This window comes from Myzus persicae, unplaced genomic scaffold (genome assembly GCF_001856785.1).
Source record: "Myzus persicae strain clone G006 unplaced genomic scaffold, MPER_G0061.0, whole genome shotgun sequence".
Classification (NCBI taxonomy): domain Eukaryota; kingdom Metazoa; phylum Arthropoda; class Insecta; order Hemiptera; family Aphididae; genus Myzus; species Myzus persicae.
The window spans coordinates 24,460-96,548 of NW_019103861.1; the positions used below are offsets into that span (position 1 = coordinate 24,460).

The window sequence follows — 72,089 nt, forward strand, 5'->3', positions numbered from 1 at the left end:
TTACATATTATTTTATAGGTACTTATAGTTTATGGCTTATGCTCATAGCTATATCTATACCTACTGACAAAACAATTAAAAAAAAAGCAATTTTGATGTGAACATTGCAATGTTATTAAACTGAAGGTCAACACTTATATACAAACCGGAAATGGTCAGATGGTGACTGAACAGAGCCAATTACATATTTCGATGCACTTTCTCGCATGAATACAAACTTGCGGCAAATATTCCAACACTGTTATTGTTATAATTTAAAAATAAATACCAAATATTAAAGTACGAAAAATCTTGATGCAATGATGTCATTGCAGTAAAACTGATGAGCCAAAATGATGGGTTAGTTCTATTTAATGACAGTTATTTAGTTCTATATAGTTAGCATATAATTTTCTTTGGTGTTTGCGATAAAACGAATCCTACAATCTATCTTTATTTTTTGCTACGTGGAAATTCATCGGAGCATGAGTTAGAAATTAAAAAAAAAATAATTTTTTGTCGAATTATTTGGCACTTTTGTCTTGTGTAAAATGGTTGTGATAAAATCAAAATTTTTCTGTAATAGTTTAGTACTAATATATTGTTATATAAATAAAAAACAAAATATTAAACTTTTGGACAAGATTTGTATAGTTACTACACTAAGAGTAATGTTCATAAGTATAATATATTAAAGAAAAATCTTGTCAATATGAAAATATAATAGTTACCTATGCATAATATTATTATATCTAAGTCTTTTGAGTCTTTGTGCGATTCCGTAACACTTCATAAGTTATTTACTTATTAAACATAATATTAAGATAAATACAAAGCTAATATACGTCCTTTTATTGTCTTTTTACCGCTTCCTCAGCTTTCCGGGTTACTGAACCAAAACTGCTTTGGGTTCTTTCAGATTTTGTATTCACTTTACTTATATTTTATGAATTCGTAGGTAGGTATCTATGGTTCTATCTAATACCAATAAATTGAGCTTAAAATTATATTTTTACTTTTCTTCATTATTTATTTATTTACTCCTATAGTCTTATGGTAGGTTTAACCGCTTGATGTACGATACCCCCCCCCCCTGGAATAATAGGTCTGACATATACACTGCATATAATAATATTATATGCCAGCTAAGTTCCTTGTAGTCGATGCCTCAAACTACGGTGGATATAATGTCCACATTGTTTCAAACAATTAATAAAAAAATAAAAAATAATAATAATACGACTATAAAGGTATAGTATAAATATTATACTATATTCGTAAATCGATTTAAATTGTTCGTTTATTGTACGGTTTCGACGATAAACGTATGTATAGAACCGTTTTTCACGGGCATATTACTTTTATTATTATATTGTTTTGAATTAAAATTAAACAACTAGTTAAAATTCATGGCGGCATAACTCAAAATTTTATCGTAATATATTATAGCGGCCATCGGATGGAAACAGCAGGAGTATATCGTAAATATTTTTTTTTTCATTTGATTAAAGGCTTCAATTACAAAGATTATTATTATTATTAGCCTATATCGTATATTTATTAGTTTATAGTTGATATTTCACGTAAAAGCTAAAACGGTTTTACATTTTTCATAATAAAAAAGTAACCACAGTTTTTAATAAAATATATGAATAGCAAAACTTATATTTCAGATATTTGGATTGAAAATATAAGTTGACCTATTTATAAATTAAATTGAAAAAAAAATTGTTCATTATTAAATTACGCGTTATATATATACTTCCAGGCGGGAAGCGTCGCAGCCATTGGATGGAGACTTCAACCGCAGTATCGTGTATATTTATTTATTCGTTTGACATTGAACGGCTTTACATTTTTCATGTCAAAAAGTAATCACGACTTTTAGTAAATATTGATAACAACTTACCTAACTAATATTTAAAATATTAGTTGACCTATATATATATAAATCGAACAAAAATAGGTGTTGTGAAATTTATGCATTGGAAAGATTCTATAGGCAAAAAACCGTTTTGCACGGTCAGATTACCAATATTGTTTCAAAAACGATTATTAAAATTCACGGCGGTATAAATACGAATTTGATCGTAATATATTATTATCTAAGCAGGTGCCGACAGGCTGGAGCCATCGGACGGAGACTGCATCGACGCAGTATCGGTACGAGCGTGGCGAATCGTAATAATATTAATAAATTGTCCACGTCCGACCGGACACATACCTCTACAGGCGGTATATGATATTATAGATAGGTACTTATAATTGTTGTCGGCTACCGATGTATAGGTGTTTACGTCCGTGTGCGTAGAAATTTTGCAGTCGGTCCGATACACTTGCCGAGCAAATATATTGTAGCAAGGAGAGAGGGAATACAGTTAGTGAATACGCGATATAACGTACGAATGGACTGCTAGACACTGAAGACACACGCAGGTATACGTAGGTGACCAGCTGGTAAGTAGGTATCGCTGGCACACGACTGCGTCTGGAAACGGATCGGACAATGTGTTCGCGTTTAGTCGTGACCGAGCTTAATCATTACGAGGTACTCGTCATCGTTAAATATTTTAATATATTGTATTAAATACCCAACAAATTTGGCCGCTTATGCTTGAACACAAGTTTATCAGTTGTTGATATTCACTGTTTATTTTCTCTTTACCTTCCCTGCAGAATCGCGTGTCTTAGTTAACATGAAGAATAATTGATTCCACGATCGTATTTTTGCAGTATATTTTTGTGCAGGTACATAGTTACCAGGTGAGTGTACGACGTTTTTATACAAAAATTAATTGTTTTTTTCTGTATAGGTACTACGGTACGACCCATTTTTTAATTATTTGTGCATTGGAATAATTTATTTTTTAATTTTATATCAAACAAATATAGAGTTAACTGACAATTTATAAATATAGAGGTTCAGTGTTCACATAATAGAAGGTACACGATTTAAAATAGTTGAAAATGTGTATGATTTATTAATAGGTATTTATGTATAGGTACCTCAGGTTAAAATAATATAATAATTACACGTTACACGTTACGACATGAGAGCAGTAAACACATTATTAACATTATTATTGTGTATAATTTACATTAGTTATTATTTAATGTAGAGAAATTATATTACAGATTAAATTATTAAATTATTAAATTATTATATTTTATGAACCTATGTCATGATTATATATTTTGTTTTCCCATTAAATGTATAAAAATAATATTTTATTTTCACTTTTGTTCATACGACATGCGGCATTTATGTATAGTTGTTTTATTCACTTTTAAATTATTTTGTATAATGTGGAGATTATATTATTTATCAAACTAATTGACCACACTACCTTTTAAGTATATCTACTCAATTTTGGGCGCGAGTCTTTTTTGTCACTTTATTCTTACTACCTATAGTCTTAAGAGGAATGTCAGCGTACTGTTTGTTTTCTCCCTCAGGCCCAAGCACAACATAGACTACACATTTACGCAAAATAATTTTTTTTAAGTTTTTGAGTAAAATCACCTTCTACAAACACTGTAGGGACTAATATTTTCCAAAGTATGACATATTGATTTGACTAAATTATGTCTCAAAACAATTTAAACATCATTTAAATTTACAATTTTTTTTATTTTGTAAGCTAAATACAAAGTCACAAAAAATAAGGAAATATAAAATCAATACGTCAAACCCTCAAAATATTATTCTCCATAATTTCTGTAATAGGTGATTTTACTCTATAAGATCACTCAAAAATCATAAAAATGATTTTAAGTGAAAGCGTTTATCTATGTTGTACCTACGTGATAGGTCTAAGTCTAAGAGAGAAAACAAATATCGTACTGACATCCTGATTATGTCTTGTATTAGATGTACGTACTTTTCTACCTTCATCGGGAAATTATCTATTTTTAGTATTCTTCTCACCTCCTTGATATTTGTGCACAACTATACATCAAATATTAATAACCACATTGTTTTTTATCCACATTTTTTAAAAACTTGTATTGTACATATGCACCATGTTTGAACTTACTAGATATTTGTAAACAAAAATGGTGTTTATGTACTTCCTTAATTTTTTTATATTTAGGTACCAGTTTTTTTTTTTTTTTTTAAATAATGACCTTTTTTAATTTAACCACTCAAAAGTATAAACTATAATTTTATCCACTACCTCCTACCAGTTATCTGTCAGAAACCATTCTTAAAGTTACAGATCTAACCATTTTTCAGAATTTGTTCTACCATCTTGTATGTACACATAGGCAAATCATAATAAAAAATAACACATCATTGTAAAATCAATACATTCGTTGTTCTGTTCAGAATCATAAATGTATTTAAATATTCGTTCAGCTAAAACGTAAAAATAAGGCATTAAACATGTAGATTGTAGGTGCTCTAATTTCTAAATTAAAATAGGAGTCCGGTTGGAGGCGCCTTGATGTACGACGTCATCGTGTATGTTTATTTTAAATACTTTGAAAGGAATGTAATAAAAATTCTATCCCTGATTATGCGAGCCACCCGAGTTTGACAGATAAATAAAATAATAATTTGTGAATTAGAATTATTAGTAAAATACTAAAATGTGTGACTAAATACTTGTAATTATTGTATAGTTAGGCGCACTATGCACATGGTATTGTTTCGATGATGAACTGAACATGACAAAAATTGATTTTCAATAGCTGTTGTTGAACTCATAAATATTAATTAATAAAATAATATCGTAATTAATCATAAGTGTACTTTTTTTCAATTGAAAATAGTAATGTTGAATTTATTCAATCTACGTATTGCATTCAAAAATTCTGTGTAGAATAATATAATATTATGTCTCAGAAATATTTTATTCTATAAATGGTCGGTAATTTTTGTTTGCATTCTTCTTCTTTATTTATTAGGGCTTATTTTTTCTGGGGATTTTTATTCCGCAATTCCTGTGAACGATTTTTGCTAATAGTTGATTATGGCACTTTAAGTTCGACTTTTTTTTAAAATTCCAGTGTGATGAACTTATTTTACGAGGAATCCGGACGTCTTGTATTACATTTTCAAGCCGTATATTGGTATTAAAATAAATCATATGAGTTTAGATGTTGGAAACGGATTTCAATGTCTTAAAAAAGCATAAATAATTGAATAATCAAAAATATACCCATCTGCATTTTACATATTTTTACAATTCAAAGTTTGGTCGTTGAGACATTAAAATGTTAAATGTCCAAATTTGCTTGAAAGTTGTCGCTAGAATCTAAATAATTCAAGACCAGAAATCTAAACTTGTTTTCAAAGTCCACATCGATAATTAATAGATCAATATCCAGTTGGTAAATTGGAATAAAAATTTATGTTTTTAATATACAAAACAGTCCGCTTAGAATTCATTCAAATGTTATTTTAGAATGTTCTAAGTCCAAACTAAAATTGATTTTGTCTTAAAACAAAAAAGTATGCATAATATTATAATTACGTCTATAAGATTAAACATCCCGACAACGACGGTAATCGAGTTTCTACTATGTATTAAGAAACTAACATAACAATATTATTTTGAGGGGATTTGGTAAACATTTGAGGGGCACCGCTGCCTATTGATGTCACTTGAATCTTTAAAAATTAGATAAGGATACCCACTACAAAAAATTTTTTTACCTGCATTTTCCATACAAAAAATAGGTACCTATCGGCTATCATAGGTACCTACATAGGATATTTTTTTAAGCCCATTGTCAGTACTGCAATTATGAAACAACTTAATAATTTATTACTTTTTTGTAATTGTCTGGATTTCGGACGCAAAATAACTCATTAATGAGTTCGTGGAAAACATGCGTTCTAAGTTAGACTTCTAGCACAAATCAAATTTAAAACCGATTTAATTTAACGATACATAACAATTATTCCCAATTCATTATTGTGATTGATACACCAATTTCATACACAGTTAAACATAAAATACCGTAAACGGATTATTGTACCTAAATCATTATCATTATTACTATAGTTTCACATTGTAACGTCAAGTGTTCTACCTATACATATTTAGGAATTTCTCATTATACTCATTAATTAATATTACGATATTACCAGAATAATATAATATATCATATTACAGACTTGTATAATTGGTACTTATGCGGTATATATAGTGATGTAAATCAGAAATTTCCTGAAGAATTTTCATCTTAAAAATATTATAGCAAGTTTTTATTTACGTAAATTTTGTTTTGAGAGCATTGTGATTATTATATCTTATCTAATTTTGAAGTTTTATTATACCAATGTCCAATGACCAATACCAATAAATAAATTCAAGTTGTATTTTGAAAAAATATTTAATTTTTAAATTACATATAGATTTCAGAAATGTCTCAAAAATAATCAAATTATGCAATTTGACATTACTAGGTAAGTGCGCTGTGGCAGCGGCGTCCCAAGACATTCGTCATAAAGCTAATTGTTTTCATTTACTTTTATAAATTATTTAATAGATGAGGCATTATAGAATTTATCAGATTTTTAATTAACTATACTACCTATTATCATTGGCTTTATAATTTATATTGTATAGTATTTTTTAATATAAACTCAATGCTATTAGGCATATCTGCTTAATTATTACGAGGGTATTTTGTATAACTATCTAGGACCTAAGCACTACTTATTATACAGTCTTAAGCAAGTCTGAATTAAGGGGGACCTTTCTAATACTTTCAAAACTTTTTTCAAAATAAAATTATTTTAGTATGTAATAGCAAGTATTTATAAAATAAAATGTTCTTAATTTTATATCACGAAAAATTACTAATTGATAATAAATATTAAATTGATATTAAAATAATATTTTTGAAAATATGTGAAGTTTATAAAATGAAAGTTGTGAACTACATTGCATTCATAGATACAATTATCTTTATCGTGTATGATTGTGCGTGGTATAATAGATATAGGTACCTAGTACAAAATCATAGAATTATAATAATATATATATAATTATTATTTTTGCACAGTAGTTAAAATGTAGTGGTACAATTTTTTTTAAGTTCAAAATGAAAGAGGCCCACTAAGTATGTGTAGTACCCCGGGGCCAAATTGATCCTTCATCTGGGCTTGAGGCTATTGATAGTATATATAGTAGTTATAGAAAACTAATAAACATAAAAAAAGTATCAGCTATAGTGTTAAAGACGGTTAGGTAACATAATTTTAACGATAAAAAAATCTAGTCTCAACTCAAAATGTTTCCATTTATTGTGTTTGTCGGTCGAGAATAAGTACCTAATTTATTATTCAAAATAGGACTTGCAGAAAACTTTCCAATCATATTTGGGAAAAATCATTATTAAAAGATCTCAGGTATATCTCTCACTCTATATGATATCATTGACAGTTTACTTTTTTGATTTTTGTTTCATAAAATAAAATAAAAATAGGACATAGGTATAGCCGGTAGTGCCACGAGTGGTACGAACTATTAGTATTAATATTAATTAATAATTTTAATTAGTTTCACGGTTTGTTTTTCTCTGTAAAATGTTACTGCGCTTTAAACCTACGAGTATTTAAGTGGACAATTAAAATTGCCTTCTGCTTACTGTTATATTATTAACTAAAAAATGGGAGCGTGTTTACATGTTAACCTCTTATAGGCCTTTGGAAAATGTATGCCCTAAATTACTAAAATGTAAATTAACTAAGGATATTGCAAAACGGACCAAACGCCAAATTATTAAGTATTATTGAAGTATTGTTACTTTGTACACATTTTATATTGTCTTTAAAATTAAATCTTGATCAATATTGTTTTTTATGACTTATAACAGTCTCGAAATTAGTTGTTCGTGACCCATTTTTCGGGGACTTTCTCCAAAAATCAGAAATAGTTGTTATTTCTACTAATATTTGATGAACCACTCGGCCCACAATATTATTTTCAAGTTCAACAAAGCCAACTTAAATAAAGAATTATAGTAGGTATGTATAATGTATATTATAGGTACTATTACTTGATACTCTAATAATAATAATGATTTTGGAATGAGCAACGCCTGGTGGGACAGCTAATATTACATACGAGTAGATATAGATAGATAGATAGACCTATCAGGGAAATATAATTTTTTTTTCATGTTATTTCCTGTATGTGTATTAATTGCATTGGACAGATAAAAATATATTTATTTAAATTTTTTTTACAATCCCGTTATTTGGCAATATTTTAAATTTTAAGATTTATATTTTTTTCTGAAGCGTGTAAATAAAAATTACTCTATTTTACCCAAAATCTGATATGTACATAAAATAAAGAAAATTCCCAGGATTTTGAAAATGTTATTTTTTGCATCCATAGGGGATTTTAGCGTACAGAAATTATTTCTGTAAGGTTTATCGTAATATTTGCAACAAACATGAATTGTGTAAGAAATTTATGAAGTTTGGTATTTTAATTGGGTATTTTTATGTCATAAACAAATAAGATAATTTTTACGATGACCAATTAAATTATATTGATAATATTCATTTAAACGTCTTGTCATTAGTCAGTGTGTAGACTGCAGTTGTGTAAACGTGCAGTTGAAAGAACATATTTATCATAACATACTTTAAAAAAACAATGTAGTCTATTTTTATGAGAATATACACTTGAATTATTTTTAATTCTTTTATTATAGTAAAATATTACTTATCAAATTAAGTAATTTGTATAATATGAAATATAAGCTTTATTTGATGTAATGGATAGCCAGTTCGAAGGTAAGAGAAAATCTATACATATTTTCAATATTTTTTGGTAAATATAATTATGCTAAATCGGTTTTTATTACGTATTTTAAGTTGATCTAGTATAGCTAAAAATAAGCGTAAAAAATGTATTTTGAATCGTGAACTGTACTAAATGTTAAATGTTCTATGCAATCCGTGACAACTGTTAGTACAAGACAATTAATGTTTATTTTTATTCAAGATAAATTCAATGGTTTGAAGTGGAACGGTGTTTATATCAAAGCAATAGAAAGTGCAAATTAAAATTTTTCTTTAGTATTATCAAAAAAATGGATAAAAGCTTGCCGGAATAATAATAAATTTAATACAATTCATACTGAATGGCTTGATTCACACTTCAAAATATACCTAACCATAATAATAACAATGTTTCAACGTCGTTAAACAGTGGTAGACCTATTAAACATTTTAACGAATGTGCTGCAGATAGTTCTAAAAGACGAAAAAATAATAGCTGATTCTACTACGACGATCCCTGAAAGACATTACGCTTCACAAAATAAGTATTCCGGACAGCTAAATTTTGTCCAACTTTTTAAAGGGGTAAAATCATCTGATAAGGCTTCAGATCTTTTGAAGTCTCGCGCCAAATTAAACTCGGCTGTTGCGCAGGTCGCATCTTCGCGCACGACTTCGTTTCACATAACCGTTTTACTATTATTGTTAGACGAGAAAAGTGTGAAACTGCTAACCGAAAAGAAACTCTGTCCGACGCCTGTGTAAGACAAATACATCACACACACAGTAATAATATGATTAATAATAATCGATAATGTACACGACGTTAATTCATGTGCCCAACCGGTATTTATCACAATAATGAGCGTTTTCGCGGGGTCCTCGGCCATATACAGATAATAGAATCGATGGCTTTGGACACACGCGCTCATCTGCAGCGATGATGACCATTGTTCAACGTGGTGTTTGATTAATGGAAGTCTGTCGGCGGACAACAATATTATATTATTGTCAATTGTCATTACGATAGCTCATTGTTCCGTAGATAATGGATAGCGTATAGACGTGGCGGCGGCGGCGTCATTTGAATAAATCGAAACCGCTGCAGGTAAAAGCGAAGGGCCGTCGATCGCGCCGGACTACGGGGGTGCCGATGAGAAAATAAAATACTAAATATAAAACATAATAATATGATGTTCAGTTGCATTGTATTATAGTCTTAATAATAAAATAAATGATTGCGCACCGTGGAGTGTACACACATTTATGTTATATTAAATTGGACGACTATATTATTATATACCGCTACGTACAATAATATATACAGGGTGATTCGACGAGCATGCAGCTCGCCCTCGATTTTTGTCTTTAAAATGTGATTTCACGAATACTCCTAGGTATAGGTACTCCTAAAGACCATGTTTTCGAATTCCCGAGGTTTTTGTACCACTCGAGCAGCAGTGTCCTGCAGCGAACACACAAACTTTTGGTTTTTTTTCAAATGAGAACCCACTTTTTCCACTGTACATTATTTTTAGGGGATAGTTTTTTTAAATGATTTTAAAGTAGGTATCAAAATCGAAAAATTCCAACCAGTAACTTTTGAATTACTTGATTTTGTGCACTGAAGATTTACGACGTTTCTATCAACGTTTATAATTTGTAAAAATGTTCCAAGTATAATGAAAACTATACCATATATTTTAAATGTTCGTAAAATCATTTCTATGTGATCAATAAATTGATGAAAAAATAAATTATCTACTAAATACTGTCGAAAAAGGAGTTTGAGTCATTTGAAAAACAAAAGCAAGCTTAGTGTGGAACTCCACACTAGGACACTCCTTGCACAAAATCTCAGTAATTTTTAAATATTGCGGCCTCTGAGTGTGTTTAAAAATTTCAAAAGGTAAAAATGGGGATGAGTACACTTGGCGAATCACCCTGTATAATACTGTATTGTATTTATAAACACGCGTGGTGCATAACATAATAAAATATCGTTAGAAAGTCAAGGACGTCGGAGAATCTAGTCTATCGGAGACCAGTTTTAGGCGGTTCCGTTATTATTTTTTTCACTCCGACAATAATTGTCCGGATATCGGAGAATACCGACAGATGACAGTTAGTACCTATAAATTATAATACATTGCGAACGTGATAGATGTAATTAATTTTTTAAAAATAAATAACAATATCTTTCGTCGAATTATATAGTCAATTCTTTGTCTTTATATACACCTACTCTGTAACTTTTGCTCGTCTTGGTCGTAATAAATAAATAATATGTGGCCTGGTGTGGCGCGGTGGTCGGCCTCCGTCACAAAACGTGTTATGAGGTCAAACATCGACCAGTGTCACTAGTTCCCGGATGGGTGATCTCGACTCATTAGAAAAAAAAATAATAATAATAATAATATGTTACGTGATATAATATAAATGTATACCTAAAAGATTTCCTTGTGGGTATTTACAATCAAATTTAAGAAGACCTGACACAACGACGGACTGATTATAATATTTCTGTCTCTGCGCTGTAGTCTCAAAACATGTGTCTTTAATGACTTATAAGTTATAGTTCTCGATTAACGGTCAGGCATTAATAACAGGGATTAATGGGAATATTTGAAAATATATTAGGTCTTAGGTAGGTTATTAGGTACTGAGGTACAGTAAACACAGATGCACTGCTTACAGAATACATATATGACTGTAATAATATATGATTACTGTAGAGCAAGGACTTTTATGCACTAAAAAATCATCAAATACGAGTATATGCATATAAAAATATGCATATGCACTTGTGCATCAAATAATTAAAAACGTTCTACATTTTAAATAACACGTCCATATATTATATCCAACTGAAAAATTACATTTTTTCTTTAAAAATGTTATTAATATAATATTATTATTTATTAATAGTTGGCGCAATAGGCTAGTCTTATGTGCTAAAAATAACTTTTTTTTTATTTCGATTATTAGTTTACTTAATTCAATTTTTTTTTGTACCTATTTGTATGAAAAAAAAACAATAATACAGCCAATATAGATGTTATGCTTCTTATTCTTCTATTGGTGGATATAAAGGGAGAGTGGGCTGCCGTGTTAGCAATTCTTATGATTTTTGAGTACACTTAGAATTTTATAGTATGACAATAGATTTGTCTAAATACTGTCTCAAAACAATTTAAACATTTAAATTTACAAATTTTAAGCTAGTATAATTTTTGAGTTATGAAACTTTGTATTTTAAGGATAATATGTCTTTGGTAATGGGTTAAGTAGATGGGGGCTTAGACGATTTGAAAAAGTTAGCGATTACCTACTATTGATTTATCAATATAAATAATTTGTGAAAATGATCCAAGTATAATAAATACTAGGTACATCTAACATTACGTATAGTTTTATTTTGTTGTTTAAACCCATTCTTAGGGATTATTATCTTTATAGCATAACATTTTAATAACTCAGAAACTACACATTAGAATTTTGATTTAGATACATCTAAAAAAAATCATCTTCTAAATAATTTTCAGTAAAAAGGCGGGTTCCCATTTGAAAAATAAAAGTTTGTATCGCTCGCACTCCTAATAGTTGTACAAAAAATATCAGACATTTAAAAATACGGTCTTCAGGGCTACTTAAAAATTCTAAAAATCAGAATTTGAACAAATGTTCTATTTAAGGGAGACGCGGAGGTAAGCGTCCTTAAAAGATCGTCCTTTACATGTATATAAAACGCTCAGGCGCTTTCGACTTTAGTAATTCATATTTCTAATTAATTTTCAGGCTTGACGTGATGTGAAAAACCAAAAGATATTTATTGTCCAATCTGCAGCCAATCTTCCTTTACCGCGACGATGACGCTGCGACGTCACCTGGCGTTAGCCCTATGTCTCACCCTGTTTTGCCTGATAGAAGTGAGTTGGCGTTAAATATTGTACCAATAAAAACGGAACAAACTGTACAAACATTTCGACACTGTTGTCAATTTTTTTGTTTTATACGTCTGCGTGCAATTTTTTTAGTGGACCTACGGTGGCAAGTTGAAGAAAAAGCAGGATACGACGATGATGAAGTTCATCAAGTTACTATTCTACAGGCTGATTTACGGTTTCGCCAATATGATCGGCTTGGGAGACGCTGCCGAAGAATTCGGCGGCGGAGTGCTGGCCCCTCCGGATTACCGACAGGAAGACGCAGAGGACGACTATTACGACGACAATAATAACGACGATTATTACAGTAATTACGGAGCATATTAATGCCGAGACGAGCCCACCGCTACGCTTATCATCACATGTTTAAATTTAATTTATAAAATATTAATTATAAGATGTACTGCAGTAGTGTCTGATCAACAATTAAAATTACTATACCTATATACTTTGTTCGCGTCGAGTTTACGTTTATCGTGAAAAACGATGTCGTAAGCCACCAACAAGCAGTAAATCTATTTTTTTTTTTGTAAAAATCGACTTTCGGGTGTCTGTCGATAGGTATTCTCTATCGGTTCCTGCATGTGATAAAAATTGAGCTTTTCTTATTAGAAATGCATTTATAGACAGATAAGAAAATAACAAAAAGCAGTAAGTGATTTGGAGTTACCACTTTTTTTTTCTAGTAATGATTATTGTATTTGCAGAGCAGTTTGTCCGATAAAATTCAATTTTTTGGTTTAAATTTCACATTGATCCTGATGATTATTGGTATACATATAAATTACTGCAGGTAACTCGATAAGGAATAATATTGTCTCCACAAAATATTTAATAACAGTAGAAATCGTTTCTAATGATGTTCAAGGGACCAAGGAAAATAGGTTACAATAACCGATGGTCAAAACTATACAAAGGCTAACATGGTAGGGAGACACTATTCCGAATCTGTTTTTCACATATTTTTTTTCCCCAAAAAGTTCTTTTTAAAATGTTCAAGTACGTATAATAAAAAAATTAGTACAGGTAAATAAAATATAAAAGTGTATTAACATTTTAAATTATGACCAATGGCTGTGAGGTTTGCAATAATATCATTGTTATTAACAAATTGATAAAATTACAAAATTATAAATCATCATACAAACTATTTATAAAATGTTAATTTTAAAATGTACTTATAAGTATAATAAAAAAAGGAGTATAAATAAATGAGTGTTTTAAAATTTTTAATTATGACCATAGTAGAGGTATCAAATGATACCATTGTCATTAATAAATTCGTCGTACTTGGAAACAATATGTTATATATTTGTTAGCCTACTTTTTGTCGTACACTCGTACCATTTTACGACGCTTCCTTATTTTTTGTTAACATTAGTTCTTTCCAATCGTAGTACTGTATGGTACTGGTTCCATAATTACATACGCGTACCACTAGTCCAGACTCCAGACTATTATCTTAATGACTTGACATGACTACACTACAAATGGCTCAGATTAGATTAGGATTTTTTTTTTTTGAAAATATTAAATTTGTAAAAATATATACCTGGAGAATGTGTTTATGGTAAATATTGAAATTGGAGAAATTAAATTGGGATGAATATCAGATTTGGGAAAAGTAAAGTTGGGAAAAATTGATTGGAAAAAATGGATTAGAAAAACTTTCCAACAGTTTTAGCATCCCCGGAATGTCGGATTTAGTTATCCCGATGGTACAGATAGTTCATATTGTGGTGCTTATAAATATGATGATATAAATATGGTGATGTAGATTGTATAGACACATTAAAACAGGTCCTTCTACTTTCTATAGGTATACCGCAGCATCCGAAAGTCAGGTTTAAGGACGATCATGTTTTATTACACTTTAAATTAATCTGGTTTCGTATTTCATACAGGAAAATCTCAAAATATTGTTTTTTTTAGGTATTTATTGACTTACACCGATTCGATGTTAGAGCGCACTTGTCTATGTTTATATTGTCATAAGCAGAAATATGACTTTGAGTGGTGGTAGAAAAATGTACTTATTTAAACATTTAGACGTATTGACTGATTCCTATCCACCACTCTCTGCTTCCCATAATATTATAATGTCATAATACACTTGTCTATTATTATAGTACCTTTAATTTATTGTACTACTTGTACCTAACCTAATTTATTTTTGTAATGATGAGATTTCGATTGTAAAAAATAAAGTAATTATTTTCAGACATCAGACGCATGTAGACATGGTTTGATTAATTAGTAAATATCATAATCTGTACCTACCACCAATTGTGTATAGTTTTTTAGGCTATAGGTATAAGTAAGTATTTGAAGTTTTGAAATTAATTTTTATGAAAATATCTGTAACAAATAATGTTATTCGTTGTTGCGTTAAGAAATAAACACATTGAATAGGAAAATTCATATAAAATGTTTACAAACTCATTTTCACTTAATGAATACATACGTTTCATTGATATTTGATTAATTATATAACCCTTTTGAAATCATTTTTTTATGGTCTATTTGGAGGAGTTTATCCCGTGACCCGCGACCCGCCTCTACATCAGTCGAGAAACTGAAAATGTCACCCCGAAATGTATAATGCACAGCAAATTTGAATTTACCAACCAAATTAAAAATGTATGTTTTAACATTAAGGGACCATTTTTTTTGTTCAAAAACATGCCTTACAGAAAAAACTTTCATTTAGAATGATCGGATTTTGATGATTTTTTGGGGAAAGAGAAACACTTCTTACAGGAGGTGCATTGGACTTGACCGTATAACACGCGATTTTTAATTAAAAAATTTGTAGAAAGAATTTTACCAAAAAATTAGTAAAATTAAATTTTTATTATGTTTGTTTTAAGCAATGAAATTTAAAATTACCCAGTACAATTATTTCCTCTATCTAATTACAAAAAAATTAATCATTTTTAGTCGGCAATCACACTCTCACTATTACACTAATCATCGGCGGTAGCAGCGAATTGCATATTGCCTACATATTGCCCCTTACTATAAAAGACGAGTCGAGCCAGCCTTAAAGGTTAAAATTTTACTTCGCGAGACGTTCCGAGATCACTTTACCTACATATTTAGAAGTAGAAAATATGGACACCACGCATTACTGTTCCAGAAACGGTTTTCAAAGAAAGTTTCATTAACAATATATGACAAAAAACATTATGTATAGGTACAATAGGCACATGTCATAATTGTTGTAGGTAGGTACGTATGAAAGTGTACAAAAAAAGTTAGATATTCTAACAGAAGACAAAATGTAAGTATAACTACATTTTGTAGTAAACTTTAATTTTGATTAACACAGGTATTTACTTTTGTCTTATATGTTTTAGACTTTCTTAATAATACCTATTATTTTAACGTGTAGGTAGATATTTTGTCATACTTACGATAATTGTTGATACCTAATAATATCATATAGGTACTAGGTTCTTTACATAGATGTTAGGCAACTTGATGGTGAAAATTTTTTCGGAAACTATTAACCTATCTACATATTTTTATATATTAAAATGTTACCTAAAATAACTTTACTATTTTGTTTATATCAAATAAATTAGATATGTGAATAATTATTGTTAGATTTGTCTATCCTTAGCACTTGGTCTTTTTACAATGGTAATTTTGTTATAATTGGTAGGTATCCTAACCTCTACTTGTACGTTAACTATAATAACTCATAAATAGGGCTCGGAAGTTGTTGCATTGAAAATCATGAAAATATGCATGCAAAAATGCATTAAAATATTATCAAAAATCCACGAAAATATACACAAAAAAGTTATATGCACTGAAATATGCATTGAAATATTATGTAATTCAATTATTATTTTTATTTTAAATATAATTTAATAAATAATAATTAATAATTTAAATAATACGAATGTGAATAAAAATTAGTATTTGTACGTTTTAATACTAAACATAGTCTAAAGTTTCAGTTTGCAGAGTTTCTTTCGAAAAAGTTTTATCCCGAGTTTTCTGGCTCTGAAAAATTAAAACAATTTTCTTTAAGTACCTATTTTTACTGTTTATAGTGTTGTATATTATTTTTCCTTGGAAATTGCATTGAACGATTAAAGATTTTTTGATATTTTCGAATTCGAACGATTGTCGATTGGAAGTGAGTAAATTTTTGTACGCCGAAAACGAACGTTCTACGTCAACTGATGTTATTAAACAGTTTTTCATACACGTGAGATCATTTAAACTCCAATCTTCGGGCAATCCATCTGTGTCTTCTTTTCCATTTAGTATCTCTGATATTTTTAAAACTGCTTGATAGCCTTTATTTTTTGATAAAACAGACTCAATCTTATTTTTAATTGTTTTCCCCATTTCACCATTAATTTTAATTAATTTTTCTTTTGCTTCTTCGACAATAGAAATGGAATCTACTGGTGGAATTTCTTGTTTTTCAAGTCTTGTAATTAAATCGGGTAAAAATCCAAAATTTGATTTAATAAATACAAGTTGGGCTTCAATATTTTGATCAGAGATACTTTTTAGAATTTTTTATTGATACTGCATCGTTGTCATCAAAAGAATTTACGATTAATTTTATTTGCTCAAAATGTTCACAGTAGTAATTGGCTGCGTTTATCCAAGTACCCCATCTTGTCAAAATTGGTTCTGGTGGTAGGGATAGAGATGGGGCTATTGATTTAAAATATTGAATGCGAGAATGTGCTTTACGGAAAACCTTTTTCACATTTGCGATAAGTTTGTCAACTTTTGGATATCCTACTCGTACAGTTTCCGCAACCCTATGAAATGCATGGGCCAAAAAAGTAATATGCGTAAAGATTTGAATAAAATAATTTAATGGCTTCTCCAGCTTTAACCATATAGGGGGCAGCGTCACTATGAAATAATAATACTTTATCGTGCTGAACATCTTTCGGCCAAAGTAGGTTCATTGATCTATCGAATAATTTACAAATTGTGGAATGATTACATTTTTCCAGCTCCTCAGAATGTAAAAGAAAAATCTTACAACTCTCAGTGTCATTTAAAATGCCAATAACAACATTTGCCACATATCTGCCTGTAACATCGGTTGTCTCATCTATTGACACCCAAATACATTTATTTTGAACATAGTTCCTAATTTTTTGAATTGTACTTTCATAAATTTCATTAACATACCCTTTCCTTAATGTCGATTCACAAGGAATATCTTTAGCAGTGTACATCGATAGAAATTCTTTAAAACATGGATTGGATAATTTATTCAAAGGTATATTGGCTGTCAACAAAGCCTTACATAGATCGTGATTGAATCTAGACTTTTTTGTAGCATCCGTTATAACTGGTTGTGTAAGTATTGTTGTGTGCGTAATCTCAAAGGCTCCAAAAGCCGTAAGCTTTAGAGACAAATCAACAAGACACAAGTACCAAATTGAACTGTAGAATTATGTTTATTTAGCAGAAAATATAGTAATAGTATAATAGCGTGTGCGCGTGTGACGAGAAGTTGCTCAGGTCTCCGTGGCTATGATACATCTGCTCAGGCTGTCCCACGGGCTCCCTTATAAGTGGTGGCGGTTCCTTTGATTGTAGCGGCGCGTGCAGCTTGTGTGTGTGTGTGTGTTTCGATAGTTGTTGTCAATTCTTAGAATAGCGACTCGTGTCCATGATTTCTAATCGTGTACCTGTCCAGTGATTTATGGATAGGGGCGAATAGTACATGTTCTATATTATATTGTTGCGATATTTATGTTAATTATATATATTCGGTTTAAGGCCATAATAACATTATGATATATTATATTATAATATACTTATACTATGTTATATACTATGTTATTATATATCGAATAGTGGCGCCTAGAGTCTCAAGGCCCGCAACAGTATTTTACTTGTACAATTTTCAACGCGCTTAGCTGCCCGCTTATGTTTTTCCGTCTTAAGATGTAGGGTGACAATAAACGTTTTATCCGAGCTCACTTTTGTTTCACAAAAATTACAAAACAATACATTTTGGTCTGCTGAAAAAACATCTGAACCAAATTTGTTTATATATTTTTTAACTAAAACACTCGTTATTTGCTGAGGCATTTTTGTTGCGAAACGAAATTAAATTCAAAATGTAATGAAATTTACAACAAAAATAAAAATAAAATATTACGATCGTACGAAGTGCACACGAGACTGCAAGATACGAGACTGATATGTGAGCAATATAGCTAGCAGAGTAATGACGAGCCGTGAATAGGAGACTATTTTTAAAAAAAAAACCAGAAAGTTCTCTTCAAATATCTTATCTTTATACGATATTTATCGATAATAATTGGTTTCGATAGTGCACAGAAAACTCTTATTAACTATTATAAGAAATATTATAGGTACCAGGTACGTCTTACTTAAAATATAGCATGTTATATGCATAAAAAAATGTTAATTGTGAAAAATTGCGTGTTTTCATTAAAACCTCAAAATATGCAAAAAATATGCAATTTTTTTTTGATATATTTAAATTCGTTACAACTTGAAACAAATTTCTGTCTTACTTAGCAATTTATTGGACTATTTAATAAAAATATGCAAATTCAATAAGTCCCGAGCCCTACTCATAAACTACTCATTTCAATTATGATGTCGAGGTGTTAAGAATATGATATAATATATACAGAACGATGATTTGATGACATGGACCGGATAATTTAAGGCTTTGAATACGATTAACCTGTGTCACAAGAAAGTGGGTTATGATGACTAATTATCAAACTTCAGTAAATTCTATTATTATTTAAATAGAAAATAAATATTGTATTGATAAAATAATTGAGTTAAATGCACTGATGAAATCATGAAATAATAAGCCAATTCTTAATATAAATATATACTGTCCTATAGATTTATCAATTATTCAAAAAAAATCTTCAAATGAGTTTTTAAGCCAAGACTGGAATACTTAAAACCTTATTTATTGTAATATTCTTGTTTATAGTTTTGATACACTGTAAAAAATATTTTAACTGCATGCTTACAAATTTAACTTAACTAAAAAATATTTATTGGGCAATTATTATATAAAGTAAAATCTATTATAAATACATAAGAACTAAAAATGATCACAGTATTAGGATATTAATTATTAAGTTTAGAATTGCAAAAGTATAAAAAAAAATAACTTATACATATATAGTTAATTAAAATTAAGTTTATATATTGATTATGTAATAAATTCATAAAACATAGATGATAATATTTTTTAAGTATGTATAAGCTATATTGCATCAAATCCTGACTTAATACACTTACAGTCGATAAATATATTCTTAGTCTTAACATGTTTTTAACATATTGAACAAAAGTGAATGATACTACTTTATAGTATTTTTATAATGTTATTCATGATAAATTACAAATCATTAAGTTGTTTTTCAACAGAATCGTCGAGTGCAATATCAGAATATGAACGGTTTTGATATTCCTGAGCATCCATAAGTTCTTCTTTAATATTTTCTCCAATGCTTTCTTGACTGCTTTGAGGATTTTCAATCATTTCTTGCAAATCAAACTCCAATGAATTGTTCATCATTTGACTGGCTGTTGAAAATACAAAAGTTAATATTAAAAACTAAGAAGTATAAATTTAGGATTTCAGCCAAGAATTACTTACTAAGTTCAAAACATATCTATCTGAATTGCATGTAACTATGCAATAAAACAAATAATTTAATTTGTTGAATCTATTATTTTACCCTAAGTAAATGTATAAAGTAAACACTTTGGTGATGCGGGTGTTTATTTTTTATTTTATAAATATAGTGAAATCTCCATTACAATACTCGTGATTATGCTATTGAGAACATTTAAGGAAAAATAGTAATACATTTAATTAACATTTAAGAATTATTAGAAAACATGGTATTTTAATTTAAATATTAGAATAATTAGTTTAAGGTATGGTGTTTATACTAGAGTATTTTAATAATCATAAGTGAATGAAAAAAAAATTAAAAATAATATCAAAAGTCTATACTAAACTGAATTTTTTTTCTGTTTTGCGAGTTTGAATTTCTTTGCAGACATTATGTTCGGACATAACTCAAACCCAAAATCATCTGTCATTACTAGGGAATGGATTTTAACTTAAATAAATATTTTTATGTATTAATAGCATCGGAAAGTTTTCGATATATGTATACGTTTCATTTAATTTCAAGTAATCTGATGCTAATTTTATTTATTTATTTTTTTTTTTTTTTAAATATTTTAGAGTAATTAAATTTTTTTACAAATGAATACATAAATTATGTAATATTGTAGAATTTTCGTGTATATTTTAATTATTTTACAAATAAATATACGTATTTTGTATTATTGGAAAATTTCCGTTTTTATTTTAGTATTTTGCGATACGATTAGGTCTCTGTACTGTACACCTATGACATCAAACAACAATCTAGTTATCTAGTTATCTTAGATATGATAAGTTATCTAAGTAGTACGTAGTAATTTTAGTATACGAGTATATGTGTTCACTTTTCGATCAGTATTCGTATGAGCGTTATTCGATCACGTTATTTTCGTATTGTGTCTGTTTGTGTAATTTGTATAATATAATATTGTTCACTGTTTAAATATGCCCAAAGTAGCTCGCACTAAAAGGTCAAAAGTTAGTATTTATTTGGAAGAATTTCCAAATGATACTTTTAGGAGTGATAGACAAGTTTTATACTGTCAGTCTTGTGATAAATCAGTATCTATCCACCAACGTGGTCAAGTTATTCAGCACATCAATACCAGTAAACATAGAGGCAATAAAGACAGAAAGCTTATATTTCAACAAAATTTTATTTCTACATCATCCGCATCTACCAATAGTAAGTCAGATTTTAATGATGATTTGTGTCGTGCACTAATACGTTCAGACATTCCTCTTTTTAAATTGAAAAATGTTGCATTTAAAAATTTTATGGAAAAATATACTGGTCATGAAATTCCCAACGAGAGTACACTTCAAAAAAATTATGTTAGTGGGGTCTACGAAGAAACTATTTCAAAAATTCAAAATATCATTGGAGATGGGCCTATTTGGGTTGGAGTGGATGAAACAACAGACGCCGACAGTCGATATATTGCAAATGTTACTGTAGGAAAATTGAGCACTGAACCATCTACACCATTTTTATTATGCTGTGAAGAATTAGATAAATGCAACCACAAAACTATATGTCAATACACAATAATGTACTGTTACTTTTAACGGACGCCACGCCATATATGTGTAAGGCGGGAAAAGTGTTGGATATATTTTATCCAAGAATGATACATTTAAATTGTCTTGTACATGATTTCATCATATAGCTGAAACAATTAGATTTCAATTTTCTGAAGTTGATTTGTTAATTTCCAACGTAAAAAAAATGATTTTAAAAGCGCCAAGTCGTGTACAAACATTTAAAGATATGTACCCGCATTTGACTCTACTTCCCGATTATAACTATTATAACTCGATGGGGTACGTGGTTATCAGCTGTATATTATTCAAATAACTTTGAAAAGATTAGAAACATTGTCTTAAATTTAGATCCCGATGCTGCAATGGCAATAAAAAAAACTGTTGGGCTCATAGACAGTAAAAATTTGCAAAACAATTTACCATTTATTTCGACTAATTTTGGATTTTTAGTTGATACTATTTCAAAATTAGAAACTTCTAAAATACCACTAACGGAGAGCTTAGAAATAGTTGATAATGCCATAAAGCAATTAGAACGTGTTCCTGGAGAAATTGGAGTTTTAACTTTTAACCAATTCAAAATTAAAAAATGTCTTGGAAAAAAAACACAGGATTTAATACTGTTATGTCAATAAGAGACATACTATTAAACAAAACTCCAAATAACAATTATTCAGAAATTGAATACATTCCAAAAGAAATAATGGGTATGAAATATGCACCTGTCACCTCCGTTAATGTGGAGAGGTTATTCAGCCGTTACAAAGCAATGTTAAGACCGAACCGCTGCCACTTTACATTTGAAAATGTCAAGCTATATGTTGTTTCTAACTGTTTCCCACATGAAGACAATGTGATGATTCAGAATACATTTTTAATTTTTTTATTAATTATTTAATGTTATTTTTAATTTAAATATTTAAATATACATTTATAAATATATATATAAATATTTATTAAGTAATAAACAAATATATATTTAAATATTTTTGATTTTATACTAAAATAAAATCCGTTCCCTAGTCATTACTGTCTGTGACATAAGAGATATTAAGTTCATAAATGACAATTCAAAATGATTTTTTTGGTTGGTATATTATGTACATCTTGTTATATGTTCCTGCCATCTTTAATCTTAATATTAATTTTTTTGTGATAGCCTTAACATCTGTAATAAATGACTACTAATAGAGATTACACGATGTATTCTGATTATTCACATTTCTGACATTAACTTTCATCAAACAGATTTGTAGAGGATATATTAAAGAAAACAATTTATGTTATTCAACAAGATAAGGCACTAGCGTCCTACTGACACCACTGAACTATTCCCACTTCTCATCACCCGACAGCGAGCAAGTTATTGCCAACTACCAAATATTTGATAGTTGTTACCGAACGGACAAAAATGGTGAGAGATGAGCATCAACCAACCAAAAAACATGTACTTTCTATCCTGGAAATGAGTATAAATTGTTGCTTTTTGGGAACTGACAGATTATTTTGCTACATTTCATCAGCTTATTTATTCAATTCACAGTACCAAAAATTATAATTTTACTGGAAAATTGAATTTATTATAAATAGATAAAACAAGAATTTTTTTTAGATAAATAACAGCCATTTCCTAAGATACTATTTAAGATTTGATAATGAAGATGTATATTGGGGAAAGCAAATGTAATTATTATGACGTATTATTATTAAAATATGTAAACACAATTTTGCAAATTACCCGGCTCATATTATTTTTCAACGTGATGTATAACTTTAATACATAGTATGCAATTCAGAAGAACCAAAATTAAATAATTAAATCAAAATTAATTACATGATGGGAAGGGATTATCTTCAATTTCTAATTTTCTAGATGCCTCCAACATTTCTGCAGCTGTTGTTTTAGTGTCCTTACGCATATTTCCTCCAGAATACTGCACATAAACATAAACATAATACAAATATTAATTAAAATTAAAAAAATATTCTATTGACCGTCCATAGTGCACAAGAAGCAGGTTAATCAGTACTATTATTGATCATAAATACTATTAAAATCAATGGTATTACAAATGTATACTATCACTCTACAGCTTTAAATTAATAACTGATCTCCTCTAATAGAAATAATGTATTAGTAGGATTGTGTTAGAAATTCTAAGGTTAAAACCACAATACCCATCACAATACTTTTTGCCAGTGAACTAAGATATGTATTGTAAAAGAAATTGTAACTTGGTAAATTAAACAGCCTACTAGCAAATTACTAATTAATGAGTTTGAAAAATGGGTACTTGTGCGTCATTGCGCCTACCGCGCGCCACATATGCATCATCGCGACTACCTCATATTATGGGTTATTGCGAGGCCGTTTTATATGCGATTCTATTTTTTCCAGTGTCGTTACAATTGCACTTATCCCAATTTTTATAGACTAGCTGGGTAACTTTTAGGACATTTAGTTAAAACCACGCTGTCACGCTGGTAGTAGTAATAACTTGTTGTACATTTCAATTATTTGGCAATGGATCTGTGGAACTTACCAACTACAGAAAGAGATGCTGTAGCTTTTTTTCAAGAAAAAGGCATTTTACCACATCAACGAATCTGTGCGAACGGTCACAAACTGAAACTCTATTTTGGGAAAAAGTATTTTAGAAGTGCAATGTGAAAAGTTGTCAGCAAAAAGTTAACATGTGTGTTGCCAATTGGTTTGTGAATAGTCGCATATCATTTTTGCAAGCTTTAGGTTTCATGTTTTGTTGGACAGAGGAAATGACTTATGACTTCAGTGAAATTTTGTGAAAAACAGTTAGCAGTAATACGGTAAATTATTGGAATAATTATTTATGGGAAGTATGTGTTATAACTTTGAGAGAAAGAGAAAATAAAAAAATTGGAGGAAAGGGAAAAATAGTGGAAATTGACGAAAGTTTGTTCACTAAACGTAAAAATAATTGTGGAAGAGCACTTCCCCAGCAATGGATTTTCGGCGGAATATGCCGTGAAACAAAAGAGGTATTTTTAGTAGAAGTTCCTGATTGGTCTTCTGCTACTTTGATGTCAAAAATACATCAACACATAGAGAAAGGGACGATAATTTACTCTGATTGCTGGCGGGCATATAACACAATACAAGATAATGGCTATGAGCATTTTACAGTGAATCATTCTTAGAATTTCGTTGATCCAAGTACACATGCTCACACACAAGGAATAGAAAGACTTTGGGGATCGGCGAAATGGAGAAACAAACGTCATAGAGGTACAGCGCAACACCATTTAGAATCTTACTTGGCAGAGTTTATGTGGAGGAATACTTATCATAATGAAGATAAGTTTAAAGTTTTACTTAATAGTATTGCAAATCATTGGCCACCACAAATTGACTTATAAATTTTATAAATTTTACTCGTAATTGTTGACGTTTAAATTTGACATATTATTATTATATTTTATAATTATTATCATATAATCAATAAATACATTGACATTAACTTTGGGTAGTTTTGTATTATTATAAACATATTAAAAATATGTTGCGTTCGAAATCAAGGTAGTCGCGATAATGCACAAGTGAAATCAAGGTAGTCGCGAGAACGCACAAGTACCGAAAAAAGTATACAACATAATTAACAAAGGATATTTTTAGGATATACTATTACCAAATCATTCCTAAGCCTGTAGTTTGTTTGTAAGAAATTTGAACGATCGTGAGGAATTCGCAGTCCACTTGCAGGCCTTACTGGAGGTAATGGTATTTTGTTTACTTCACGACTTGCCGTCATTAATACCTAAAAATTAAAACAGTAAGTTATAAACTCTTAAGTCTTAGCTTTAGTTGTAATTAAGACAATATATTTATATCATTGAATAAAGTTAACATACTAATTTCTGTAAACAGTAGTTCATTCTTTTGCCATCATTCTCTAGTTGTATGATGTTAAAATCTAATAAACCTACGTACAAAATAAAATTGATCTTACATCGCGAGGGGGAGGTCGACAAAATATTCCGTCTTGCGCCAGTTGTATTGCAATTTTCACATCGTCGGCATCAACATTCTTCTTTTTAGCGAAGTTTGAAAATGTCTTAGCATCGTCCAACAGTAGTGTCGTATATCCTAACAATTAAAATAAATATTATTCGTAACAGTGAAAAACAACACATTTGATTCGTTGAATTAATAATTACTGTAGTTAAACTCCAAGAGATGATTCAATACTTGTTGATCGTATTCAACAATTCCCAAGTCTTTCATAATCGACACGATGATCTGAGTGTCTTTGGGCATGTGTTTTCCTTGTGAAGACGCCATTTTACCAAGCCAAAGGCTTATAAATTATTATAACAGAAAGTTTTATTGGAGATTAACAGTTTTAATTTTTTAGGTACACAGACCACGGAGGTCGGAGACGACTAGACGAGAGAAAATTAAAGATATTATTATCATACAGTCTGCGGCTAACGCTAATCACGAATAAATAAATAAATAAATAAATAAATAATACGTCTGATAAAATGTCTAAAATCGGTTATCACATAATATTTGAAAGGTTCCAAATCTTGGGTCATGGTTACTTGTCCCACAGTCCACAAAGCCTAACGACGGTACACGATTGGTAACGCGCATAATATAGATTATGATGCTTCCATGTAATAACAATAATATTTAATATCAATAATACGGATCAAGAATATTATAACAATATTTAATATATTTTCATAAATTTCAGAATTTAACTAATAATAATAATAATAGAGTCTCCGAATTTTTTTTCTGACAACAATAATATTCAATTTCAAAAAATCGCATTTATAACAGACGCATCACGCATGCGCAGCACGGTTATACACACAAACGTAAATATTTACACACCAACTCGTGCGTGCGAGTTCGTCATTATATTTTAGTATCATAGGTATTATTATATTTTGGGCGTCTAATGACTAATGTCAACAGTCGATAATATCGGATTCGACCGTTTCTTGAGCTCACCCGCGATTTGATTTATTTTTGTTAATAATTATTGTTATCGTCGTAGAAATTATTTATCATTCAATATTGACTGTCGTCTGTCGCGACCACGACGAGAGACGCTACACTCTCGTTGATCGATTGTAATAATATATTATTTTTTTTTTCAACTATTCCTATCGCCGCTTGCTCGCGGACTTACCACCACCGGCCATATCGTGTGTCGACAATGCCTAACAACCAGTTCATGCATCCGAGAAATATTTACCGGAAACCACCTGCTTTTAAGGAGCTGGCTGTAAAGTATCCGGAGTTCAATAAATATGCGTCAGTTGTAAGTACACCTAGGTTGTCAGTTTTTTTTTCAAAATTCTGACAAGCAATGAATTTTTAACAGTTAATGTTATTTTCCTTTTTGATTTCTGTAATTTGGTATTATACTGTTGTCTGACGACGATTCGTTTTGCTCAGGGTTTGAATGGCAAAATCTTCTTTGACTTCAAAAATCAGGATGGCCTCAGATTATTGACCACTATACTGTTGAAGAAAGACTTTGATTTAGACGTGGATTTGCCAGTCGGGAGACTGATACCCACTATTCCGTTACGACTTAACTATTTACTGTGGATTGAGGATCTGTTCAACCTGAATTATGACAATACGAAGAAAATCAAAGGAATCGATATAGGTACGTATAAAGAATATTAAGGTTAATTCACTTAATAATGTATCATAAGAGTTAACACTGTAATAAGCACATTTGCACATGTGAAAAAATAAAAATTTAAATTCTATCTAATGATAGGTATGAATAATGTTTTCAAATTTAATTTTAAATTATGGTAAATTTATTGTGTTTCTCTATGTTTCAACAATTTGCAATATTCACAATTAGTAAGAATCTCGTAAATTATAATTTGCTTATCTTATAATAATTATTTGTTTGTATTTTTCAAATGTATTAGGAAAATGGTAATCTATCTCTACAAAAAAATCAGTATTTGACAATAATATTGATCTTATTTTATTTTTAAAGCCACTTAAAGACTAATTACCATAGTTATTGAAATTTTCACCAACCTTTTTATACATAACATCAAAATATTTTTATGCTTTTTGAGCTATACATATGCATACATATTACATAGTACCTATAATAGATAGGATATTTGATTTTTTCTAAAAATATTAATAAAATTATGCTCATTTAAAATCCTTGAAAATTCAATAGAAAATCTCTCATAAGTTATTCATGTAACAATTAAAAAATCTTGGCAATACCAAGTCTTTATAATAATATATAAGTGTTTGAAGTTCAAATTTTGACAAAATCAAAAAAATGTTTGAATTATAACGTTAAAAATTCCCCCCCAAAAATTTTTTTTCATACTTACGATTCGAAAATGAATACAAGATTCTTTATTAGTTGTTAAGACTGAATTTTAAAAAAAAAGTGGAGCGTAATTGCACAAATATTTGTTATGAGTATTTGTAATTTAAATTTAAACAAAATAGTATATTCAACCTTAAAATTACAATTTTCTTTTATTCTTGTACTTTAAAAATGAATGACTTATTTATAGTGCACGATACAGGCACAAGGTTCGTAATAAATAGTTCATACTGGAATCAAAAAATTTGCATATTAAATTTTTATTTAGTCATTCAAAGTTAAATTTTGGACAAAATTTTGTATTTAAACAAAAAATAACGATTGTATTTATTTTGTAGTATTTCAAAAATATTTTGCTTGGAGATTTGAAACTTTTACATAATGTACCTATTATTACATTTTATATTCACAATGACTTCATCAAAATATGAAGATTAATTCTATATTACTGCCTTATAATTGAATATTTATACCGTATTACTTTAATTATTAATTGCAATATGTTTATAAGATAATAGGTCGACACTTTGACAGACTGTTTCGTTGAAAATCGTATTTCTAATTAAGCATAGTATATTATATACTATGTGCAAACTGCTAATATAAACTTTACCTATTTTAAGTTCTTAATTTTTTATATTAGTACGCTTGGTGGTTGATAATTAAAATAAAACTAATTTTTTTCAGGCACAGGGTCATCGTGTATTTATCCATTATTAGCAGCTAAACAATTTCAGTGGTCTATGGTCGGTACTGATATCAATAAAGAAGCTATTAAAAATGCTATTAAAAATGTAGAAAAAAATAATTTACAAAATTTAATTCAAGGTAATTTACAAGAGTAATGAAGTATTGTGAAATGTCTTAATTCAATTTTTCTGTTTGTAGTTCTGGAAGTATCAGAATGGGAAAGATTATTGCCTGTAGCAGTAGATGAACATTATGACTTTTGTATGTGTAACCCGCCCTTTCATAGTTTTTCAAATCTAAATTCATCTGACGATGAGGCAGATAATGCAACTGGGGCTACTTCTGAAATGTATACAATGGGTGGAGAAGTTGATTTTGTTAAAAAGATGATCAAGGAGAGTGAAATATTACAGAATTCGATAAGGTAACAATAACATTGTATTATTTATATATTGTATTACGATTAGTTTACTAATTAGAAATTTGTAGTGTTGGCCAGCAATATATTTTTAATTATATTGTATTTATTTTTCTAATATCGTATCGCGATTTCGGAAAAATACCGATATCGATTTAAATTTTTACACAATTACAACAAGTTACATTTTATATAATTTAGTTTATTGTACTTAGCTCTGTCACGTGTCACATGTAAATAAAATCTATTTGTGCTGGCCCTAGAAGCGAGACACTTAAAGTGTTGTATCCAGAAATATTTAATGCTTAAGATAAATTAATATGATTGACAAAAAAATAAAAATCATGCATCAAAACGAAACAAATATATTCCACACGTATATATAAAATTGTACTAAAAAAATTAAATCAAATTAAAAATCTGATATAATTCTTATCAAACTTTTCACATATTTCTAAACATATATAAATGTAATTAAATCGAGCAATAGCAAAGCATTGCCGGGTCAGCAAGTATAATTATAAAATTATTAATTAATAACAAAATAGAATCATTACGAGGTCTTACTCTGAGTTAACCGACATTGAATTTAGATTAAATTGTTTAGTGTGTTGAACTATTTCTTTGTAATATATCGCAATATGCTATAATTTATTATAGATAAAAGTTATAAAAGTGAATATCCGTCAACTTTATTGTTTCGAACCGATATCGCAATATTTTCGATAATTATTTTTAGATAACGATATCGAAATTATTCAGAAAATACCCACGATATCGATATTATATCGTTGGCTAACACTAGAAATTAGTACTCGATTAGACTACTTAGACTACTTGGAAATCTGTTTAGTGTAAAAATATTCTTATTGATTAATAATTATTACTATATCCATATTATTGTTTGTTTAAAGTTATCAAATAATATAACATATTTTGACAAAATTCTAGTTTAGCTTTTAGGAAAACTTCCAATTTTTAATCCCATGTATTTTTTTCATGAAAAATGTATGATACAATCAATGTTTGTTATTTGTACTCAGTTTTCAATTTTTAACTCTTTAAAGTTTGCATATTTGTTAGGTAGTAGTGTAGAACCTTGTCACAGACTAAGATATATCTTAGTTTTGTGTAGAGTTTTAAATACTTTATATTTTCTATTCCTAAGTTATGTAATCTCTAGTGCCCTAAAAGTTTAACAAACTAGAATTCAATATTCGTACATTTTATGAGGCTCGACTGATTTTTATTTTATTACTTGCTTGGGGTAGTTTTACATAACAAGTCAAGGGATATTTCCCTAAAAAATTGTTCTCTGTCTACAAAACTGCACGTCTGCACTGTATGAATATGATGTAACAACGTAAGCGAAATCTGATAGGAATCATATTCAAATTAATATTATTTTTCTCAAATACTCTTTCTCTTTTTATTTTTAAAACAATTGATTTTTGGGTAATTAAATATCATTGCAATCTTTTGAACGTAGGTCTAGAAGTAAGTATGCCTGACTTATTTCTAAAATTCCCCTAAAAACGGAGAAAAGAAATGTTTGAAAATTAGGTCAAGAGCTACACTAGAATATTGTTCCATGTCAATGCATCCCTAATAAGTGTATAAAGTAATTTTATGTTAAAGTTATAAACTTGACTAATTGAACAGGGATGTCAGCTAAAGTAAAATTTTTAAGATTGTGTTTTGCATGTTATTCATACAAGAAATATACAATATCAATTGGAAAATATGTATAACAATATTGTAAGTTTGGAGAACATGTCATGCACAGTGTTATCCAACTGACATGCCTATTTATTTAGTCATGATAATATACACAAACACAATAGTGTTTGCGAATAATTAATAAAAAACAACAGACACATTTCATAATTATATCATATCGAACATAGCTCATAATGAAATATAATTAAAATTTTTTGTGATTCTTTGTTATCAGACAAATACATTATAACTTACAGTTGGTTTAATTTTTTGAAGAATTCTCTATTCATTTTTAAATTAAATGTATTGTTAACACATGATAGATTATGGAGTTATAAATTGAATAATATCGAGATGTATAAAAATACTAGATATTATCCTACTTGGAAATAATTTTGAAACCGGCCGAAATTCTCTTATCTTAGCACCATACAGTTTCATAACATTGATAAAGATATTATTGTTATCACTTATCACTTATCCTATTAAATAATAAAAATCAGTTCATGATTTTATTGTTTTAATAACTTAACTAACTTAAACCTGAAATTTATATTGTAAACTTTAAACTTATTAAACAGTTATGTAAATTATGTATTAAGTACTTATCTCCTTAATTGAGTACCAATATTTATCATGAGAGTATTACATTCATAAATATATATTTAAATAAATCTATTGGCTAATACATTTTTAAAAAACAATTGCATTATTTAAATAATAAGTTTACATACATTTACTATTTTTTTTAAATACTATAAATGTAATGTTTTTATATTGTGCTAAGTTGTAATGAAGTAAATATTTTTTAACATGCAAGTATAGATAAACAGATAAAAATATTCAAACAATCAACCAAATGTGATATACTTGTAGGTAATAAATATGTATACATAAATTATACAAAATAATTTTGAACAATTAAAACGATATTGATAATCATAGCCATGATCGCTAGTCTAGTAGGTAATTATAAAAATATATAAAATACTAGTGATTCGCCCCAGCATTTAAATTACATGCTGTAAAAGACCATATTGATTTATATTAAATGCACAGTGTATTTAGGGTATTTAATTGGATAAGGATTAATGCTGTATTACTTAAAAATTAATTCTTAATTCTTTCCATAAATTGTTATGGTAATAGTTTGTAAACATTCACCTCTTAGATAAGAGAATTTCTGCCAATTTGTTGGCTTCATATTTTTTACATTGTAGGAATAGGGAGTTTTCTATCTTGTATTTTTATATATCTGTACATAATATTGTTTTATATTAGTTTTTAATCTTAGATATTTATTTTTCATATAACAACTTAAATTTATAGTTTATAATTATTAATTGGAGAAAAATTGAAATTCTTTCTAAGGGTGCAGCTAATCCATATTAAATTATTTCTTTTACAATGACTATTAAAATTTAAAATAATCCATATATATTGGATACATTTTGATTAACTAATTCAATAATGTTAGTTTTTACTATAGATGTGTGTATTCTCAACGTACAGTTTTGCATTAAAATACTCACATTAATTATTATTTGCAAAAACTATAGATTATGACTTAAACCCGTAAGAGTCAAGGTTCTATTAAAAAATCAACAAACATTTTTATTACCATTATAGATGCGAGATGCCTATATTTATGTGATATTTTAACATATATTGTAGGAACCCACATCTGTGTTATTTACACCATCTAGTGCTAATTCTAACACTGTTCATTTCTAAAAAAATGTTCCAGAACATTTCAGATTTTAGCAACTTCTGCTTTGTAAGTCAAACCTGCCCATGGCGTTAAATTATAACTAGGGCAAATTTAAACGCCCTTAACCCATACAAATATGCTCTAAGAAATAGCCATAAATGCCCTTAAAAAATAAATTTTACAACAAAAATGACCTTAAAAATGCCATGTATTATTTATTTATACAATTTGGAATTTATAAATAAGATAATTATTATTTTATTAAAAAAAATTGAAATTTGAAAAATTGATGGTGTTACGGCCTTTTGGGGCCTAATCATCCACTCTAAACATACCAAAATATACATGGGAGATTTATGTAAAACTAAAACTCCAAGTAATCATATTTTAGGTACTCGTCCAATATGCTATCTACCACACGTTTGATGGTTTAGTGTATGATATCTACCACAAATATTTTATCTACCATCGACTTAGTTGATCTTCATCTTTTCGTAAACACCTCGGCTTGTGTTACCTTTATTTGAAATACCCAATACCAAACAAGTTCTACGATATCGCACAAATTTAAACCATTTTATTTATATTATTATGTATATATATATATTACATTATATTTTATTTATTATTATTTATATATTTTTTTTATTTTTTTTTTTCACTATTGTTACACTTCCCATTTTTATCCATGTATGTAAAAAGGTTATTGTTTTTGCGTATGGAGTAAAATGTTTGGCACCCTTTTTTTGTACATCGATAATAAATTGTTTTCAAAATATTACCTTCCGAATCACGTTTTTGACTATTTTTTAGAACTTTTTTCAACACCACAAATTGTTGGGTTTTTAATTTTTGTAAATGTTTGTTTGATTGGTAATAATTGAGAATGTTTATAAAATGTTCTCACATCTCTTCATTTTGAATTATGTGTTGATATAAATGACACATAGTTGACAAACTCACAATACAACACGACTCATAAACACTCTCTAAACAGGTATAATATAAAGGTATACCTACTAACCTACCTAACCTACTAAATTACGGAAGATAGCATATTGGACAAGTACTTATTTTACTTTAAATTTTGAGCATTGTATTGAAAAATAATATAGTGTTAAATATGATCAAACACCAAAGATATTCTATTATCCAAAAAAATATTTTTCGTCAAAATATGCAAAATTTTTATTTTTAAAGCACTGGGTTCATGAAAGCATTGTCTAAGATCGACCAAAAAAATATGCACTTTGCATTGAAATGCGAGCCCTAATTAAAACATACTTTCCCAATTAAAACAATACGACCTTAATAGAGATGTAAAATAAATAAATAAATGTAAAAAAAAAAATAAACCTAAAATTTGTCATGAGTATATTTTTAAAAGTTTGATCAATATTCAAGAAACAATTCGATTTTGTAAACTTAAGTTTGTTGACCCATTCATAATAAATACGTTACTAAATATTATTTACATTTTTATACTTGTTGTCGTATGTTATGTATATTGATATGGAAATTATTTTACCCTCAATAATTTCCATATTACCTACAAAAGAAACGTATTATGTAAGAATATAATGTAATAACTTTTTGTATTTTTTTATTAGTATTTATACGACAATGGTTGGTTATAAAGCATCATTAGACCCTCTAAAAAATGAACTGAAAGCCATTGGAGCATGCACAATTGCAGAAGCTGGTTTCTATCAAGGTCGGAATGCTCGTTGGGGGATTGCTTGGACGTTTCAGCCAGATATAAAATTGAAGGATTTTTTGCCTAATAAAGAATTTCAAAAAGAGAAGTTGAAGCTTAGACCACCAGTGTCTTTTAAAATTCCAGAATCGTACGACTCTACTACTGCGCTTACCAAATTATCAGAACTTTTAGATAGTCTTAAGGTAAATAACTATTAATAGTATTTATAATATTTATTTTTTAATACTTTTTATTATTTTTTTTAGTTGTCAATCTCAATATTAAAATCAAAAATTGATGAAAGTGTCTTATACCAAGCTGACATTCAAGCATATGAAAATACATGGACTCATCAAAGAAGAAAAAGGCGTATGGAAAAAAGATTAGCTGATTGCAAACGTCAAAAAACTAATGACTGCTGTTTACATGTTGAATCTGATGATGAAAGGGTTGATCATCATTTAGAGGCCTCACTGAAGGCCAAACCATTATTTGCAGCAACACTAGTATTAAGAAAAACAGACAATACTATTTCGATAGACATGTTGCACCTGGACGGCAATAGAGACAATTCACATCAAGTTTTTCAGTTCCTTAAGAATAGATTTATATAATGTAGGTTTGTTTATAATTTATTTAAAACACTTAATTACATAATACTTAAAATTAAATAGGTTTAATGTGAATAACAAAATAGTATAGTGTATAATATAGTAATTATGAGATAATATAATATAAAATTAATTTGGTATACCTAGTATTCTTTAAGGAAAAAAAATGAATAAATAAAATTAAAATGAAGTTTATCAATTGACTCAACCAGTATAAGAATTAACACAAACAAACAGTCACATTTTGTACATCTCCAATTGTTATAAAAAGACATTAAAAAAAAAAATTAAATATGAACACTTATTTTCATATACATTTTACGAGATCATACTAATATACATTATAAACTGAAAATATTTTTAAACTGCTACTATTTTGCTTGGATCTACTTTTATGCGTAGAAATATTGTATCATCTTTAATGAACTGTCTTTTTTTTAATAGGGTTTCGTGTGACACAAATTTAGGAAAACCAAATCCAAGACTATCCGGCTGCGTGCTTGGTCGTTGAAAATTCTCCCAAGATGGGTCAGGCACAAAACTCTCAACTATGTTGCATGGCTATAAAATGACAAAGGTAGTTAAAATATTAGTAATTTATAATGTATTTTACATTTGTACATAACCACTAGAATAATATATTTGCACATTACAATGCAAATTCAAATTGGCTTATTAATGTTTTTTTTTTTTTTAATTTATATATATATTTATAATGATATATAATATTGTAAAAGTTATTGTTATTTTTGACTGAAAATTATATTTATATAAATTATAAAAATGTTATCGAAATTTATATGGGGTATTTTGTAAATTACATTTGATGTCCTATTTTTAACTAAAACATATTTAAATCATATTATAGGTACATTTTGGTTATCACTATTATATTTATGCAATTTATACTTAGTACATTCAACCCTAATGTGCAAATATATATTTCATAATAGGTTAGATTCATAAATGTAAACACAATACTTTTCAATTACACACCTTTTCACTTTGGTCAAATAATGTGAATGCCACAGAATGTGAAAATGACCATTTCAGTAAAGCATCAAATTCACCTGGCAGTATTTTTATATAAACAGATACATGTGTGTTTTCACCAGATCCGTTGCCGTTCAAAAACACCGATGCTTGCAACTTGTACCCAAATTGGCTGGTGTAGAACGGCGAACTGATGAGTTCTAGACCATCACCACATACTTTGTGACGACCCTCTTCAAGTTTTTCCAGTACATCGCTGATTTTCCAAATCAGCGTACCTTTAAGTAATTAGATCTTTGTAAGCAATTGGTATTTAAATTTAATATACTGTTTAAAAAAAATGTTAAGTACCTGACTGATTAACAGCTAAGTTATTTATTACTTTTTTCATGGATACAATTTGTTGTTGTTGCTTAGTTACCATTGAACACATTAATGTTAAATGTTGTTGGCTTGCTTCGTCCATGTGTGTGTCCATTTGCTTTCCTCTTAAACTCTACAGTTGAAAATATGAAAGTTAGTTAAAAGGTACTTAGTTAATACCTACAACATATTACCTTGAATCGACAACCAACATCTTTGAAGCTACAAGATATTAACATTGAATGACATGCGTGCTTAATGTGATGTTCTAAATCTTCACGTGCCACAGTGACAATTTCACATCGATTTGGACAAGTTAGAGGGAAACGTGGGCATGATGTTGTGTGTGAGTTAATAGTATCAGCCACAAATTGTCGTCCGCAATGACGACATGGTACTAATCTTTTTGAACATTCTGTGACCTGATTAAAAATTGTATATTTATAGTTAACCATTCAAAATGTTATAATTTTAAAATTGTCTACCTTATGTTTGGCCAACATTCGTCTTGGAATTTTTACACCACATTTAGCTTCACAATGGATTGGCTCCACTGGACATGTTCTACTATGTTCTTCACCAGCTGCCTCTCCTTTCATTTCACCATTACAGTATTCACACTTGATGACACGTTCAATACATGTGTATCTCACATGATCATCCATTAAAATCCTGGCTATTTGAGCTCCACAGTGGTTTGTGCAAGGCAACGCATCATATTTACATGTTTGCAAATGTCCCTGTTGATATTATAATGTTAATATTTTGACTTGTTAAAATAAAATCTTTCCAAAGAAAAAGAAAATTCAATATCTTTTTATTTATTAACCTTTCCTAGTCATAATAGCTGAATAATAACATTATATTGAGTACTTACTTTTAGACGCCTCAATTGATCACTCCATTTACAACCTTCTTTGTGGTGAATGCAATAGACAACAGATCCCATTATATCCTTGTCTTTTTCACAATCAGAGACCTGAAACATAACATTTATTATTTTTAATTAAGCAAAATGACAAAAATAAATTCAATATGATGTTGAAGACATTCTATTACGATTAAATCTGAAAGTGTTGAAATATTGTGAATAAAGCTAATTCAACGGAACTAAAAAGTTTTTTAAAAGGTTAAATAATTTTTGTGTAAGACTCAAAAATATACAAAATAGAAAGCTAACATTGTAATAATTTAAGGATGACTTAATTTTTAAGAATGTAAAAGTAAAATACTAAAATTTTAAATTTTACAGTTGAGATCAACAATAGACAATTTATTTATTATTGTTCATCATAATAATATGCATATAAAACTTATAATTTAAGGTATTATACAATTTAAGATGCGATGATTGGTAAGTTGCTTCATCGTCAGTCTCTCTTGAATTAGTTCCAATAGCATAACAATTCGTAGAATATTGTTGTATTTAATGATTGAAACCATAAATAAACGGTGCTTATACACATTAAAAGGTTATGCTTCCCACACAAATCCAATGGGTTTATTAAATCATTGTAATATGTCCGCTCACTATCATTAAATTTGTGAGAAGTGAATATTTACAAAATAGGTTTAACTCGAAAACATCTGCCTAACCTCTGCATGTCTTATATAATGTATATCATATTTGATTATTAAACAACAAAAGAACAAAATACTGTACTCGTATTATATTATTTCAAATCTGCAATTAATTTAAATGTGTCGTTACATTATCTTTTGTAAAAATTAAAAATATATGCCGCAATGTGCAACCAAATACCTAATACGGGGCAATTCAACGTGTTTAAGGTCTTAAGAACAATTGTGTACACTTATATAGGTTTTACAATAGGTTGGAAATTATATCGTTCTCCATGTGTTCTGTAGTGTAGGTACCTATTGTGTGTAATATCTCAAATAATTGGGATCAGTCGACGTATTCTCTTTCACAGTCGGGTTTTAAAAAAGATACGTAAACTGAACATGTGTCTATCGCCCGTGCATTGTTGGTTCATACGACCGATAAAAATTAATTTTTTCGTATGAGAATTAAATAAGTACGGATCTAAAGAAGCAATCTATTTTCAAAAAAAAAAAATCTAGTGGAAAAACGTTTTACAATACGTACAACAATACTGTCGAGTGTAAGTAGGCAGGTATCTAATTATAAGACTTCGTTTATGGTCGAGTGACGACCATAGGGAAAGAAACCGCAGAAATCGATTAAACTGTTTAATACTGGATACGACGGGTACATCTCGAGTTAGTTCTAGTTCTCATGGTGTAGTGATTGAATTACTCTGAGCCTCCGACTGGTAAACATCGGGCAGCTTCTGGTATAATGTATTCCTCTACAATGTTATTCGTAAATGATTTTTTTCTACATTACACTTTCCACCACAGGCACCACTAAGGTGGGTGCCTACGCACATTGTACCTGGTTGTTAAACTCGTCGTGACTCTCAAATCCGTACGAAATTATGTGACAATATTACTGTTTTACTGGTTCAAGCGGGGTTTGACAACGATATTTGTCTACGAGGTTTTTTTCCTCCAGAATTTGTACCCATATTGTTAGGCACTTATCTACCTATTTCAAAATGCACAGCGAACATTGAAATATTAAAGACCGTATGGGGGTCAGCCGCCTAATATTCCACTCAATTAATGTAAAATTCGACCAGTCTATTATTAATACGCGCACGTTGTATAAAATCGATACCATACACAGTGCCCTGCGGTGCATAATGACTTAATGTTATTTTTTAACGTCCCGTCAAGGAACAGCGAGCACCAAGAAGATAAACTAAACCAGGTGTGATTCCTATTGCTCGCGTACACCTACTGCCACAAAAATAATATAATAATGAAAGGCGTTTCGAGCCAAAGGATATACGCTTGGTGAAGTTTAAGGGAGGCCCGTAGTTCTGGTCAAATCATCATTATATAGGTATTTTATACGAGAAGTTACGGTTGCTGAAACACGCACCTGCTCCTCCACGTGGACCTCCTGCGGGCTGGCGGGTTCAAAACTGTTCGGTAGACTAAGTGTGATTGTGTATGCATTTTATACAATATTATTCTTGGAGAACTGGCCGAGTCCGAGCAATAATTGTCAAGACTTCAAGACTGGTAATCGGTCGAAAAGTCCATTTCGAGAAAAGTTGAACAAAAAGTCCGAAAATATAAAATATTCTGTTCGATTTTTATCTATAATTACATGCAATTACTAATGAATGTAATTAATAGGAGCTGAATACCAACTTACCACCTAACTACCAATAGTACGAAACATTACTAAACGAAAAACACGAAACGCGAAACATGCATATAGTGTGGGGCGACCTTAGCAAAAATACAAGGAAAATCCACTATGGTTGAGTAAGTATGGGTACCTATGTAATATAGTAAATATATCTATCTGGTGATTATCATCGCATAGGCATAAAACCGTTTAAGAAAACGTATTTGATATTGAATGTATGTATTGACTATTTTTCAAAACGTGTTTGTATTGAATTATTTTTAATTATTATTATACTGTTGTAGTCATCGATATTTCTATTTTTATTTAAATTCGTGTATGGAACTACGATTTTAATAATAATTTTTAATATTTTCGGACTTATTGTCCAACAATAAAAAAATGAATCTGTTCTATTTGTCCAAATTTTTTCAAAATGGACTTTTCGACCTGGATTCATCAAAACTATACTTTTAAGTTTTAAGTCTAACCTCTACAAAAGTCGCTCTCCATAAACTCAGGGTGTCACAATCAAGGTATCTTCACTGAAAAACTCAATAGCTGGTACTCGATATATTTTAATTTCAGCGGCAGTTGTAATTTATAATGTACCTACCAAGTCTTGTTAATGTTGTTGTTGTTTTTTTTTTAAATCGATTTAAAACTATGGCAGTGTAGGTACTTGGGTTTAATGTTGAAGACATTTACACGATAGGAACATATTATTATAGCTGGGTATTTATTGTTCCCGATGTTGAGAGCGTTACTATTGTACGAATACGATTCAAGGAGATCATTAGTCACCCGGCAATAGAACAGAGGTATTTTGACAGCCCCAAAACATTCCTATGACAAACGTATCGAATTTTCCTTTTGAGAAATAAGAATATAGTTGCATAACTTATTTTTGAAAAATATGCTTAACAAACTATGTATCTGACCTCCCGATAACATTCGAGTCACACACTCACACAATATACACACAAATACAATTATATATTATGAATTATTTAGTTCAGAATAAATACATCCGAACAGATGTCCGTTTAGGAATGTCTGTGTGCCCGGCCGAATAGGGTCATATTATTTTTCCCCCCACACATATGCGTTGGGTCTGTGACAGATGATTTCGAATCGTGATTAAGTGAATCCTCCCTTAGTCGGGGTCACGTTCGGCTTGTTCCATTTTCCTGCCGGTTTCGGATTACGAGAAAAATAAAGGACTATACAAAATATTCTTCACGTGTAATGTATAACTCATTCATCAAATAATATTGTTAACGAATAACAATGACGCAATAGAAGTTTGACAAATATTTTCTTATTTTTATGAATACGTTTAAAAATATATCAAATGATCTAAGAACTTTGGTTGCATTTACATATATAATATTAGGTACCACTTACTATGAATATTATTTTAAATATCAATAGATCTTTATATCATCTGAATAATTAATTTTCCTCTACCGTTGAAAATATCAAAATATAATGGTCGTTCGATCTGCCTTAAGAATTCTGAAATTATTCTAATTTACATTTTTTTTCATCAATACACAAAATATTCATGTTTATTGTTGTCAGTTTTCTATACTTATTAGGTACAATAGTATATCAATACAATAACAGTATCGCTATAACTAAACTATCATATGTAGCCAGTGTAATTTGGCGTGTCAAGGACATAAAACATTATTATTTAATTAAAAATACCTATAAAAATAATGCACCAATTAATCTTTACAATTGCATAGGTTCGGCGTCTGTGCGTACGAGTTCCGATCGGACAATGGGTACCTAACCAAAATGATTGCCAAACATAAGCTGTTTAATTATTTTTTAATTCATCTCTGTTGGTAAACAATTCCCTTTCGGACCCCATCCGTTACAGTTAACGCAATAATTAAGTAAGGTGTATAACGTACATAATAATATTATATTAATACGATCGTTACAGTCGGCCACATGCTAGCGATGGTTTTATATTATTACTTAGGTACGTGCAAATTAACCTACATCGCAAACGATGCGTTGTTTTTGGATTTTCGTTATTGTTTCAATCAAAACCGCATAATACGGGTAGATACCCAACATCGGGTTCATAATTATAGGCAATATATATATATATATTATGGTACCCGCGGCGTGTGTTTTTGTGCGTTTAATTATTATATTTTTGTACCCTATATTATATTTATACACAGAATCGTCAGAATCGAATATAACGAATCACCCACACCGTCAGACGGACGGCGGCGGCGAGGCGATCACACCGCCGCAACACGTGTGTGTGTGTGTGTAATTACTTTCGAATTAATAGGTCGCCGTTAAAATTGCATAAGGATTATTATTTTTATTTTTTTTCCATTTGCGCAGGAGAAATGGAACACAATAAACGCGAAGACGAATATAATAATAATAATAACATAATATTATTGTGACGGGACAGCGGCAACCGGTTGGTTATGCGTGCAAGCGAGTCTGCGATAATACATAACAGCCGGTAACATAATAATATCGTATATTTATTTATAATTTATAATATTGTACTATCTCTTGTTTTCGACGAGGTACAGCAAATGCCAAAACACCCGTTGGCCGTATAGGACTATATAATTACACTCCGCGAGATTGTCGTACAATAATGCACTCTGCGAATGGCGCTTAATGAGTCGTCGTTATATTGTATAGGCATAAACTATATGAATCCATTTCTTCGCGGTGTCCGTCCTGTAATAATTGCAGCAATCGTTACGATATTACTGCGCGATACCTATTATAGCAACCGGTGGGGGCTTAGGGTGAAAATCATTACCGGACATCCGGTGAGTGGACGAAAAGAACGAGCGCTCGACCCCTTAATAGGGTTTTTTTTGTTTTAATACTAACCCGTACACACTCGACCTATTCGCCGGTATTTAATTTCGAAGCCGGCGATCCGATCCGATACAGGTATAATATGTTATATTTAAATTATATTCTTACAGCCGCGGGTACGAGCCAAAGCCATAGGAGTTGTAGGTCGGGACATCACTGCATTTGCGACGGTTCCTCTATTCGTGACTCTCCAGACGGAAACTAATAGTTTACACCACCTGTTGCGGCCGTGTGGTGACCGGCGCTGCGCGCGTGTCTCGCATAGGAAATCCATACGATTATTATTATTATGATTACAACGTGAGACGAGAATTTAATATGAATGTATAGTACGCGTGTATATAAAATATAATATGATAATAATGTACAACAGGCATCGCCAGCAGAGACAAGGACGACGACGGTGTACGAAATTCGGTCGGAAGTCACAATCAGATGGGTTGGTCTTTTTTGTCTCAACGCGTATATTATGATATTAAAATACACCTACTCATATAGAACGAATCGGGTAGGCATCATTGGATAGACAACGATCGACGTCTACGGGTTATACTTGTCCAGACAGGTCCAATACACTGAACTATAAATATACCTACCCGTGTAGAGGACGCATATCCCTCGTTTTTACCCCTATCTGTACATTGATGGGACCCGCGGATTAACAAAGATAAAATGTCAAAAAATGTTTATCAAGCATTAAAAATAAAATACTTGTGTTGAAGATTCCAAAAATTACCGAGAACTATCGAATTTTTTGTTTAATTCATAAAAATAAATAAGAGATTGGAATAAATACAGATTGGTGTTGGTTCAGTCTCATCATACTATAAGTGACGACACATCACGTGATTATTAAATGTTCAAACTAATAAACTATGTCAGGCAACAACAAAAAAGGTGACTTTTTATCATTTTTTTTCATACATCTAATGACATAATATTATGATATTTTGTATCTACCCACGTAATTAATCGATACGGTGACATAACTGATATTATAAAATTATTATTAACTGCTGTACACCAATGCGGCAAATATGAGAATGACGTTCAAGCAGGGATAATAACTACGCAGGAATGCAGTTTTTACATTTCCATTGATGGGGGGAGGGGGGAAAACCAAGTATCAGCCCCTGGGCACCCCCCGCAGATAGGTCTTGCGTTTAAAATGCAAATAAGACAACTTATGTAGTCGTGTAAAAACAGTGCAACGGGTTGTCGTTGTGGTCGTCGTTGCCTTATTGGGTGGGTGGGTCGTCGTCGTTCTTCGATCGAAATGTTTATAATGTGTGAGAAATTCGAATCGGGTGGGCGGCAGTGGGAAACTAACGCGTTTCGACGATCGAAAAAGTGTTTTCGAACAACTTCGCGTAACGCCCGAATGTAAACAATTATTATGCAACGGCGAACGGTCGAACTGGCGAAATGGTAGGTAAAGTCGTCCTGTAGCTATTATACAATATTATGATAATAATGTACCTATAGGCAGGTAATAGGTTACGGTAAGCGGGCCAACGGTTATTTATTTATTTTTTTAAAATCATTTCTTACATTACTGCGGACGATGATAGCTCGCTATCCATTTGCCACCAGAAATGCCTCTCCGCTGTTTATAAATCGTAATTTATTACTTACATAATATATATGTGTAGTTCCAAAACGACACGGTCGAGGGTCGACAATTGTATGGTAATGTTTCGACGGACAATAATATAATAATTATTATCGTCGTCTTGTAGGCTGTACAGCGTTTGGTATAATAATATATTACACACAATACACATGTTATATACCGGGTAACCGTTATTATTACGAAACTCGAACTTTTATTATGGTTGTTATTATTTACACTATTCGATACTTTTTTGGTACGTTTTCGTTGGCCCACAACGCCGTGTTTGTTCAAAACCGTATACGGAATAATATAACTTCTATTGTTGTGCTAATACGGTTTTACGCGAATATTACGATTAAATAAAATATAAAAATATGTACTAAGCAATTTACGATTGCATTACTACGCAATGGATTTTTCAAACCAGTCCCCCGAGAGACCTTTACGCCGGGTTATATAATATGCTTAAACAGCGATATGATATTGGGATTTGAGATTGTTTGTCTCTCCCAGACCTATTATATTGTTAATAAACATCTCGTCCGGATGACCGGATGTCCGTCCGGATGTTAGATTTTGTCTGCAACGGTCTGTTCAAAATATTACGCAATCATCGTTTAACACGAACGACGACGACGACAATATCCGTACAAGACTGATGACAAAACGTATTTCTATACTAAACTTATTCGGTTCATATTCTTCAAATTATTTATTTTACCAACTCCTACGCTTTTTATGCATATATTCACTATACACACATTTACTCTTTGACCGAATCTTGCACACGTACAATATACATGCACACAGACTACACAGAATTCACAACACACAGACCTTCGAAAACTTATCAAACCTCTGCACCTCTCACAGCATAACAAACACTTGAAAAAAAAAAAAAATTATCATATAATAGACTGTGCCTATCTGTTTTCATTGTATATAATATAATATTCTGGGTTAATTCATTTTAATAATAACAATTATTAGGTACACTATACCTACAAAGTAACGTCCACAAATCACGATAAAATATATTATTATGATTTACAAGACTATATTGTACCTATTTACCTTTAGGCTTCGATAGTCTTACCCCTCGAATACACGTGTGAATTTATATCAAACATTAGATTATTACGGTATTAGTGTATTACTAGAAAAAAAACGTCTTGTGATTTCCTAATTGCGCAAAAAAATCAAAAAATGTATTCTTATAATCACTTAAAAATTTTTTTTTCTCAGCGAATTACGGAATCACGTAATATTTTACAGTGGACAATATTGCCTGTATTAATGCAGATACGGAAACGATTACCACCCGGTAGCTATTATATAACGATAAAAATTAATATAAATGCGGACTGCGGTTTTGTCGTAAATTCCAATCGGCACGTATAAAGTTTAAAAAAACGACGAATGAATAATGAAAAAACGATTGGTAAGTACCTCCCGGTGCATTTTCCTATTAAATTTTTGAATAAATAATTAATCAGTAGTACCTTAATTACCTTAAGATTTAACGTCAGACGAATTTTTTAACGATATCGAGGAGATGGTCAGAATTTTTTTGGGGGTAGGTGGGAAGGGTTGAAAATTATTTTTTGAGAAATTCTACCGGAAAATAAATTTTTTAATGAAAACTGTGGACGACTTACGTCTGGCGTGGACGCGGGAGTGATGTTGTCTTTGGTGGGCGTCGTGGCCGGCGCGAAAATCGTGCACGACGACGTGTTGATGGACGTGGTGATGCTGTGCTTGGACGATTTGTTGGGCGAGTTCCGGGACGGAAAGCTCAACGTCTTCGTCCACAGTGCAAGGCTTCGGCCCATGTCGGAAAACTTGTGGATAATATCGGCGTGCGGTGTAATACGAGACGAACGGCGGCGACGGCGATCGATGTCGCGGGTCGACGGGCAGCGATACTCGGGAGTGTGACAGCGATACGCGGAGTGTAACGCAGCGACGATATGACGGCGAGCGGGAGAGCGGACGAACACGGTGCGTGTTGTGCGTGCGACTAACGTGACGCGACTGAATGGTAAAGACTGAACGGCGAACTGTAGCGATACTGTTGTGCTCTACGTGCTCGTCGTCGTCGCGGCGGCGGCGGTGGCGGTGCTTGTGCGCGGTACTCCCGCAGACAACAGCTGTGCACCGCTATGGCAGTGGTCCCCCGCCGAGGCCGCGGACGTGCACTGACTTGCAGGCACACGTCACTGCCGTGTTCCAGAATGTTTGTTATTGTTGTATTTAACTTGGCAGATCCGGTAGCGAACACTTACGCGGCGTCGGGGGATGGGTCAAACCCCCCCCTCCGAAATGTTTGAGTTTATTAAAAATAGGCATCATTTTTCTCGAAAACACCCCCCGAAACTTTCTTCTGCATACGTCCTACACTCTAGTCCGATAAAGATGGTTTTAAATTAAATTCAAAAAATAACAATTCAGCTCGTATGAGAATTTGTGCCATTCATTCAAGTTTCTTGTGAAACGTGACAGGCAATATTTTGGAGCAGAGGAAATGATTTTTTAGACTTTGCATTCTGAACGGGTTCAGACATCGATATTGTTTTTAATAATGCAAATCGTTTTTCCATTAAAAATCCATAAAAAATATAATTTTATTTAAATACAAAATAAAAGAATAAAAATAATGTGAAAAAGAAAAAAAGAATAAAGTGGGTGTGAGGAACCCAGTAGACTAATACCTAATACATGATGTAATATCATAATAACCCACCCGTGTCTCGATGACGATGTAGGGATCTTGAAACCTACTATACAGCAGAGCGACTTCCCCGTTTTTTCCCCTTGAGGTTTTCGTGCGAATAACATATAAAATCAAATTCGTTTGTCGATAAACGGTTTTTAAATGTTTTCTATAGGTCATGGAACTATATCTGTTAGCTCAAACCAATCGTTATAATTTATAAATTATAATTATATTATGTAGGTACACGATTAATTTGCATGGTCCGCTGGTCGCTAATAATAATCAATAGCAATATCATAATAATTTTTCATAATATACAATAGCTAATAAGTAATGGTGATTATTGAGTGCTTAAAACTTATGACGACATTTATCGGTTATTATAACATGTTTAGTCGATGCACGCAGCAGGTTCTGCTTATTCGCACAATTTGTTCAAGGGTGTTTTCATTATAGATATTAATTAATTAATTATTTTAAATATGTGTGGTTTCTAAAATTAAATTGATCAACAACTGTCGATTTTCTTAGGTTATAAAATATAATATAAAAATATAAGTATGTATATCAGTATCATAATCAAATATTATCTATAGGCGATTGAAAGGTCAATATAAAAACATTACAATAAACCGACAAAAATGTAAAATTAATAGTATTTTCTCTATTGGGAAAATTAAATTACGTTTAACATAATTATTATTTTTTATACTTAATTTTCCAACGGTACATAATACATATATATAAAAATGTATGATATCTCGAAAAAATTTAACTTTTATTAATAGGTTACAAAAATATATTAATATAAGAGTTAAATTTTTATTGTAATACCATATTTTTGTACCTATTATCTTATAATTATACATTTATTGTAAGAAATTATTTTTGTTTTTTGAAAGTATGTATAGAATATAGACATTAGTATGTTTAATTTTATTCATACATTCTTATTATTTATTTTTTTTTTGTTGAGTTGATAAGGCTTCGACAACTGAGGATATTAGCCTAAATTCTTATTATTATTTGGTTACAGGTGATGCTCAGTTGTAAAACGGTGTATTCGAAACAATCATGCTCTCGGAGACATCATCATCATTCCATAATATCATATTGTTATATTTAATTCAAGTATGTTTGTAGATTCAATTAAATCAATTTATTATTGTTACAAACATAACATTAGGTGGTCTACAAGCTACAACTTTATAGAATAGCGAATTATATCGAGACTTTCGGCTAGACTCCACCATAGTTTATGTGAGTATATTCTTTAATAATAATATTATTGTTGGGTTATTTGGACCCGACGGTATTCCATACTCCGATAAATAACATATTTATGTCAGGTTCCATGGACGCATAAAAATTAAAACGAATCGACGGAATCTGACGAGAGAGTGGAACACGTCCGTACTGTACGTACCTATAATAAACACGCTCGCGCGCGTTAAATTGCAACTTTTCGACGTACTTTCTCTGAACGAACACTTAGTCCGTTAACGCGACGCTACGCGTTTTGCCGCGTTTTAGGTGTATCGAATTCGATCGAATTACCAGTTTTTTAGAAACGTGCAGCGTCGGTGTGCGCGACAATCAAATAATTAGGTCGGTCATTTTCGCGAGCGACGTGTTTTTTTATTTTTATTCATACCAAAGAAATATTGGTAAAAACTAATGAATAAATTGTTTTCAAGTACACTGCACATGTATTCATGTTATATCGAAATATTGGAATTTGTTGTATTATACAGGGTGATTCACCAAGCATTCTCATCCCTGTTTTTTCGTTTGATAATTAAATTCTGAACATTCTGAAAACAGTGAAAACGTTGACATATCAGAATCAAAATTCAAAAAAGTAGTTTTTGACCAATCTAACTCTGTGTACAAAGGACGATATAGGCCCAATCATAATTATGTGTTTAGAATATAGTGGGGAAATTGTGATTTAAGTGATTAATATTGTTGTAAAAAGGGCGTTTCTATTTAATTGAAGTCTGTATTGCCACAGGACACTCCTTAATTAGTACAAATTTCTGTATAATTTGATATTTTTGGCTTTTTCCAATAATAATTGAAATAAACATAAATAGGTAAGTACCTACATTACATAACATAATTATTCTTATTTCTTTGAATTGTAAATTTAGACCATTCATGGTATTTATCATCGGAGTTTGAACAACAAAACTATTATAAAATATTTTTGTATTAGGTACATAGATTATATCTTATAATATTCTCATTTCTCATTTCATATCAAACGATTAAAATATAATTATACTTTTATCAAAACACAAATAGGTATGAGATAAAAGTTTAAAACGTTTCTAAGTATTATTTTATAGTTCCAATTGAATAGTATTTTTTACAGTTATTAGTGGTATTAACTATCGAGTAATTAAGTTATAATTAACAGATGTAAGGTATATTATTCATATGTTTAAACATTTAAAATGAACAGTTCTACGGGTTTTTATGTTGTTTCTAAAATTTAAATTATAAAAAAATATACACTCATCACTTCATTTAACAGATAAGAAGATTTTAAATTTTAGATTTTAGATTTTAAATGTTTAGTTATTGAAGCAATATATGTATTATCATTGATTGATTGTTTTTTTAATAATTATTTAGTGTATACTTAATTTTTAAATTCTTTCCTCTATATAATACAGAGACGTTAATATTCAAGAATCATATTACTTACACCCATTTTTGCTGTGAAAGTAGCTTGAATTATTATACAAATATTATAAATTATAACCGATTTGATATTTATAATAATTAATAAATTATGCTTAGGTACTATTTGTAATTAAAAAAAAAATTAATCTAATAACTTCAACCATAGTTAATTGACATAAATTATTTAATAAAAATATAACCATGGGAGGGAATTATCTAACATATTATTACATGTACCCCTGCATGTGTCATGTACTCATGTCCGTTTTTGAGTATAGAATGAGTACTATACCCTGATGGCCTGATGTTTAGGTACTTAGCCCGTATAAATTATTCAACTAAAATGAGTTTCAACATATTATTTTAATTTACATTTTTTTTTTTTAAATGAACTATTGACATTATTACCGGAAAACATAAAAAATTAAAACTCGAAAACAAATCATGTTTTTTTAGCAGTATTACTATATTTCGAGTACCTACGACGTACGAGGAGTCGAGGACGTCGTATATATATAAATTTATGTTTGAACGAAATTCAAAGGGCATTCAAGGTCAAAACCATTGCTGTTTTCCATATAGTATGTCATAATAGGAAGTAACGACTACCATAATTTTATATTAGTACCTATGGTACTGTTAAGGACTATAATAGAAGACAAGCGACATGAATTAATAATAAAATTTGCTACCGCAATTGCAGTAGGTCATAAATAATAGAAATTAAAAATTATAATGGTTTAAATATCTATTTTTTAGTATCAGCCTATATACATTTTGTTGAACCGAAAATCAATATATTATGTATGATATAGTCGAATTATTAATATCGTAAATAAGTTTAATTATAATTAACGGTACTTAACATATTTTAAATGTATTTTGTCGTGTAAATAATCGTTAAAATATAGCTCATAAAGTCATAAAGACCATTAGGCCACAATATATATAGGTATACAATATTTGCCCACTGAAATGATGTATATTCTCGTGCTGTAGTTGTGAATATCTACCTATACATTATAGGCTAAAATGTGTATAGTTATACACACTGCGAGAGAAAAACGTTCACGAAAAATGAGAAATTTCGATATCATCTTTTTATCTAAATCCACAACTGCAGTCGTAAGTCGTTAGACGATTAATGACCCCAACATTTTTCGAAACGTGCCTATACAATATAGAAACCGTAGAGGTTTTAAGATACGTCATGTATTTTTTTAATAACTGCGTGTTCTAATTAGCTTAAAAAAATAAATCATATCACGTGGTCAAATACGTATAATGTTGGGTTCGTTTATTAAGTTATATTTAAATAAACGAAATGAGGCGAACAATATTAAAATAAATGAATATAACTTTGACCGAATCTAAAATATTAATATAATCTATCATATTTTTTTGCATTGGACTAAAAAAAAAAACACGATATTCCATAATATATGTGATTGTTAATTTTTGATTTTCGCTATAACAATTGATTACATACCTAACAAAGTAAAGCGTTTCCTCAAAAATATTTTTTATTTTATCCACATAACTACACATCGTAACACAATAATACAAAATGTATTCTTATAATTTAGATAGACAAACCATGAAAATTGCTATTTACATTATTTTGTAAAATAATGAAATAACTTTATAGCGTTATGCATTTTTAGGAAATCTCAATTTTAATACTTAAAAAACATTGGTACTAATATTGCAGGTAACAGCATACATACCCATCACGATTTTATAGTCTGTTTAATATTTGACATGTTGTCCGAATTATAAAATATAAAATAAAATTATTAATAAACATGTAAATTCCAAATTTGTCGGTGTTTCATTGATTTTATCAGTCTAATTACACATGTCAGTAATTATGCTTTTAATTTTAATAATTGCTTTTCGAAATTGATTTTATTTTTAATTTGCTTTAATTTAACGTTTTAAGTGGTCATTAGACGTATTAAATATTATGCATTTTATGAATTTAATGAATTTAATTTTTTGTGCTCTTGTACAAGTTGTACCTGTACTACAGTAAATATATACTTTAAATCTATAGATGTCATTTAAAAAATATTTTTTATGGCATCATGGGACCATTTTTTTATCATACAAGGATCTATTTAAATTTTAAAAACCTATAAACATACTTTCTACATGTCACCATATTATGTGTGACTATAATAACTATACTAACTATACAATAAATTATAAATAACAGCCGTATAGGCGTCCTAGACTCCTATAGTATATAAGAAACATGTAAATAGTTTGATAATATCTATAACTCTGGTTCGAAAGTCATGAGGTTCGCAAATTTACGTATTCAAAAATACTAGTTTTGCCAGAATATCGTCATATTGCACAATAACATAATATTATATTCACTATTTTAAGCGTCGCGAAAACGGTGTAATCCAGAATCGTAAGGAAGCCGACGGCGGCGGACGCGGAGAAAACGTTCGGTGGTCATCACTGTACAGTTTTCCTATAGATTTCAGGACACTGTTTGCTGCCTCCCTCTGGTCCACGAAAACATGGACAGAATAATTCATTTTTTGTATTTTTAGCAATCTTAGAGTAAAATCATTACAAACCACCCTAAAAATTGATGAGCTTTTGTTCGCAATTCCGTATTACCAACTTACAGCATTACTGGCGGCGTCATGACATCTCGCAGTGATGTAGTCTGTCTCGACGAAAAAATACAGTGATGTAGCCTGTCTTGATGACAAAATATACAATAATCCATACATTAGCTTACAGAACAACTGCCCTGCACTACCACACATAATATACGTTTTGACGTTTTCCACACAATTATATTGCTTGTCTAGTATAGACAATATAAGGTCTATGCGTAAAACATACCTTGAAATGTGATTGCTTCGGTCGTGATACATTATGTACACTTGACGCCGGTATAAAGTTTGCCACTTGGACCGCGGTATAAAATCTGCCAACTTGACCGCGGTCCATAACAATGCGGTATATACTCGCGCAAGAGAAGGCAACTGCAATCGTTTTGGCCGTCGGCCTGTCATTTTCAAATGCGATCGTCGTCGTTTTCTGTGCGACGAAATTCCGTTCGAATTTGGTTTCCAGTGTACAATTTGGCGAACCTCACCATTTCCGGTTCGACGCCATTCGTCTGCAGATGCCTGCGATGGCGGTGCTACCAAGTAAGACACACATTATGTCTCTTGTATATTATAATTTGTCATGTGTTCCTCGCGATTTGTAAATGACTCAATCGACGGGACACCAAGATTAAATTCAATAAATAATATTAATCCAAAAAGTAGTGCTTCATCGCAATCGGCTGATTATTATTTTTATTCTGCAAATAACAGTCACATGCTATATTGCTATGTATTTAATTACTTTCAACGAATTCGCTCATTGTTTATCGTCCGCAGAATAGTACCTACAGCAGACTACTACAGTAAATTGTTCATAGGAATTATAATTTTAATAAAAAAACAGGTTCTTGTATAGGGATAGACAGTTGTTCTGCAGCGGATAGCGATTCATACGTCGCTTCTTTAACCGTTATTAATTTGGCATTATTTAGAATTCGTAATTTATAATTTGTGTAATCAATGTATTGTAACCATATTTTGTATAATTCAATTTTTGAAACGATAATATTATATGCATTTTATGAACTATACCTATAAAACATTATTTGTGGATTTTCTTAGTTGTCTTTGTTGTTTGTAATTACTTCATATCACAACATATTAATTATATGTATATACTTTTCTGTGTCTGTAAACATATAGGTTTGTCCAATAAGTTAAACCTCGGGGAATAGTGACGTCGAGCACTCGTTCGTTGAATTTTGGTGAGTACCTATATAATACGAAATACACATAATATAATGACAAATTATGCTATAATAATTGATGGTATGCCTCATGCACTTGAGCATAGCATGGAAATGAGGGTACCTACTCCCATAATCACCCTGTGCTTATATACAAAAATATTGTTATTATTGAGACCATATTTATCGTTACCCACCTTAAAAAACACACTACAGTAATCACCTGTAGGTATCCGATACGCCGACAAGTAGTTTGGCATACTTAAATTATATCAGTGAAATTAGTGAATTATCATCATAGATTTTGATGCATTCGATAATCGGACAAGGCTTGTAGTGTATAAAATCTGTCGTACAGAATAATACTACTACCAATAATATTATTATAACAAATAAAAATAAAATGTATAAATATATAAAAATAACCTCATCGAATTACGCTGAGTCTTATATCATTATAATATTATTACTATTATGATTATATTGCGATAATTCTGCACCAGTGCGGTCGTGGCGATGAGTTGAAATGTCGCACACGTCATGTTTAAAATAAAAACGATGCCAATAATAATATTATTAGAGGTTAAACTTATTAAAAAACGTTTAAACGTATTATTATAATCGAGACCATATACCTACCGTAGAAAACCACACTAGTTACGGATACACTATAGCGTGTAATTTTGCAATATTGGATTATAATATATCAGTGAGATCGGTTCGAATTATTGTTATAGATTCTGATGCATCCGATAATCATAATATAATGTAATGCAGTATAATATTATTGTACTGTTGTACTGTTCATAACCACATCGATATTAGATATGCAGTCTCATGTTATTACTATTATTATATTGCGATAATTCTGAGCCAGTGGCGAAGAGTTGAAATGTCGCACTTCTGCATAGTATACGACGTAAATGCATGAACATAAAAATCATGTCAGCGGTTAAACTCATTAAAAAACTTTTAAACTGATTATTATTATGGAGTCCATATTACTATCGTTTTATACATACCGTAAAAAACCACATTAGTTACCGTCTCACCGATACTCGAGTGTATAATTTGGCATACTTGGATCATAATATATATCAGTGAAATCGGCGAATTATTGTTATAGACTCTGCAGATGCATCCGATCATCGTATTATAGTGTAATGCAGTATAATATTATTGTACGGTATACGACTACCATACTGTTTAGTGTTTATAACCACATCGATGTTAGCAGTCTCATGTTATTATTATTATTATTATATTGCGTTAATTCCGCGCCAGTGATGGCGTCGTGGCGAAGAGTTGAAATGTCTCACAGATACGAGTGTATATTATATACGGTATAAATGCATAAAAAATAAAACTTATGCCAATAATTGTAAGTGGTTTAACTTATTAAAAACGTATTATTGTATCGATTTACCCACCGACACACTATAGTTACCGATACACTATAGCTCGTAATTTGGCATACTTAAATCATAATATTTTATCAGCGAAATCGGTGAATTATCGTTACATATTTCGATACATCCGACAGTCGTACAAAACTTACAGTTACACACAGTATAATATTGCATAGGTAGTACACCCGAAGTATGTCTGAAGTGCATACGCAGTCTCATATTATTATTATGATTATATCGCGTTAATTCTGCGCCGGTGGCGAAGAGGTGAAATGTCACAAACGTTCGAGCGTACGGTGTATATATTAAAATTTATTATTATTAGAAACAGGTTTAGCGCCTCCGCCGGTCTCTCGTGTCCTTTAAGACAACATCCGCGTCCTTGCCACCGGCGCTGCCACCGCCGCCCATGTCCGCGATAGGGAGGGAGAGAAAAACGCGCCGTTTTGTCGCGACTCGCCTATATATCGTAGTCACCTGCCCCTCCGCCCCGGAGAATGGCATTTCGAATAGTTCCGGTCAGTTTCTCACACGATCGACGCCGGACGAGCCGTGCTGTTATACAGTCGATGCATATTATATTATTATATAACGTAATAAATTGAATAGCAATATAGGTACTAGGTAGGTAATACGCGAGCCGTTGATATAAATTGCTGCGAAAATACAAAATGAAATGGCGGTAAGACAATAATAATTGAAGGCGTCCCCGTGCGCATAAACAAGACAAATCCATTTCCATCGAAAATCCGGTTTAGATAACAATTATATTTGGTAAAGAAAAGAAGTCCGAGTATATCTTTGTGCAAGAACGAGACGGATCCTAAAGGAAGTATAATAACGTACTTGCAGCGGAACCGTCAGGTTTTTTAGTTCTCGGGCAAAAACCAGATAGTTCAGAGCCTTCGACTGCCTCTGAGAGAATATTGCAATGAATAAAATTACTGAACACTAATATCCGTGCACTGATCAAAATACAAGGCAGCTCTAGAAATAAAAAATTTTTTATTTTCTAAAAAGTTTTGAAAAATGGAATTGTCTAGTTTTGCACGGACCCCTTCCATATTGAATATTACTATTAAACGTTATTTTTTCCAACCGTTTGTACTTAAAACTATATAGTAGGTAATGTGCGGTTCTGTGACTCTCGTGTAGCACATATTATATTGAAAGAGGTTAACGAGAGAAAGGGAATAATGGTTTGTGTGATGTGTACACATAGACATAATCGTCCGAGAAAATCGATATTGGTCGCGGGCGACTGCGACCGCTCAAAAAACTATATTACACTTCACGTTCAGTTTATATTTTTGTAAACGCGATCTAAAGGTATAGTTGGTAGATCGTCTCAAACGCGTTTAATCGGGATGCCCGCCCACTCACCCGTGGATAATGTATATATTTATGGTACATATAGGTACACAGCTCGCTACCGTAGAAGTGGTATATAAAATATTATTACGCACTTACACGCCCATGCGTATGTAACGTATGGCGTATGCTACGGAGAAAGGAAAAAAAGCTCTAACCATTATAATAATATAAAATGCGGGAGCAATATAATTATTTTTTACTGTATATACCTACTAAAATGACAAAAATATATGTATCATCAAGTATAGGTACATTACGAAATTGCTATTGTTTTTTCCCATCAATATAATAGGTATACTGCATATACATCATGGAGAGTTAATCACATAGACAAACCGATTCCCTATAGATTTAGAATTATATCCTGCGGCAGAAGCAGTTGAAATAGGTATTATTGTGCGGTGGCTGATTGGTATCGTGCGTTATTATATTATTATAATTTCTAAAAAATACCGAAAAACTACGTAGTTACGTAATGTCAATATAACATTAAAAAGTACTTACTCATTTAAATTACTAACAATTTCTAAGCCGTATATAGTACCCATTAAAATAATATGGTTGTGAGAAATAATTTATACTGACCACGCGTTATCAGCTATCACGCGTGGACCACAAACCCTACGAACATTGTGCGTAATGTCAGTACAAAAACCGTTAATATTTAAATTTAAACAGTTAAATCGTTTATTATGCACGAAATTGACACAATTATTACTATTGTATTATACTTATTATCGAACATAGACTATACAGGGACCGTGGGACTAGTGCGCGGTAATGTAAACACATGAAGTATAAAGAAATATAGAAAACTTTACAAAAGAAATCATTTTATGCGTATACGGTATTGTAATATGTACGTTAAAATACAAAGCCAACCGCCCACCATATCCATCGCTTACTATAAATTAATTTCTATTAAGTAAGCATTTTTATTTATACGTCATATACATATTATCGTCATTATACGTCTTATTATAATAATATTGCAGTATGCTGCATATATTATAATAATACAAATACCCTTTTTGGTTTTTTTAAAATATTTACGTTTATATCTTATTCTAATGTACCGTAAAATGTATATATATTAGGGTGAATCGTTCACCGAAGTGGTATCGCGGCGTGTCGGCGTATTTATTATTATTATATGTTATTATTCGTATTAAAGGAATAACGAAGGTCGCTCAGCGGTTTCAGTGGTAGTGGTGGTGGTTGTTGTTGTTGTTTTTTTCTCTACAATAGTTTTATTATTTCGGACAGGTGTAAGACAATGGCGAGGACGTTCGAGGACGTATTATAGAGCGGTCGTAATACGGTGGGAAAAGCATCTCAGGAATTCGGTCTGACAGGAAATGTGTGAATTAGAAAATCCGTTTCGAAAACTCGGGCCATGCCTTTTTATACATTATATATACGCGCGGGTCGCTTCCTGTGTGACTATACGATCATACCCATCCCGCGTACAATGTATATGTACACACATATTTGTAAGAAAACAAGCACAAAAATAAACAGTTTTGTCAAAAACGGTTTCGCGAGATTCACGCATTAATCGTCCTGCAGCACTCGTATACTAGGAATGTATTATTTTTTAAGTATATACTTTCTTCATGGTGCTGTGTACTTATGTTCTCATATCGTATAGATATGCGTTGTACAGGGTGGTACGTTTATACACTCATTATTTCAAAAAGTTTCAACTTTCTTGATATTATTTTTTTTTCATGTAATATGCAGATGTCTTTTCATCAACATTTTTGAAAAAATAAATATTTTTACTGCTTCGGAGTATTTCAATGTGAAAAAATCAAACTTCAAAGAAGTAGTTAGTTAGTTTTTTGAGTAGGCATGGAAAGTTATGACTAACGAACTACTCTTTTGAAATTTGATCTAATTTGATTGAAATACTCCGAGTAATATTCTGTTTTAGCGGTGTCATTCAAAAAAGTGAAAACTTGATAAATGGTAATGATAAGAAAAGAAAAAAAATTATTAATTTTTCAGACATTTCGTTTTAAAATTACATCAAGCCATATAAAAAGAATATTTTCAAAAAAGTAAAAACTTTTCAAAATATGAGTTTAGACGCTTAAATGTATCACCTGGTATAGTCTCGTGTGTATACATTCCACGCGTATATTACATATATTATAATATAGGTATAGAGACTTTATGTGGCGTAATAAAATCTGCTGCAGCCGGAGTAGGTGAAAGACGAGCAGACGATTTGGGAAAAAAAATTAATTAAACCGTTTTACATTTTCACCGTGTGTGTTTCTTTTTTGAACAATTAATATGAGATTCGTCGACTTAAAACGTACCTATTAATTATAGCAATACCACATAAATAACAAAATAGAGATTAACTTCTAACTGATTTCCCGCGTAAACTTATAAAATACCGCAAACTTGAGAGTTGAATAGAAAACATTATTGTCTTAAAAATTATATAAAAACAGTGTAAAATATAAAAACACTCATTATATAATTGTTAAAATGACACGGTGACGAAAATAAAAATTCGCACAGTCAAAAAAGTAAAAAACAGTATTTTAATAGATACAAAGGGGGAAAGTACCTAAAGACGTAACCACTCAGCTGTATAGTCGAATGTACATACCTATATCTTCAGCTGTTATCGATTAAGCACGATAAATCATCTTTATGTATAAAAATTAATGTACGTCTGTATATCTCTTATGCCTGCGGCCTGCCTAAACGGCTAGACCGATTTTGATGAAAATGTTTGTGTTAGTTTGAGTGGTATACCTGGATGATTTAGATTCACAATTGGACCCGGTAAGTCCAACCCGAAGAGTTGTTCGGTGATTTTGAGCTTTATGAAGGACATTTTTGTCTACAAATAGTTACTATCGGTTAAAGGGAAAATTATTAGTAGAAATGATTATTTTTTTTGTATATTGGTTGCCATTGGTTGCTATTGGTTAATTGAAGCATACACCAAATATAATTTTCTTGCATTGCCTGCCATTAGGTGTCTGAGTTGAACTTATAGCCACTCATCGGTGTGTCCGCAATCAAAATAAAAAAATAAAACATATTATTCATATAGAGTTGTCATTTTTAACGGGCAACGAATTGCCCGGGATCAGTTGGTTGTATACAAGATGAGAGACGATTCTGAGAGAATAAAACGGTCCCGACTTCTTGGTAACCAAGGTTACCAACAATTCTATTTCTAAAAAAATGTTCATATTTATTCCCTCTATAATTTCAAAAAGTATTGAACATTTTCTAACAGAAACTTCTATCGAGTATTTTTCTACTTAAAAGGCATTTTCTAGCTCAAAAAATAAAAATGCATCATTGTAAAATCTGCAATACTTACATTCATCGCACAGCTCAGAATCTAAAACAAACCATATTATGAATAACATTTATGCGTAAATAAACTAAATAGGTAGAAGTAATTATATTATAGTTTGAAATATGAATTAATTATAAAAAGGTTGATATAGTTGACTATACATATATTATAATAACTTCGAAATTTTCGACACAGGTCTTACGGCACTTTTACCACATTTATCTATATAATAAATTGTTTAGACATTATTTTAAACAAGCATAATAATATAGTACCTAATTATCTACTAATATAATATTCAGCTGTTGGGCTTACGTTTTTAGAAACATGCTTACATATGGTCACATGCTACGTAATATATAGGTAGGTACTTGACTTGGTTATTATTAGCATTTATAACTGACATACATTATGGGTAATAGTGTAATACATAATAATTAACAATTATTATTATCATGTGAAAAATAAGTTATAAAACTCATTCCAATTTTCTGAAATTACCTTCATCTATACTTACTTGACAGTCAACTTATCGTAAACGTCATAGCAATAACTGTGTATGAAAGAAAGTTCATTCAAAATATTATTCATAATTACGTATTTAATCTTGAGTGTTGCAATAGTTTATATTTTGCATGTTTCTTATTATAACGCGTGCGGTGACGAACTTGAGACCTTAAGCGGATGGCCATTGGTTCTTGAGATCATCATCTGTACTATTTTTTTATTCAAAGATTTAACAAAGTATGTTGACACTTTGACAGTATTTTATGATGCACTATGGTGTCGATTACGATGATATCAATAAATGGCAATATAATATTTAAACCGAAAAACCGCAGCTATATTTAGGAAACCACAATCGAGAAAATGCACAACCACAGTTAAACCGTTTCGGTTGTTTTTGAACGATATAATAAATAAAAAATACATAACTATGCATAGTTATTAAATACTAATGTGTAATACAAGTACGACATATTATTTTGAGTAACCACGTAGTCGACGCCTAATAATTAAAAAGTAATCTTCGCAAAAACGAAATTTGAATTTCTGTATTATCATCGTAGATGCGTGGTGCAATAAAAACCTACAAATTTCATTATTTTGATAGTAATTGTGTGAACATTATTATATATTATTACACATTACTTTAGGGTATACGACCGAATAAATTCGTAGAAAGTGTATTCTGCAATTATTTATCTTCTACGCGTACGACACGGCAAATTTCCGTTCACTAGTTTCAACAGTGTGCTGTTAGTTGATTTTAGGGTATATCAAAACTTAATTAAACTCTTAGGTTATCTATGCTCGAGCGTCGGCTTTTATTTGACATTACAATTTCCAGGCGAGATATGGGTATGTGTAATGTCACAAAATAAAAAAAAACTCATATCTCTTTCGAAATCACAGATTACCTAAAAGTTTATAAAGTTTTGATGAAGTTCATTCCAATATCAAAACTAACAGCACACGATTGAAACTAGAGAATGAAAATTCGCTATATCGTAAGTTTGTAAGACGGAGACCATAAACTCACGGGTAGCGTCCTATTAAGAGGATGTCTGAGCACTAATTGTTTTTTGTCTCTGGCCAAAGCGTAACATATTATAATATAAAACACATTTAGGTACACAGTATCATTTTTTTTATAGTTTATAGTAATTTTAAGGTAAAATCATCCTAAAAATTACAAATATTTTATACATAAATATGTTTTTGAGTTGGATATAAGTTTTTTTGTTTCTGATCGATTTTTTCTAAAGTTTTCGTTGTTATATGGTTGATTATTAATAAAAATATATTTATGGTTCATAGATTTTCTTTGTATAAGAAACATATCGGATGTGTGCTGCACTTGTAACATTGGTGACAGAATGAACTACAAGTTCTTATGAGCAAATTTTTTAGAATATATAAAACATTCTGAAAGTCGAATACAAAGTAAAATAATAATAAAATATAAGACTGATATGTCAAGTCCTCAAAACTATTATCCTTTATAATTTTTTTGTACTAGGTGATTTTACTCTAAGATTACTGAAAAATAATAAAAAATGATTTTAAGTGAAAAATGTTTGTCTGTATTGAGTGTGGGTCTGAGAGAGAAAACAAATATTGCGCCAAGCGTTTTACCGAATCATCGGACGCGTTCCATTATAATAAGACGTCTCTTGTCATTTCCGTTGCAGTCACTCAGTCGCGCGTTGTGGCAACCATCATTATTTATTACTATAAATTACAGTATATTACCTAAGATTTTTACTAACGTCACAGCTGACACGTACTTTCAATTTATTCGATTTAGTCTTAATAAATTAGTCGTTGTAATAATATCGTAAATTCAAACGAAACGAAGGTATGCGGTATTTGTGTGATGAACGATTACGTCATTTTCACTCAAAATCGTTTTTATCGTGTTTTATAGTATATGTTTACACACGGCGCTTCTAACCACGTCCTTTGCACTTCCTTTGTCCTTATTTATCCATTGTCAGTAATATCCCTACACAAAACAATCATCCTCAATTGAAAACATTTCACAAACAAATTTCAAATTTATACTTGAACAGTTGAACTGTTGAACCTTTTGATCGTTTACTCCGTGTTCTTTAGATAAACATAATAATAGACTTTATATGTACCATAATCGTGTCAACCCGATGTCAAAACAAATATGTAACTAACAAATACAAATTAAGTATAATAATCGATGTACTCTGCCCGGCTCTGACGTTCAACATGTTCAAATGTTAATAATAATAATACAATTTATTTTTAGATAATGATAATTTTTACTTTAATTTGACCTTTAATCCAAGGCAGGTCACGCTTCATAGTTCTCTCTTTAGGTAAATAGAATATTTTTTGTACTGCGCAAATTTAAAAACGAAATATTATCAATTATTTACAATATTTGAAGCTTATAACCATTGTGTACCAATTATAGGTATTATCATAGCACAATACAAACCTATAAAAAAAAAAACTCCAGTCCAATGTATGGGAACTTTTGGTAAGTTATAGGACATATTTCATTAAGACTTTAAAAGAAATATTTTAGTTGGTATTTTTTCTACCATTTTTTCGTCTTTGCGTTGCTTATATTAAGTATGAATGTAAAGATTTAAACTTATAATATTTATAAAAAAAAAATATGATGTCTTACAAATGCGAGTTTTAAATTTTCTATTTTTTATCTCGATAAATATGGTTATATTTTATTTACTGTCAACTCTACTGCAGTAGAGACAGTAGAGTCATTCAAAAACTGTATAATATACAGTGAGTGGGAAATTTGTAATTGCATTGGTTGGGACTCATTTTTTCTGCAGAACCTTTCGCGGACAATGGTGACAGCTTCGAGCTTTCTATATCAAATATTGATATAGCTGCAGTATGCGTATCCAATTATGATATGAGGTTACCTATATTATTATATACTTTTAAGGGATCGACAAAAACAGAATATTCGATTTGACGGCATTTTCCTGTGGGTGTGCGTATCTACCGCATATTTGATGAAATTACCAGACCGTAAATATATAATTCGAATTTACCATATGGTGGTAAGTATCTATACCCGGCTGTCGGTGCAGATAGTTGGGTAATATACTCTTGCGGACCGACGACCGCTTTTATATACGACGCTCAAATATGGTATACGCATATCCTGCTTAGACATAACCTGCAACGTGGTAGCAATATATACCGGATGATCCATTTAATACAAGACACTCGCTTTATATCCAAAACTATTAAAGTTTTTTAAAATATGTTTCAAATAATTTTGGGTGCTTAAAAAACAAAATGTTTTCTCTATTTTTTATTTTTATCATTGTTTCTTTTTTAGTGGCAACTCGTGGTTTTAATTCCTGTGTTTCCATAGCAGAATATTTTTCAAAGCCTTCTATATAATATGAAAAATTAGTTTTGGACGAGTACCTTACCTATAGTTTATGATAAATTATGAATTAGAAGCCTATTTGAAGCTTGTGTTAAAGCGGTACGAGGTACACCTCAAAAAATTAGTCTACTAGTCTGCAATATCAAAACTTTGAATACTTTCATTAAATAGCTACAAGCTGGTCGGAAATTTCACTTTTATTGATCGAAATACTCCAAGTAATATTTTGCTTCGGAATATGAAATTAAAAATGTATGTTGTCATTCAAAAAAGTAAAAAACTATACACCCGTATATAACTAAAGCGCAATTCTTCCTAATGGATATACATAATAATAATAATAATATTTATTCAAATAAATAAATAATTGAATAAAACGGTCTTACAGTGCATTATAATATGTAATAATGATATTGTAGGTGTATGGATTTTGTATACGTCTTATATATTACTATATGTATATTAGACATTATTAGTTCACGTAAATTGGATGGTACGTTGTCGTCGTCAAACTCGTAAAGTCTAACCTGTGTTTGTATATTATATTATATTATATGCTCGTCGTGAATTTTATAAATTACTAGCTGTCCCACCCTTCGTTGCCCAAGCCAAAGATTTGTTTTTTTGTTGTATAAATATTTATGTAAAAAAATGTACCATTTTTCTACTAATTATTTTCATAGTTGTAGAATAATTTATATGGAATCGATGGCCAAGACATTTCAGTACTTCCCAAATTTTCCAATTTTCCTGAAACTTTTCCCATTTTTCTCTCGGTAAATCTCATTCGGAACATTACAAACATAAAAAAAACCAATGAGGCAAATCGGACCAGCCGTTCTCGATTCATGCTCTTACCGACAACCAGCTTTTCATTTTTATTACATAAGATAATAAATACTGTATAATGTGTATCTATATATTATAGCGGTGTATAATAATAAACAGCGAGTGACTCGTACCTAGGTGCCAGGTGGGTACATAAAATTTCGTTCTTCGCGGACCGTAGCGGCGGCGGCAAACGAATACGTAAAAAAATGTGTTTCACCGTACGACTAATTATTTTACGGATCTGTGCCCGAGTGTATCCGCCGCCGCCGCCTCTGTATATTATGTTATAATAATAATTTATGTATATTATTAAAATGTGAGTAATGCACACAACACACACATTATGTTTATCGCGCGCGTGTTTCTTTAGGTACTTAATCCGGGCGGCGTTTTCTTTTTCTCTATTTTATAACAATAATAATAATAATAATATGGGCTCGAAACGAACTGTGACGACGACGTATGCAGCATACAGCGAGGTTTTAATATAATATAATAATGTATTAATGTGTACCTACACAGCGTGTCCCCGAGAACAGGGTACAGACAATTTCAAATTGTTGCTCGTGTGCAAAATACAGTGGTTAAACGATTGTGAGTCATATATAGGAATATATGATCCAATATAGTTAAATCTCGCATGTCACAGGATTAAAAAAATATGTATAGGTATATGCTGAGTAATACAAATGACTGAGTTATAGAGTGTGTCTATAGAGCCTAATTGTCTGAATACACGGTATAAAAGCGGCATTTCACATCAATTTCAATGAAAAAACCTGGGTTGTTGAAATCCTTTAGTTTTTCAGTTAGTCCACAAATGGCTTTAATTATATGAGAGTGGTAACTTCAAAACTAGGGGTGCCATAATCACCCATAATCCCCCCTTCTGATGGTACAAGTATCCACTTATTATACGCGTATATTATACATTCTTTTGAAACTAAATTAAATTCATACTTTAGTTGACGTTTTTTAGTTCAACTATATATTATAAGATTATACAACTATATAACTTTAGGAAAACATTTAATGCGTTTGTTTTAATTTTAAAAAGCATATATATTATTATACTCCACTATACTGCGGAGTGTCCACAAAATCAAGGTACAAGGAAAAAGTGGAGTTGTTGTACATGTGAAAAATACAAGAGTTAAAAAATTGTAAGTATTACGAATTTATAATCTAATAGTTAAAATAATGTCAGAGCCCTATTTTTATTCTCTCTCTGACCCACGAGTAATAATATAGCAAATTTATGTTTAGCAGAATCAACTATGTATTATTATCCTGTATCTACTTAATATTAGAGTGCATTTACCTAGGTATTATCAAACTTTAAGTTGAAAAATTTCCCGTGTCCTATTTTTATTTTTATTTAAGTCATAATATCATAAATTGTTACAATTTAAAAATGGTTATACACTTTATAGAAATCAAAGTATCATAAAAAAGCCAACGTAGGGCCCACCACAGGTTATGTTCTCAACTTTAAAGTTCGATAATAGGTGAAGAACACAGGGTTGGTTCTGCTTAACATAAATTGTCAATGATGCTCGTGGATCAGAGAGAGAGAAGACAAATGGCGTTCTGACATCCTCTTAATAAGTGTCACGTCTCGCATACGGAATATTTAAAAAGATACATATATAGTGTACTGAGTAATATAAGTGACTGCAGAGTGTATCTTGCTTTTTTGGACACTTGGTATACACGTGGTACACGTAACCGGGTAGATATGTATATAAAAAGCATAGGTATAGAATATGCACTCCTGCTCTTCGTATATAACCACAGAATCAGATAACCAAACGTCGCCGCCGTGGAGATCGGCGGCGTGTCGGGACACATCTTTCTTGTCCTTTGTCACAAACACGTGCATGAGTCGTTATTAGGCAGCCAGCAGCAGCATTCTTCGAGATTTACCCCCAAAACCACGGAAATCTATTTGTACAAGGTGTAACAGTTGAACATGAAATAACTACTTTTGATTTAATCGATATCATAAAATTTGTTTTTTTTATACATTATACAGTAGAATCCGTTTTTACGATGCCGTATAGGTATAACGATATTCAGGATTAAACGATTCCCAGCAGCAATGTACTTGGTTGGTTTATATCTCACGTGCAGTATATTATTGTCATCCGGATATACTATATAGTGAAGATTCGATAGGTATCTATAACGATCTTGTTCTCTAAGTCCCTGGAAAATCGTTATATAATCGGATTCTACTGTTATTATAGACGCTCATCGTGCTGTAATAAGTACAGTGTATATTTTTAATTTTTTAAATGGGCCAACAGGATAATGAAAGTAAAAAAAATTAATTTAATTAAATTATTTTTGGAAAAATTCAAAATATAGCTAATTTTTGGAAAATTTTAGGGAAGTAAAAACGTGCAATTCGAGTAACTTATATTTTATAATATCATATTTTTTTTGGAGAAAATTAATATTACTCGAAACTACATAACTTTTTCTTTTTGGGAATTTTCAGAATTTTCAGTAAATCTTAAATTATTTATTACCATTCACATAATTATTAATTTTCATATGCTTTCAACTACTATTATAGGCTTAGCATCAATTTTTCATTTTTCATCTGTCAGGAATCTTTGTTACAACCTCTATTTATGCTATGCGTATACCTACTTACTGCATATATAGGTATGAACCTATTATTTGCTTATATTACCCCGGACGTACTTGACGTTGACAAATCAATTATTAACACTTTTCAGTTTTTCACACAAAACAGCTGCGAATACTAGTTTTTCAACAATGCATTTTCATTTATTTTTCCTTCTCAAATCTCGATACATTAATATTATTATAATATAAAAGAATGTTCTAAGTGATTATGGTATGCGTGCGCTACATTAGAGAGAACCAATTTTATTTTGAAAAAAAAATCAAGCTGACTATCAAAATCGCATAGGTTGCCAGTTTTCATACATATTTTATTTGACAAAGAATGCTTAAATAAACGTAAATAATTACAGAAGTAAATAAATACTCAAGTAAATAGTTAAATAAATAAACACTAATCAATAATAGTTATCAAATTAAACTTTTATATGTGGATTACTGCAGTTTGCTGGTGTGAAAATTAATATAAGTCCTTTAGGAATGAAAGATAAATCTTTCTCAGTTCTTCGACCATTCTAGACCTTACTTCTACGCAATAATATTACGTAATTTAAATATTTTTTTGTTTCTAATAAATATTGTCAACGAATGACCGCTCTGAGTTAGATGTAAAATGTATATTATAAAACGATGATTTTAGTACGTGTAATCTATAAAAGAATTTTATACTTTATTCAAAAATATTCACCTATCACTATATTATTGCTTCTATACGCATATGATTATTGATTGTTATTAATATTATTAAATGACTACTCTGAAAACAATTCCATTAGTGACAACGATTTTAATGTATATGTGAATATAAAAACCTCATCAATTTGAAACTTATTAGTATCTACTACCTTCTACCTATACTTACCCGTGCTCAACGATGTAGGAACATGTATTATTTTATACTTTCGTTTTAATTGGTATTGCTTAACTTTTTAGTCATCCATGGACGATTAAAAATATTTTTATTAAAATCTATAATCTACATTTTTGTGATAACTGATAATTACTGTATATAAGTACCTAGACAGGTAATATTATAATGCGTGGTCCTAAATAGTGTACACGTCATAATATATTATTATTTTAAAAAAAACAGATAAATGCTATATGCATTACGGTCAGCCATTCGATTTCAGATTATTTTTTCTTTTCATTTCTTGTTATGCCATGTTCTCAAATAATAATAACATAAAATGCATGCGAAGATAAAATATAAGTAGGTAGATAGGTACTTAAACTAATTTTAACTGAAATTAATTTTTATTTGGAATACCATATGAAAACAATAATAGTAGGTTAGGAATAATACACCTTATATAAATCGTATTATTGTATAATTTTTGAGAATAAATGTTACACAGATTTCTTAACTTAATACTTTAGTGTTATGGCAATTATGTTCAGCTGGTATTCGTGTACCAACTAATAAATCTCAATGTTTTTTTAAAAATCAATGAAACTACTATATCATAATATAGCAGGAAATTGAACGAGTCCATATTATTATAGTTTAATAATTACTTTAGCAATTAGTAGACTACCGACTGGATGATAATTATTTTAAATATTTTACAAGTTTCTTGTTAGCGAGTTTCGTCCGTCCCACGCGTAGATTGGTTGACTAGTTGGTTAACATCCCACCCGAAAAATTTATGTTTTTTTCTACTACCTATATATTTTTATATTTGTTAAAAAAAAAATATATAATATTGGATGGTATAATAAACCTAACCTTAATTATTAATAACATTTTAATTTATTTTAAAAATAGAAATTAAACCAATTTCAAATGTTCAATTACGGCTGTTCGAATATAATATATCTTGTATAAGTAATTTAACACACATAGCGCAGTGCATAATAACTATATGGCTATACATTTTTCTAAGGTTAATTATTATTTAATACATGTTCAGCACAATTTTACATAATAATATATAATATTCATTAAATATACATTGGCGTAAAACACCTTATATCAATTGCATTTGTGTTCTTAAAGTTTTTATTTTTCAAAATATATTTCCGGTGCATGGGTACGTTCATTTAAGGGATGAATATACACACGGTTGCGTTTAAGTCTCTTTATTATATCTGGCCATAAGTTGCATATCCTATGCAGTGAGTTCTGCTTCGTACGATCACTGGTTTATTGTATCAACCGTTTATTGAAATCAAAAATGATAAATCCAAATCAAATCTTATATGTTACGAATTTAAAATTAATCTTTAATTAGAAACACTTAAATATGTACCGGATAATTGAAACACTTCTGTAAACATTTTTATCGATTTTATGACTTTTCAAACTTATTATGTTAGCTGTTAGGAGACCAACAGCTGGTATAGGTAATATTAGGTATATATACAATTGTATTTGTAAACTTATCAGAGTGTATCGATATACGTTATGTCGCTTCAGTATTATTGTTGTTTTTTCTTACGTTACGTCGAGCAAACGGAAAGATTTATCAATAAGAGAAAAGTAGATTTACATTTTTGATTCATTTGAAGGTGAATTAATTTTTAAAACTCTCCAGCTCATATTCAAAAAAATTTCAAAAATCGTAAGCAAATTTATGAAATTGCAGAAAAAAATTTGCCTCTTTCCCAAAAAGAGAAACTGAAAATTACATAATATATTATGGATTTTAATTTCAAGTTAATATAGGAAAATAAAATTACAAAGCACTCAAATCCAATCTAAAAAATAAAATTGATTGCTCCTTTTAATTATTTTAAACATATTTTTTTATGTTATTTTAATTTTATTTGAAGTTTACGTAAAAATAAAGAATCATAAAAAAAAATGTTTTTTTGTAATCAACTGTTTGTATAGAATAAAAATGATCTTCACCAATGAGATCACGTTAAGCAGTACTCACTGAATTATAGTACCTACCTATCTCAATCACTGGTCAGTATTGTACTTGATTTCATTTTTGAATACTATAGGCTGCAGTTGGACGATGAAAATTTAAATCAATAGAGAATTTGTAATATTATCGTCTTAATTATTGTATCGAATTATCGTCCAAATGAAGCCAAATCCTCTCGAACGCGATCTTTCAATCGACATTTTCGTTCACGAACCTGTAAGGGAAACCGTACCTTAATGATTCCGTGTTCTCTTGCTTGTTAATTTTTTCCTCATATACCTCCCATAGCCTCTCGAAAACTGCAGTTATATGTATTAACATAATGAATTCTGATTTTACCGCTACCCATACTATAATATATATTGTGTCCAAGCACGCGCGCGCGTACTACCGCCGGAACCGTCTCCGGAAGTACCTTCATAGTACCTTAGGTATAATAATAATAACATTATTATCATTACTATATACAAGGAAAACGGCACATCGCGTATACATACATGTAATGCGTATAATAATAATAATATAATGGTCGGCGATCAATAGTTCGGTCACGTCTCGTCGGGGAAAGAACAACTACCAATATACGATAGTATAATATATTGACAAAATTTTATCATACAATTAACGTTCGCTGCAGACATAATTATGTTGCATTATGGTAATTATTATTGTACGTTTATTTTTCCTAGATTTTCAGCTAAACGTTTTTCCCGCTAAAAATGCGCATAGCGTTTTTTAAGACGATATTATATTATGTATAATTTGTACTCTGAGTTTTTAAAAAAAAAAATTCGTTCGTATAATATTATAAATGATATGCTACTAGAATTTTTCCTCCTCAAAAAAAAATTGAAGAATCTTAGACATATGTTTTTGGGTAGGTTTGGTGCAGTAGAAAATTATATGCAGCATGATACACTTTGTTAGGAATTTCATAATCTATTACATTTTTTTGTTTTATTGTTGGTTTCCGTTTCTATGATGTTAAACAAAGTATTTCAAAAATCGACTTCTCAAAAATCGGTTAGAAAAAAAAGTGCCTCATCCAAAACCCTATTGGTGTTAAATACTCATGCGCAGTGAGGCAATCAAAACTACCGATATTGACAAAATAATTATAATTTATATTATACATGTTCAACGTGCTCAAACATAATTGTATTACATTATAATTATTATCATATACATTATACGAGTATCGTTTATTTTCCATAGGTTTTCGCTAAAGATTTCCCCTTCTAAAATTCTGTGTTCTGTTTTTTTTTCAAATATATAATTTGTAGACCACGTATTAAAAAAAACTTGAGCAGCTCGTAAGAAAACTACTTAATTACAGATGTAGAAGATCTCAAAATTATATGTATACATTCATTAATAACTATAACCCAACATAATATTACATTATAAAAATTATTACACACCATGCATTATTTTACATAGGATTTCCATTAAACATTTTGAAATTTTGAAGACGCTATTATATGACGTACATATTATTGATCGCGTATTTAAAAAACTCGCGTGCCGCAAGGAAAGAAAAACTCCAGATATTGACAATATTATAATACATCATTTAACGTGCGCTGCCGCCATAATAATAATACATTATAATTATTATACATTATGCGCTCATCGTTTATTTTCCATAGGTTTTTTGATAACGTTTTTATAAAAGACGCTATTGTATAATTTTTAGACCGTTATTTAAAACACTCGCTTTCAGCGGGGAAAGAAAAACTACCGATATTGAAAAAATTATAATAGGTAGGACCTACCTGGTAGGTACATACATTTAACGTGTAGGCATAGTTATTTTACATTATAATAATTTTACTGTACATTATGCGCGCATCGTTTGTTTTCCATAAGTTTTCCTCTAAACGTTTTTCCCGCTAAAAATTGTCCGCGACGTTCTTTAAAAGACGCCATTGTATGATTTGCAGACCGCTCATATTTAAAAAACTCGCGTTTTATTTACGAGCGGCTGCGGCGGCCGCTCTTTGTTATTATAATATTTTACTATTATGTTGTTATTATTACTATTGCGGTAGATACCTACCTATATAATATTGTTATTGTTATTACATTGTGCACACGCGCTTTTGTCTACCGGTCAAGTGCCTAGTGCCATACTGTGTTGTAATTCGTGATGATAATAATAGGACGTGGCGGTCGCTATACGATGATGAATCGCTAAGACCGGACAAGACGTACACACAGTATAAATATACACGTATTTATACTGTATATCATTATATACCTATTTGATAATGATA

General features: G+C 30.4%; 5 protein-coding genes across 7 annotated transcripts; 2 read left to right on the forward strand and 3 right to left on the reverse strand.

Annotated features, from left to right (window-relative positions):
* The first annotated feature begins 2,478 nt into the window (after positions 1-2,478).
* Positions 2,479-13,339, forward strand: LOC111035540. Of its 2 annotated transcripts, none has more exons than XM_022317192.1 (3): positions 2,479-2,742; positions 12,530-12,660; positions 12,769-13,339. In XM_022317192.1, the coding sequence occupies exons 2-3, from the start codon at positions 12,601-12,603 to the stop codon at positions 13,003-13,005; spliced, it is 297 nt and encodes a 98-aa protein (XP_022172884.1). In that variant the 5' UTR covers positions 2,479-2,742; positions 12,530-12,600; the 3' UTR covers positions 13,006-13,339. The 2 variants fall into 2 exon arrangements, with proteins under 2 accessions (XP_022172884.1, XP_022172883.1); XM_022317191.1 differs by lacking the exon at positions 2,479-2,742 and adding an exon at positions 8,525-8,743.
* A 3,248-nt stretch (positions 13,340-16,587) lies between these two features.
* Positions 16,588-18,686, reverse strand: LOC111035537. The gene is made up of 4 exons (XM_022317188.1): positions 18,655-18,686; positions 17,854-18,111; positions 17,317-17,471; positions 16,588-17,219 (listed from the first exon to the last, which is right to left on the reverse strand). The coding sequence occupies exons 1-4, from the start codon at positions 18,684-18,686 to the stop codon at positions 16,624-16,626; spliced, it is 1,041 nt and encodes a 346-aa protein (XP_022172880.1). The 3' UTR covers positions 16,588-16,623.
* Positions 18,687-19,852: 1,166 nt separating this feature from the next.
* Positions 19,853-26,380, reverse strand: LOC111035546 (transcription initiation factor TFIID subunit 9-like). Its single transcript, XM_022317201.1, has 5 exons — positions 26,093-26,380; positions 25,885-26,021; positions 25,564-25,692; positions 23,733-23,832; positions 19,853-20,259 (listed from the first exon to the last, which is right to left on the reverse strand). Exons 1-5 carry the CDS (start codon positions 26,214-26,216, stop codon positions 20,072-20,074), a joined length of 678 nt encoding a protein of 225 aa, XP_022172893.1. The 5' UTR covers positions 26,217-26,380; the 3' UTR covers positions 19,853-20,071.
* Positions 26,381-26,657: 277 nt separating this feature from the next.
* LOC111035545 (methyltransferase-like protein 16 homolog) lies at positions 26,658-35,662 on the forward strand. 2 transcript variants are annotated; one of them, XM_022317198.1, is made up of 7 exons: positions 26,658-27,210; positions 27,348-27,564; positions 28,957-29,097; positions 29,158-29,383; positions 34,418-34,709; positions 34,773-35,121; positions 35,562-35,662. In XM_022317198.1, exons 1-6 carry the CDS (start codon positions 27,106-27,108, stop codon positions 35,118-35,120), a joined length of 1,329 nt encoding a protein of 442 aa, XP_022172890.1. In that variant the 5' UTR covers positions 26,658-27,105; the 3' UTR covers position 35,121; positions 35,562-35,662. The 2 variants fall into 2 exon arrangements, with proteins under 2 accessions (XP_022172890.1, XP_022172892.1); XM_022317200.1 differs by having other exon boundaries at positions 27,106-27,210; positions 34,773-35,125.
* On the reverse strand, positions 35,433-46,297 carry LOC111035544 (TNF receptor-associated factor 4). Its single transcript, XM_022317197.1, has 7 exons — positions 45,850-46,297; positions 37,351-37,452; positions 36,959-37,213; positions 36,668-36,895; positions 36,462-36,606; positions 36,114-36,388; positions 35,433-35,678 (listed from the first exon to the last, which is right to left on the reverse strand). The coding sequence occupies exons 1-7, from the start codon at positions 46,021-46,023 to the stop codon at positions 35,478-35,480; spliced, it is 1,380 nt and encodes a 459-aa protein (XP_022172889.1). The 5' UTR covers positions 46,024-46,297; the 3' UTR covers positions 35,433-35,477.
* Between the last annotated feature and the right edge of the window lie 25,792 nt (positions 46,298-72,089).

Excerpts from the sequence above, each read along its gene's own strand:
- LOC111035544 (XM_022317197.1), bottom strand. The coding sequence starts at position 46,023 with ATGGGCCGAAGCCTTGCACTGTGGACGAAGACGTTGAGCTTTCCGTCC. Across the intron at positions 37,214-37,350 it reads ATCAATTGAGGCGTCTAAAA|GGACATTTGCAAACATGTAA; the intron begins GTAAGTACTCAA and ends TAATATCAACAG. Across the intron at positions 36,896-36,958 it reads GAATGTTGGCCAAACATAAG|GTCACAGAATGTTCAAAAAG; the intron begins GTAGACAATTTT and ends ATTTTTAATCAG.
- LOC111035546 (XM_022317201.1), bottom strand. The coding sequence starts at position 26,216 with ATGGCGTCTTCACAAGGAAAACACATGCCCAAAGACACTCAGATCATC. Across the intron at positions 26,022-26,092 it reads TCTCTTGGAGTTTAACTACA|GATATACGACACTACTGTTG; the intron begins GTAATTATTAAT and ends TTTAATTGTTAG. Across the intron at positions 23,833-25,563 it reads ACAGGCTTAGGAATGATTTG|TATTCTGGAGGAAATATGCG; the intron begins GTAATAGTATAT and ends GTTTATGTGCAG.
- LOC111035545 (XM_022317198.1), top strand. The coding sequence starts at position 27,106 with ATGCCTAACAACCAGTTCATGCATCCGAGAAATATTTACCGGAAACCA. Across the intron at positions 27,211-27,347 it reads TCAATAAATATGCGTCAGTT|GGTTTGAATGGCAAAATCTT; the intron begins GTAAGTACACCT and ends CGTTTTGCTCAG. Across the intron at positions 29,098-29,157 it reads TTTACAAAATTTAATTCAAG|TTCTGGAAGTATCAGAATGG; the intron begins GTAATTTACAAG and ends TTCTGTTTGTAG.
- LOC111035537 (XM_022317188.1), bottom strand. The coding sequence starts at position 18,686 with ATGTATTGTTTTGTAATTTTTGTGAAACAAAA. Across the intron at positions 18,112-18,654 it reads GTAATTTTTGTGAAACAAAA|TTCAATTTGGTACTTGTGTC; the intron begins GTGAGCTCGGAT and ends ATAATTCTACAG. Across the intron at positions 17,220-17,316 it reads ACCAATTTTGACAAGATGGG|AAATTCTAAAAAGTATCTCT; the intron begins GTACTTGGATAA and ends AGTATCAATAAA.
- LOC111035540 (XM_022317192.1), top strand. The coding sequence starts at position 12,601 with ATGACGCTGCGACGTCACCTGGCGTTAGCCCTATGTCTCACCCTGTTT. Across the intron at positions 12,661-12,768 it reads CCCTGTTTTGCCTGATAGAA|TGGACCTACGGTGGCAAGTT; the intron begins GTGAGTTGGCGT and ends CAATTTTTTTAG.